This window comes from Triturus cristatus, chromosome 11 (genome assembly GCF_964204655.1).
Source record: "Triturus cristatus chromosome 11, aTriCri1.1, whole genome shotgun sequence".
In the NCBI taxonomy this organism is placed as follows: domain Eukaryota; kingdom Metazoa; phylum Chordata; class Amphibia; order Caudata; family Salamandridae; genus Triturus; species Triturus cristatus.
Window position 1 is genome coordinate 609,399,337 of NC_140594.1, and position 72,089 is coordinate 609,471,425.

Below are 72,089 nucleotides of genomic sequence, written 5' to 3' on the forward strand. Positions count from 1 at the left end.
GCCTCGGCCTTCTCTGGGGGTGCTTGTGTGGCTGCTCATCGTAACTTGGTTCTGAAAGACTAGAAGACGCATTCGACCCAGAAGTCTGCTGCTCTGCGGTTGCCCTTTCAGGGTTCTATGTTGTTTGGTGAGGAATTGGAGGGCAAGTTACATCAGCTGTTTAAGGAGAAGAAGCATTCTTCCTCTTTCAAGCAGTCTTCCGCGGTGCCGGCTTCCTCGAAGCCTAAGCCTTTCTTCCATCCTTCCTCTCGCAGACAATTTACCAGGGGTAGGGGTCGTTTTCAGTCTGGGAAGGGTCGTGACAAGAAGGCGAAGTCTCCTCCTGCGAAGACTCGTTCCTGACTATCTGGGAGCGGCCGGCACTGGATCCTTGGTCGGAGGTCGGCTTCGGTTCTTTCTTCCAGCCTGGATGTCCTCCTGTTCCGACTTGTGGGTACTGGACGTTGTCCGGTTGGGGTACCTCTTGGAGTTTTCAGCCCCTCCTCCGGACTCGGGGGTCCGTCCGAGTCCCTGGCCATCTTGTCCGTCCAAGCAGGTGGAACTGTCTCTGGGGGTCAGGTCTCTGCTGGACAAGGGGGCGGTGCAGGTGATTCCTCCCAGGGAGAGGGGTCAGGGATTTTGTTCCAGAATTTTTCTGGTTCCCAAGGTGACAGGGGGGTTTTGTCTGGTCCTAAATCTGAAAGCCCTGAACAAGTTCATGCTACGGGTCCTGTTCAAGATGGAGACTCTTCAGCGGGTGATTCCCCTGGTTCTCCGGGGTCATTTCATGTGCACTCTGGACCTTCAGGATGCCTATTATTACAATCCGATCCACCCCCTCTCTCGTCGTTTCCTAAGGTTTTGTCTTCAGGGTGTCCATTATCAGTTCCAAGTCCTTCCTTTCAGCCTGAGGTTGGCCCCCAGGGTGTTTACCAAGGTGGTAGCTCCCTTGGTGGCTTACTTGCATCTTCAGGGGGTGACGGTTTACCCTTATCTGGACGATTGGCTCCTTCAAGCTCCCTCCGAGGTTCAGTTGTTGAGGGATCAGGGATTGGTGTGTTTGGCCTTGGAGGCCCATGGGTTCCTGCAGAATCTTCCCAAGTGTCAACTTCTGCCGTCTCAGGACCTGACTTTCATAGGGGCTCGTTTCCGCACGGATCTGAATCGGGTCTTCCTGCCGGTTGCTTGTGCGGTGACCTTGTGTTCCCTGGCTCATCGGTTTCTGGTGGGTCGGTCCTTCCCGGTCCGTCTTTGGTTGCGCCTTCTGGGTCTGATGGTGGCTATGGTGTTCACTGTGCCTTGGGCGTGTTAGCATCTTCGGCTTCTTTGGTCTTACCTTTTGGCTCGGTGGGATCCTTTGTCTCGGGATTTGTCTCTTTTGGTTCCGGTGTCTCTGTCGATCCTTCCTGCTCTGCGCTGGTGGACTTTGTCGGACAATCTGGCCAGGGGCTTACCTCTGCAGTCTCCTCCTCCGGTGGTCCTTACGACGGACGCCAGTGCATTGGGTTGGGGTGCGACTTTGGGGTCGGAGTTCCTTCAGGGTCGTTGGTCACTGCTGGAGGGTCGGTGGTCTTCGAACTGGCGGGAGTTGTCTGCTGTGTCTCGGGTGGTCATGGGGTTTCGGAGCCTGCTGTTGCACCGCCATGTGTTGGTTCGGTCGGACAACACTGTGACCGTGGCCTACTTGAATCACAAGGGGGGGTATCTGGGCCCAGTCCCTGAACGCGGTGGTGACTCCGTTGTTTTGCTGGGCGGAGGGCCATCTCTTGTCTCTGGCAGCTATGCATGTCCGGGGGGTGGACAATAAGGTGGTGGATACCCTCAATCGATTTTTTCCTGCTTCCCTGGAGTTGGCTTTGACTCCGGTGGCCTTTCGCCTGGTGTGCGTGAGGTTTGGTCTTCCCTTTCTGGAGCTATTTGCTTCCCGGCTCAATGCTCTGCTTCCCCGCTTCTACTCCCGGGTTCCTCAGGAGGGGTCTTGGGGGGTGGATGCCCTGACCCTCCCTTGGCCTTCTCGCCTGCTGTATGCCTTTCCTCCCGTTGCTCTGATCTCTCGGTTTCTGTCTTGACTGGTGATGGAGGATCGGGAGGTGGTGGTGCCCTTCTGGCCCCGCCGGTCGTGGTTTCCCACTCTGAAGTTGTTGGCGGTTCAGGGTCCTTGGTTCTTCCCCTTCCCTCCGTCTCCCTTGTCGTCCTCTCCGATGTTGTCCCTCCGACGGCTTTGGCTGTCGGTTTGGAGGTTGAGAGGCAGGGGTGGAGGAATAGGGGTCTCCCTGAGCATTTAGCTTTGGCTATTCAGCGGTCCCGGAAACCTTCTACTCTTCGGTCCTATGGGAGGCATCGTGGGAACTTCGAGCGTTGGTGTCTTGGTCTGGCATTGTCAAGGTTTGTCCTTTGCCTGTTGTTCTTCAGTTCCTTTGGACTGGGTTCGAGAAAGGTTTGTCTGTCCCGACTCTGCGGGCCCAGTGGGCTGCTATTCGGGCTTTCCGTGCCCCTTGGGGGAATCTGCCTGATGTGGATGAACTGGTTTCTCGTTTATTGCGCAGTCTTACGATTTCGCGTCCTGTGGTTTGGCCTTCTTTTCCTCTTTGGGACCTCCCTTTGATTTTACGGGCCTTGGTGGCTGCGCCTTTTGAGCCTTTGGAGGAGATTGATTTGAAGTTTGTCACTTTTAAGGTTGTTTTTTTGGTGGCTATTACTTCTGCTTGTTGCCTGGGGGAGCTGGGGGCTTTGATAGCTCGGGAACCTTTTCCTCCTTTTTCTGCGGACGGGGTTGTTCTACATTTGGATTCCTCTTTTGTTTCTAAGGCTTCCTCCCAATTCCATCTTGCCTGCTCTGTGTTCTGTTCAGGTGGATGAGGACAACCTTACCTGGTCCTTGCTGGATGTTTGCCGTGCCTTGAGGGTCTATGTGGACCGTACTAGTTCCTTTAGGCGTTCCGACTCCCTGTTTGTTTCCTTTGGGGTGGTCTCCAGGGGTTGCCGGGCTTCCACTTCCTTCATTGGTCGTTGGTTGAAGCAGGTTATTTTGTTGGCCTATTCCCTTTCGGGCTCCCCTCCTCCGGCTGGGGTTCAGGGGCGTTCTACGCGGGGGGTGGCTGCTTCCTGGGCGGAGGTTCGTGGTGTGTCCCTTTCCGAGATTTGTAGGGCCGCTACTTGGGCCTCTGCTTATACCTTTGTTAGGCATTACCGGATTCAGAATGTTCTGGTGGATGACGCTAACTTTGGTTTTAGGGTGCTTCGGGATGTATGCTCCTGATTCCCCTTTTTTCTTTGGTGCTGTGCTGTTTTCAATAAATTACTAGGATTGCCACGGTTCTGTTTCCTGGTGGTTTGTTGTGTGATGATGGCCGGTTGCTGCTTGGGTATTCTCGCTAGTTCAGTATGAAGGGGATGAGGACAGGAGGGACCTGGTGGTAATGTCCTATTACTTACCGGTAATCTTCATTACTCCTGGTCCTGTTGTCCTCGTCCCCTTCATACCATCCCTCCCTCCTGGGCTCTCCAGCCCTCATCTGGGGCTTGGTGGTTCAGGAGGAATGCTGGATAGGGTACGCTTATGTACTCCCAGTGGGGAGGGGAGGGGTGTACCAGCATTCCTGCTTTTCTTTTTTCTGTCAAGGAGATAGGTTATCTCACTAGTTCAGTATGAAGGGGACGAGGACAACGGGACCCGGAGTAATGAAGATTACCGGTAAGTAATAGGGCATTTCACGCTAAAATATAGTGCTAAATGACCTAGTAGCATTTCTCTTAATTACACACAATTTTGCATAATTTTGACATTTCACATAATTTTGAGAAATCAAATTACAGGAATTTCACACATTCCTAGTTCTTCTCCTGCTGCTCCCCTTGACTCAGCACAGAGTAAATGTACATCCCAGATGCTAGCAGGAACCACTATTGCTGCTGTTACGGTAATTGGGATAGCATTTTCAATAAATCACAGCGATAGCTTCGCCTTTACCATATGCTTATTCAATTTACATCTATTATTCAGATCAAACAAGATGCTGATTTTATAGTGGGGCATTATTGAAGAATATGTTGCTCAACACGTATATTTAAAATGGACATTTAAAACGCACTAAAGGCAATAGATATGTACAATTGTTTTTAACTTTTTCTGATAAAATATGTATGATATATTACCATTTAGTTCAGGCTTGAAAGTTCATATTTTAAACAATACATTTAAATACAATAAAATTGTTCGGTTAATGTATTTTATGAAAAATGAAGAACGCTGCAAAATTTCGCCGTAAAATGGAGTTCCACTACCAATGGCAGTTAATTGAATTAACTAGCTTTTTCAGTCTGAAGTGGAACATTTGTTGCATATTGCAGGCCTTGCAAATTTGGTGTCTACTTAAAATGCAGAATTAATAAATTAAATATGAATGTTACAATCCCAAGGGATTTACCCTTTCATACTCTCCCCCCTTAATATGCACTTCTGACCTCATTCAACGTCTGATAAAAAGGAGCAACTTAATCTTATTAGATTTATTGGAAATCTGCAATACATAAAACATTATAAAAGCTCTGGCTTTAATACGCCAAAGAACAGCCTGCAAAGGAAGTATTTAACTCTAGTTAAATCACAAAAGATGATGTATTTCAAATTTCTTATCAAGCAATTTAAAGTTTCCAATTTTTATGTTTGAAAATATAGTCTTTTCTTTAAAGAACGAGTAAATGTGGCTGGATAGCTTTAGGTGTCTACCTCATTTTTAAATTCAAGAATTACCAGGAAAAGATTCCAGTATGGTCTTCATAGGACTAGTGGAGGGATTTTGGCTGCCTAAGCAAAGTAACATTTTGCTAGTTGATTGCTCCAGTTCACCTTTTAACAAAGACATTTTGCGGCAATCTGGTGTCTTCTCTTGTGTTTTGGCAGTGGCACTGCAAGTCAGGTATCCACTATGGCCTTAATGAACACCACCCAGCTCATAGCCAGCACTTATAATGTTTTGAGCTCTTAGGTTCTGTCTGCATCAAATACATCTTTACAAGATGCATATGTGAGAATTGTTTACATTTTATTTCTGGTATGCATCAGATGATTTTGGCCATCCTTCTTAAAAAATGCATGAACACCGAGCCATGAAGTTCCGAACCCTGCTATCAAAACTACAGGAATTGCACAGGTTGGTGCAATTTTGCACTATCTTGGCCTTTTTTTGCAGTTTTTAAATAGCACGTATTCGATCCGACAATGAGCACCAGTTACATTACACAGCGACACATTCCTTTTTGTAGGCACAGACATATTAAGTGATTTGCCCAAAATCACAGGGTGTTGAGCAGATGGCAAGACTCGAACCCGCCAGTCAGTTCCAAAGTCGGCAGCTCTGGCTGTTACCCCACATCCTCTCTCCTTCATGCGCAGTGCATGAATCTCATTTTTGGCGTCCTCCAAGTGGCATTTGTTGGGGCAAATATTGTTTCCAAATGGTACTAGCGCCAGTTTATAATCTGCCCAGAACAGTCTTTGAATTCTGATGCTCTGAATGACGTTTTGAGAGCACATGTCAATAAAGGAAATACCATTGTTTCTGATGTTACATGTCAATACGGATTCAGAAATTAGCTGTTTAGAGTTTGAAGTGACATCAATTAAAGCTTAAAGCTTGCTGAGAAACCCTAGTAAATGCAAGCCCGCGGATGAGTGTAGTTGGTAGTGTTATTTTCATATTTTTGTAGAGATTAGATTACCAAAGATCCCTGCAAACAAGTTGTGATTTATGCAATGAGTGCGTTATTCACATAGAAAACAATTTATAGCTACTTCAGGAACTAAACTAATTTGTGTAAGTTTAATGAAGGTGTTTCCATATTAGCTGCAAGTGCATTGCAAAGGTTTGTGAAAGCTCATAAAAGTTACTGTTGTTATAAAAAAAATCACAAAATCCATGTGCGAATAGCTACCGCAGTCAGCTGGTCTGACTGCGGTAGGTGAGGGGACGCCAAGAGCTGTGACAGTGTGCAGAAGACACATTGGGCACCATGTCCAGACACACAAGCTACCCAGTGCCTGTGCTCTCCATTGTCTTTTTTAGGTCGCAACCTACAAGACAGCACAGCCGTCTGCGGTTCCTAAAAACATTTTGGGGTCTTCCAGAAAGTTGACCTAGGAATGTATTACGCCCGTTGATTACCATTGGCTTTGTAGTTTGTAACTCACATTTTCTGGCTTTTCGATTTACTCAGTTAAGAGTTTCACTTGGTGTTGGCAAGACCAAGGATATCAGAGTACCTTACATCAATAACATGTTCATAGCAGATAGCAAGTATAATAGAACAGCTGTTTCAAATCAAATCAAATTAATGGTTGACCAAGAGGGAGGAAAAATTACAAAGAAGGGGTACAGGGAGAACTGGGATAAGAGATCCTCTCTCAATGGGCGATTGTTGGCCAACTGGTTGAGATGCTGGTTGATGGTTGAGGAGGAGATCCTTTAGCTGTCTCTTGAAGCTCCAGAAGGAGGGGCTCATCCTGATATGTACTGGTATGGCGTTTCAGATTTTAGGGGTATTGCTCAAAAAGGAATGTGCCAGTGTTTTTTGTATGTGGGCTTTAGACAGAGTGAGGAGCAGGGTTTTTGAGCTTCTTAGGTTTTTTGTCTGACCTGCCTTTTTAGGTTTTGAGGCAAGGCAAGTTGGTTTACTGGTGTGAAGGATTTTAAGAGTAAGACAAGCAGTTCTGAAGCAGGCTTTATTTGCTTTAGGTCTCCCCAGGCTCAGTTTGTCTTTCCGGTTGCCTAACCTTTGTTTACTGTATTCTTCTATGAACTTGCTTTCTCTAAAGAGGCCTTTAAATCTTGTTCTTCTCTTGTCACATTTGCTGTGAATTCAAAGACAGAGGTCAAATATCAAGCTGTGTCTTCCAGGAAGCTTAGTGTTTATTTTTCTTTCTCTGACTTCAAAGTGAGAGGGTTTATGTGACAATCATGCTGGCTAGTGGGGGCCTACTTGAGGAAGATTGTACAGATGCTTTTTTCCCCTAGCACACAACAAAAGTTAAATGTCTGTAAATTAACTGTGCTGATGGTCAAGTCAATACACTGGGTGAATACATTTCCACATTTATAATTTGTGCGCAGTATACTGTTATCAGCAAAGCTATATGTAAGGGCAAATATAATGGTCATTTCAATTGAAGATGTGTTGTCTATAATGGCAATTAAGCCTGGGTGTAGTTCCCGGAGTTCTGCTACTCTGAACTCCGCAAAGTGCAAAAAAACTCTGCCGCGCTATGAGGAGCTCCACAAGCGGCAGAGTGAGTTGAATAAATGTTGTTCGCGATGATTTTCCGTGCCAGGTGCTTGTCTGCACTGTGCAATAATCGCGAACTGCACCATGCACAGCGCAAGCGGGCGCTGCTTCCTTTCTGCCGCTTGAGTAGATTTTTACTCGAACGGCAGCTTTCTCAACGCGAACAGTTTCTCAAAGTGAGCGGTCGTGACCATAAGCGACCACTTGCAATGAGAAATCTGACCACCTGCATTGAGAAATCTCGCTGGGAGGTTGATTTTCTACGCTCCCACTCCCCAACTTGATGCTGAGGATCGCGAACAAGGAAAAATCTCGCAGGGAGGTGGATTTTCCTTGCTTGCCAAGTTGACGTTGACGAACGCGAGCGAGGAAAAAGCGGAGCATAGTTTTTCAGAACTCTGCGAGCTCCACGTAACGCGAAGTACGGAAATCTCAGCGAACTCTGTGAGTGGAGAGGAGTTCACTGCCCAGACTTAATGGCAATACGCTACCATACCATGCATATGCCACAGTATTCCACTTCACTAAAGTCTGCACCACTCCACACCACTGCACTCTACTCTGCACCACTCCATACTATGCCACTCCATTCCACACTGCGTTACTGCACTCTCCTCTGCACCACTCCACTCTATGCCAATGCACTTTGCTCACACTACTATTAACCACTGCACTCTTCGCCACTGCACACTATACAACTCTGTGCCACTCCACTCTATGCTGCCCTACTGTGCAACACTGCAATCTGTCACTGCACTCTACGCCAATTCACTCTACACACTTTACTCAAAACCAATGCACTCTATGCCAATCTACTCTGAACAAAGTCACTCTACTCAGCTGCGGACCATGCAGGTAATAGCAGTGCGGCGGTGGAGCCATGTAAGGGGAGATTCCGAGGGACAATACAGAGGGATAATTAATTATTTATTAACTTTTCCCTCTGCATCGTCCCTCGGAATCCCCCTTTACACGGCCCCACCGTCCCACCACTGTTACCTGCACAGACCACGGCTGACTCTACTCCACTGTACTTTGCACCACTGCACTCTATGCCACTCTATTCTATTCTGCTTCACTGCACTCCATGCTACAGTATTCTACTCTGCACCACTGTACTCTTCGCCACTGCTCTATACCACTCGACTTTACTCATTGCCAATGCACATTACCCCACATTACTATTAACCATTGCACTTCTCACCACTGCACTCTATGCCACCCTACTCTGCAACAGTTACTCTGCCACTGCGCTCTATGTCAATGTACTCTACACAATTTACTCAAAACCAATGCACTATATGCCAATCTACTCTGAACTAAATCACTCTACGCCACTGCACTCTTCACCTTCTATTCTAGTCTGAAGCACTGTACTCTGCCACTGCTTTCTACGCCACTCTACTCTGTGCTACTGCTCTCTACACCGCTCTACTCTGCACCACTGCAATCTATGCCACTCTACTCTGCCCCATTGCACTCTGTGCCAGTATACTCGGTAACAGTGCACTCTCTGACACTCTACTAATGCCACTCTATGTCACTGAACTCTAAGCCACTGAAATTTAAGCCACTAAACTCTATGCTACTGAATTCTATGCCAATCCACTCTAAGCCACTCTAATTTAACGTGCACCACTGCACACTATGACACTCTACTCTATATCACTGGAATCTACACCACTTCACTTTACTCTGAAACAATCTACTCTGCCACTGCAGTCTACGCCACTCTATTGCACTCTGCGCCACTCTACACCACACCACTCCACACGACTGCATTCTATGCCTCTGCACTCCAAGCCAAGCTACTCTGCACCACTGCACTGTACGCCACTATAATCTACTCCATGCCACTGCACTCTACGCCACTTAACACTACACAATTGCTCTCTACGTCACTTTGCACAACTGTATGCCGCTACACTCTACACCAATGCACACTGCACTCTACGACACTCTACTTTGTAGCACTGCACTCTATGTCACTGGACTCTCTGCCACTGAAATCTGTGTCACTCTACTCTGCCTCACTCTACTCTGTGCCACTCTACTCTGTGCCACTTTATGGTATGCCACTGCACTCTACTGTGCACCACTCACATCACTCTTCTGCACTCTACGTCACTTGAGTCTACACTTCTCTACTCTGCCCCACTCTACTCTATGCCAGTGCACTTATGCACACCAGTTCATACCACTCCACTCTGCAACACTTCACTCTACACCAATGCACTCTACGCCACTACTCTATACCACTCAACTCTATGCTGCACCACTCCACTCTACGTCACTTTACTCTACGCTGAAACAATCTACTCTACACCACTACACTCTACGCCTTTGCACTTTATGCCATTATGCTTCACTCTGTGCCTCTCCACTCTACACAACTGCAATTAATGCTGTGCCACTCTACTTGATGCCACTCTACTCTACGCCTCTGCGCTTTGCGCCACTACTCTACGCCACTGCACTTTACTCTGCACCACTATACTCTACCCTGCACCACTCCACTTCACTCTACTCTGAAACAATCTACTCTACTCACTGTACTCTGTCACTGCACTCTATGCCATTCTGCACCACTCCACTCTATGTCACTGCACTCTATGCTGCACCACACTACACCACTGCACTCTATGCTACTCTACTCTAGACCACTGCACTCTTCGCCAATTCACTCTACACCACTTTACTCAAAATCAATGCACCCTATGCACCTATGCCAACTACTTGGCACCACTGCACTTGATGGCACTATATTCTACAGCATTCTTCTCTATGCCACTGCAATCTATACCACTGCACACTACATCACTCTACACCAGTGCACTTTACATCACCGTACTCTACGCCACTCTACTCTACTCTGCACCACTGTACTCTACGTCACTGCTCTCTGCACAACTCTACTCTGCACCACTGTACTCTACGTCACTGCTCTCTGCACACCTCTACTCTGCACCACTCTACTCTGCAGCACTCTATGACCCTGCACTCTACTACTCAGCATGACCGCACTATATGCCACTGCACTTTACTCTGCACCATCCAACTCTATGCCACCCTACTGTGCTCTACACCACTGCACTCTACACCACTCCACTCTATCCCACTTCACTCTACGCCACTATATTCCACTCTGCACCAATCTACTCCACTCTATGCCATTACACTCTACGCACTGCAATCTACTCTGCACCGCTCTACTCTATACCACTGCACTCTACGCTACTTTATGTCACTGCACTTCACGTTAATACACTCTACAACACTTTATTCAAAACCAATGCACTCTACGGCAATCTATTGCACCACTGTACTTTATACCACTTCACTCTGAGCCACTCAACTCCACTCTACTCCACTCCACATTACTCCACTTTATAATTCTCTACTCCATTAAACTCTGCTCCACTGACACTCTAGTTCACTCTATGCCATTCCACTCTACAGCACTCTACTCCACTCTATGTTATTCTACAACACTATACCACTCTACAACGCTCTGAGCAATTCCTTCTATGCCACTCAATGCTACTTTATTCGACTCTATTCTATGACACTCTACTCCACTCCACTCCATGCGACTCCACTCTATGACAATCTACTCCACTCTGTGCCACTCTACTCTACAAAACTCCACTCAATGCAACACCTTCTAAGCCACTCCACTCTGCTCTACACCACTCCACAACACTCTATGCCACTCCACTCTACGACACTCTACTGAACTCTGATACTGTGCTCCACTCACCCCTACTCTACACCACGCTCTAACACACAACTGTACTCCACTTTACAACACTCCACTCCACACCACTCTCCATTATCCTACTAACTTTTAGCCATGCTGAACAGCAGCCACTCTGGTGTACAACATTGCTAAATACATTTGGCATAGGCAAAACCTATTATCTTTGCTAATATGTGTTTGTATATAGCACTTCATTGTGCATATTTGTCATTTCTAAGTGCTATGAATAACAGATGTCACAATATAGCATTTTAAGGTACTCGATTTACTGACCTTGAATAGATGGAACACTGAACCTGCCTTGCCAGGATTCGAACTCGAAAGTCGAGACACATTTTGTCTGCAGTGATTATTCAACTCACTGTGCCACTTGTGGGAGAAAAGACAGTAACCACATTATAACACAAGGGTGCACAGCATCCTACATATCCAACTAGATTAAATGGGCCCGAAAGCATGGGGATTCAAAAGGCCTGGAGTTTAAGGCTCTAAAGCAGCCCGGAACAGAGTATACAGTTTCCCACAGTGCACAGTTTAAAGGGCCAGCAAAACCAAGAGAGGTTTTTACTGCCTATGTTTTCTGTAATTATCACTGAAATAGCTTTAATTACCCTGATAAAGTACATTGTTGCTTACTAGGAGGGCATATTCCAAAGTACAGCCAAATGCCCCTTATCACACTTTATTGTGGGTGATAAATGCATTAATTGATATCTGTGTTCTTCATAATTTCATTAATTACATCAAGGGTTTTGCAATTTGTATGTTTGCTTTGACTAGCATACCTATGTACTGTAAGTTTGTTTTTGTCCTTTTCCTATATCTTATTTAGCTTTTTAATTCTGTTTTGTTTTGTGTTATCTTAGCCCGAGCAGGTGTAGCGGCATTTAATATGCAACAAAACAGCTGTTGGATGTTCCTACAAATGGGACACAATCTATATTACAATTAAACAAGCATTGCATTGAATGTGGAAACAGAAGAAGTGGAGAATTATTCTCTTGTTTTTGTATTTGTATACTAAAATCTACATCACAAACCCGTTTAAACATAGGGGCATGTTTATGAGATTTGTCACGCAGTGCAGCAAGTCACCTTGCTACACTGCACTGATTATAGGTGAAGGGCAGGAATGTATCGTATTTAAAATAATATGGTACATTCCAGCCTTTTCCCCTCCCCTGCGCTAGAGCCAACACAGGCACTCTTGCACCATGGCGAAAGAGGGGCTGTGTTGCATGCATAATTGTTTTTGTGCAAGAAGGTACACCTTCCTGCACAGAAACAATCCTTATATGCATATTCCTCTATGTATGTGTGCTGCAGAAATCAGCACACATATGAAGAGGAAGTAGCAAAAAGAAATAAAGATATTTCTCCTCGTTGCGCCTCTCCTGGGAAGGCGTATCTTTTTGGTGCATTCCCAGGTTTACCAGTTCTGGAAATTCTAGGGATGTGTCAAAAACCATGGAAGTTGCGTGGAAATACCCATGCAACAGCCATGGAATGCCCCCCCCTAGCACAGAGTACGTCAACACAGCGATCTGCGCTGCATTGCTTTACTCGCGATTTATGTAGACAATCAGCGCCAGAAAAGAAGGAGCCTTCTATGGCTTCATAAATCTCGTTTCTGAGTTGTCTCGCACATGTACCACATTGCGTGGTGCAACTAGGTTCATAAATATGGCGCTCAGTGACAGCTGTGTTACATCAAGCTGTACTATGTTTTATTTTCAGATCCCTTCTCACCTCATTGGCTCTGTTTTTTCTTTCTTTTAAATAAGGGTCTTTTGCCAGTTCCATGACCTGATTGCACAGTTGGTTGGATCTCAAATAGACTGCCAATTGTCATCTTCATTGGCGTGGCCGTGATTTCCCGAAGGGGCACCACCTACAGTGTGCCCAGGTTAGCAGCCTTCTGCCTTACTCAAGTTAGTAAAATCAGTGGGTCTATGAGGTTGACCAGTCAGACTGTGGGTAATCCCAACAGATAGTTCTCCAAAGGGGTGGGTCTTGCAAACCTATGTGCATGTGGTCAGTCAGTCTGTGAATTCTGGTTGGTTCTGCTGCAACCTATTACCTAAACCGTATGGGATTAGTAAATCTGTGTGCAAGGTGAGTGGTGCTATACTATGGTCTCCTTCAGAAAGAAACTGACATAGAGTTAGAAGGCTTGACAGCTTCTGTCATTGCTTGCATAGTGAGTTACCTTCATGGACTGCACAGTACACACCCATACCAGATTTGGCAAAATATGACATTTTAAACAATTGTATGCATAGATGCTTACTGTTGTTCATATAAAATAAATAGCAAATACCTGGAAAACAAATGTAGGTCCACCAGTCAGTGAAATAAATAGTTAATAAATGTATCAGTATTGTAGCTTTTAGGAATTAAATAATTGGGTGCCAATTCCGATCCGGTAAAAACCGGGTACGAACCGTCGGACGGAGCCTTTTCTCCGTCCGACTCGTACCCGGTGCGAAATCCATCCGAAAATGCAAGTACGATTCATACGGAAACACCATTTCCGTACGAATCGAACAAAACACCGACCGAACAGAAACTAAACACAATTCCGATCCTGAAAGGCGCCGACGTGACGTCGGTACGCATCCAGCCTACGTTTCACGAACCAGGAAGTACGATTCGAACCGACGTCATCCCGCACGGAAAATATTTACCGGCTGCCAAAAACTGCCGGGAAATCAGGACGACACACGCAAGGAGCAGCTGGACGCGACGAACAGACATGGACCCGAACCTACGTGCCATCCCTGCCCTCCTGGCAGTCCACCTGGCGTACAGGAACCGACGCAGACGCCGCAGAAGGTCAGCACAACAACCAGGGGCAAAGGGGGGGGCAGGGGCAGGACACACAATACCAACACATGGTACCAAATCACACATGGCCTGGACATACCTGACCATCTGGGCCTGGTCACTTCCAGGGGGTGGGGGCGAGGCCAGCAACGCAAGCGTCCGCCACAACGGAAGTGGATGGTCACGCGAACCGGTACGTACCCTACCCAGGCCGCAAGAGCGTGGGTACGGAACGTACCACGCGTCCCCCTACGTCACTCCAACAATGGCGGTACGGCCCGTACCCACGTCAGAAATGCCTTGGTACTGCTCGTACCAGCATTGCTGGGGTCATGTAGGGGTACGCGTGGTACGACCCGTAGCCACGCCCCCAAGGCCTGTGTACGGTGCGGACCCCACGGCACCGCAACAATGGGGGGACGCACCGTACCCACCCACCAAAGGCATGGGTACGGCCCGTACCCAGGCGCGCAGAGCGTGGGTAGGGGTATGTACGGACCGTACCCCCACCCGTGGAAGTACGGCCCGTACCCCCACCCGTGCATGTACGCCCCGAACCCCCACCCGTGTATGTACGCACCCAAGCACCACCCGTGTATGTACGCCCCGAACCCCCACCCGTGTATGTACGCCCCGAACCCCCACCCGTGTATGTACGCACCAAACCCCCAGCCGTGTATGTACGCACCAAACCCCCAGCCGTGTATGTACGCACCGAAACCCCAGCCGTGTATGTACGCACCGAACCCCCACCCCACCCTGGTATGTACGCCCCGAACCCCCAGCCGTGTATGTACGCACCGAACCCCCACCTGTGTATGTACGCACCGAACCCCCACCCCACCCTGGTATGTACGCCCCGAACCCCCACCCATGTATGTACGCACCGAACCCCCACCCGTGTATGTACGCACCAAACCCCCACCCCACCCTGGTATGTACGCCCCGAACCCCCACCCGTGTATGTACGCACCGAACCCCCAGCCGTGTATGTACGCACCGAACCCCCACACCACCCTGGTATGTACGCCCCGAACCCCCACCCGTGTATGTACGCACCGAACCCCCACCCGTGTATGTACGCACAGAACCCCCCCCCCTGGTATGTACGCCCCGAACCCCCACCCGTGTATGTACGCACCAAACCCCCACCCGTGTATGTACGCACCAAACCCCCACCCGTGTATGTACGCACCGAACCCCCACCCGTGTATGTACGCACAGAACCCCCACCCGTGTATGTACGCACCAAACCCCCACCCGTGTATGTACGCACCAAACCCCCACCCCCCCTGGTATGTACGCCCCGAACCCCCACCCGTGTATGTACGCACCAAACCCCCAGCCGTGTATGTACGCACCGAACCCCCACCCCACCCTGGTATGTACGCCCCGAACCCCCACCCGTGTATGTACGCACCGAACCTGCAATAAGAATGGTGTGTGCCAAACACCCCCAGCAGTGCCCAGACATAGGAGGGGTGGGTGCAGGGTCCTCCCAGCAGTGCCCAGACACAGGAGGGGTGGGTGCAGAGTCCTCCCAGCAGTGCCCAGACACAGGAGGGGTGGGTGCAGAGTCCTCCCAGCAGTGCCCAGACACAGGAGGGGTGGGTGCCTATCACTCCCAGCAGTGTCCTGAGACAGGAGGGGTGTGTGCCTATCACTCCCAGCAGTGCCCAGACACAGGAGGGGTGGGTGCAGAGTCCTCCCAGCAGTGCCCAGACACAGGAGGGGTGTGTACCTATCACTCCCAGCAGTGCCCAGACATAGGACAATATACCCCATCAACAAGTTCAGTGACCAACAAGGGTGATACCCCAGATGCAGGCGGAGCCATCGCTGAGCCAGCATGGCTATATTGAACGGCAACCCTCACACATCCAGGAAATGTAGACACAGCACAGCACAGCATTTGGGAGACACCCTGCAGGGAAAATGGCCTGCTCCACAGAGGATGGAACACACCTTGGGACAATGTCACCATACAGTGAGAGCAAACATGACCAAATACCATTGGCAGAGACCTTTGTGATGGCACGCAGATGGCAGGGTACACCCCATGAGCAGCACACTCCAACATTTCACAGACCCCTAACACATTATCACCACCCCAACGCAGGGAGCACCAGCACCAACAGCAAGTCCAGGAAAGCATCAGTGTGCAAAACCAAAAGAAAATGCTTTATTCAGCAGGAAAATATCTCTGAGAAAATGTCCACTATGTACAAGGGCCATGGGCCAGCCCAGCAGCAAAGTCCGGGGGGGGGGAAAAATCGGGACGTGTGTCCCCTAGCTTGCCTGCACAGTTCACAAGTCCATTTCATCCACAGAAGAGGGGGCATCAGGGGGGAGGGTGGAAACAGGCACCGCAGGGACAGGAGGGGAAAGGGTAGGTGTTGTGGGTGCAGGGAGGGATGATTCTGCCACAGGGGGGGTGCCAGCGCCAAAGGTGGAGGACAGAATGGCGCTGCACACGTCGGCAAGTTCCCCCAGCGACTCCCCCGCACCCAATCCAACCACAGGCCCCAAGGAGGGGGGGGGGCAAAGGGATGGGTCGCAGCGCCACTGGGGGAGGGTGTGGACAGGGTGGGGGACTCAACTCCCCTGGCCGGGTCCCGCCTCCACCGCTTGCGGGGTGGTGTCATCCTGGGGCTGGGGGGCACACTCGCAGTGGATGATGCTGTCACCGACTGTTGGCCAGGAGAGCTAAGGGGAGTGGATTTGGAGGGAGTGGGTTGTGTGGAATGCGGACTCCCACTGTGGCTGCGTGTTCTACGTTTCCCCCCCGACCCAGTGGGTGTGCCTTCCTCACCCTGTGTGTGCGTGACAGGAGGTGTGCGCTTCGACTTCCCTGGTGGTGTGGTGCCTGTGTCTGTTGGGGTGCGTGCACGCTGACGTCTGGATGTGCGTGGGACAGGCACGGGAGTGGGAATTGTGGATGGGGCAGGGGTAGGGGGTTTTACGCAGCGCTGCAGGAGATCCAGTGCTGCAGTCAGTGTGGAGTCTATGGACCTCAGCAACTGCCGTTGGTCAGACTGCGCAGCCGACATGCCCTCCATGTATGCCTCCATCTGGGTCAGCACCTGGGTGTGGGCATGGAGGACATTTAGCATCGCAGTCTGACCAACCTGCAACTGCCTCAGGATGTCCACAGACTCCACACTCACCGCAGCAGTGGTGACAGGGGCAGGGGGTGCGGTGCCTGGCAGGAAGGAGACATGTGGGGACCGAGCACGGAGGGAAGGGCCACGAGCATGTGGGAGGCCGGTGATGGAACCTGAGGTGGCGGGGGGATGTGGAGGGCTGCCATCAGCTGGGGGGGCAGACTCCGCCACCTCTTGGAGCTCAGCCTCGGACCCGTCTGCGTCATAGTCTGTTTTGGCAGTCGCCAGGTCCTCTGCCTCACTCCCTTCGGCCTCCGTGCCACTCCATGTGCCAGACAGGACAGCACTGCTGGCACTGGTGCTCAATCCCTCCTCCCGGTCCGTGCTAGTGTCTCCTTCCGTGTCCCCCGGCGATGCTGTGGGCAAGGTGAAGAGACAGGAGATAATCAGACACCTGTACACATATGTCACATGAGTCAAATATACATAGGTCACATTGCATAGCCTGAAAAGCAACAGGAGTAACACCTACAAAACAATGTACACATGTAGGCCATGGAACACACAGTTTTTCGACCCACCATGCCACTGAGACACAATGGAGAGCATGACACAACAGCAAATCACTGCACCTGAAATTTTACAGAGGAGCCAGCCTCTGGGGACAAATGTGCACAGCACCTGCACCACACTGCGTCGTCAAAAAGGGATGAGCATGAATGATCTACATTTACTCTTGCCGCATGCTGCAAAGGCAATACATTAAACCAGGCAAAACATGACTGGGCCACTGCACCTTGAGCGTATGTCCAGTCAAACATCACACACAGGCTAAACCCAGCAAGGAGGATGAAGCTCCTGACATGTAGGCCTTGTACGCACAAACCACCCACACCTGAGACAATCTCATTGAGACGGAGAAAGTATGTACACCTCTTACTCTGGGATGAAAACACATGGCCTCCACCAATTAATGACTGTACACACACAGCCCCTGGTGGCCATGTCCACACATCATTGACAGGCAAACATCATCAGATTGTCTCAACAACACACACAGGTAATGCCCACTGTGAGTATGCACAAGCAAAAGGGGTCCCCCTGTACAGTGGACACATGTAGCAACCTGTAGGTCCTAACAGTTGAGCCCAGGGTACAATGCCACCCTACCCAATCCATGGCGAAGACACAGTGAATGGCCATATTGTTGGATGACGCACATGAGACCTAGGAAGAGGTGCCCCAGGGCACAGTACTGCCCACACTCCTCCATGGTCCAGGATGGACATGACTGCAAATTAAGCAACCGTCCCTGCACTTAGCAGGCCTCCCACTCAGGCACATCATGTCAGAGGGCACACAATTGGACATGCATGCTGGAAGGCTGTACAGTTTGGAGACACACCCCTATGTCGTGATTCACAATCAGTGCCAAGTGACATGGACACCACAATGACTGAAATTGGCCATGGCACACGTAAGGTCCCCATACCTGTGGCACATCACCCCCACACATGATGCTGATGGCATAGGGCACCTGCATGAACTGCCTGCCTAAATAACCTTGTGCAAGAGTGGCTACAGACAGACCAGGGAACACATGGCAAGGAGGGGAAGGGAGGGAGTGAGAACAGCACCGGGCTACTTTGGGGACAAGTTGACGCACTGCACAATCAAACCCTGGCAGTGTATCCATGCAACTGCGCACTTACATTGGCTGGGGACACACAACTGACACACATGTACCTACCCCCTTCCTGCTGCTGCTTCTCCTGTAGGCGCCTGTCCATATCGGGGAAGACCACCGCCAGCACACGCTTCTGGATGTGGGTCAGACGACGGCGCCCACGGTTCTTACGGCTCTCAGGTGAGTCCCCCAGCAGGAGCCGTGCAATCCTCCTCGTCCAGCACCGGATGTCCTGCCAGCGTTTCCTCACCTGAGACAGGCTCCGCCTCCGACCCTCTGTAACCCTCACGGCACTGACGGCTTCCCTCCAGATCTCCCCCTTGGCAATGGCGCCTACCTGTGAGGATGCAAAAGTGAGAATACATTAATCCACATGAGCAAAGACACAGTGACACACATATAGAACAATCCTCTTTATGAACAGGCCATGGTATGCATGCAACTAATTGCACCTTTGTCATAGGGACATTATCCACTGTGGAAGGCCAAATGCACTACGTGCCATTGAAAGTACACGGGTGGCATGAGGGGTACCACACACTCACTGACCAGGGATCACACTGTGCCTCACAGGCTACACCAGGATTATGTACAGCACCTCACAGCAGTCACCTGCCCCAGCACACTGATGCTACCTCAGCAGAGTACACAGACACACACAGGTACAGGACAATCACATGGCATTGCCAACTGCGGGTACACACCTCACTCTGCCCATGTGCCAGTAGACGGGGGGTGTCACAGGTGTGGGGCTGGCTCAGCACGGCATGCACACAGCACTGCTCCCTGCTCACATCGGATGGCCAGGCCATATCCATCCCTCATGCTGCTTGTGTGCAACACTCCCCATATGCACTCACCCACATGACAGGGAACTTACACACACATTTATTTATTTTATTTCTAAATTTCTAAAGCGCGAACAAATACCATAAATGGTGTCTCGGCGCTGGGCAGACAAGGAGGCACGTCCTGTGCATTATTGAGTGAATAGCCATGTCTTCACTTGCCTTCTGAAGAGCAATAGTGAGGGGCTGGTTTTTATGTGATGGGGCAAGGAGTTCCAGAGCCTCGAGGCGGCCACCATGAAGCGTCTGTCTCCCCAGGTGACTGTTCTCACTCGTTGAATGCATAGTGAAGCGGATGAGGCTGATCTTAGCGCTCTTTTGGGAACGTACAGCTGCAGTGATTCCCTAAAGAAGTCGGGTCCTTGGCTGTTCAGTGCTCTGTATATAATGCACAGAGCCTTGAATTTGGTTCTCTTTTTTATTGGGAGCCAGTGAAGTTGGTAAATGACTGATGAAATCGGTGCAAACTTGGGTGTTCTGGTCAGGATTCGCGCCGCGGCGTTCTGCACCATTTGTAGCTTTTTGAGGACCTGCTCCTGGGCGTTTAGCAGAAGCCCGTTGCAGTAGTCCACCTTGGATAACACCAAGGAGGACATCAGGGTTTTCCCTGCAGACAGTGGTAGGTAGGGTAGTAGCTTTTTCACCTTCCGTAGCGTGAAGAAGGAAGAGGAGACCACTGCGTTGGCGTGATTGGTGAAACTTAGTTTGTTGTCGAACAACACTCCTAAGTTTCTGAACTTAGAAACTGGGATAGGTGGATTGCCCATTTCCGATGGCCACCAGATCGGAGACCAAGATGGTTTTAGGTCTCCAAACACCATTACCTCGGTCTTATCGGTGTTTAGTTTTAGACAATTATTGTCCATCCAGTGACTAATGGCTCTCATACCGGTCTGAAAGTTGGCTGCTACTTCAATCCCGTTCTTATGTACTGCCAACACCAACTGGGTGTCGTCGGCGTACGAAGTCACTCCCATTCCATGGGTTTTAATGATCCTCGCCAGGTCCGACACATAGATGTTGAAAAGTGTCGGACTCAGCGAGGATCCCTGGGGGACTCCGCATGGCAGCACGAACGTTGGTGAATAGAAGTTCCCCATCTTCACTGACTGTTCTCTATTGGCTAGGAAAGAGGTCAGAAGTTCCACAGCCCTGCCCTTTATGCCCATAGCTTTGACACGGTCGATCAGGATGTTATGATCGACCGTGTCAAAGGCCGCTGATAGATCTAGCAGGATCAGAACAGCCGAACCGCCCTGGTCCATGATCTGTCTGATCTCTTCAGAGGCCTTGATGAGCGCTGTCTCCGTTCCATGTCCTCTTCTGAACCCGAACTGGGTGTTATCCAACAGGTTATTTTGATCAATGTAGTTGGCCAGCTGTTTGTTTATGGCTTTTTCAAGAATTTTTGATGGGTAAGGGAGAGCTGCTATAGGGCGGTAATTTTTTAATTCCAAGGTGTTAAGAGTTGGTTTCTTTAATAGAGGCTTTATTATTGCGGTTTTCCAATTTTGGGGATATGTTCCTGTCTCACAAATGGTGCTGCAGATGTTCTCCAGGATTGGTGCTACTACATCAGATGTTAGTTTGATAATGGTTGGTGGGCATGGATCAAGAGGGGATCCTGACATAGTGGTTTTAATGAGGTCTTTTATTTCTGTTAGTGATGGGGGGATAAATTCGTTCAGAGATGAGGACGTAAGTTCTGTGTTCTTGGTGTCGTCTGACAATTCCTCATTCGTGATGTTGTTAAATTTATCGAAAATTTCAGTTACCTTGGTCCTGAAGAAGTCGGCCATTTTATTGCAAAGGTCTTGGGAGGTTTCAGTGATATTGGCTGTTGGTATCGTTGTTAATGTAGCCACGGTCTGGTATAGTTGCTTACTGGAATTCTGTGCTCTTTCTATCTGTTCACAGAAATATTTGCTTTTTTCCTGTCTTAGCGTTTTCCTGTAGTCTGATAGCGCTTGTTTGTATCTTTCTTTGTCGTTGTTGTCATAGTTGACTCGCCAACGCCTTTCTAGATTGCGGCATTTCTGTCTCTCTATTCTTATCAGTTCGGAGAACCATGGGGCTGATAGTGTTGTACGATTAGACCGCACTCTTTTTAGAGGCGCTACTTGATTTAAGGTATCTGTAAGCCATTGGTTATAATTATTTGCTGCTAGTTGAGGGTCAGATACTGGGGGTGGTCTAGTGTTTCCGAGAGTTTCGGCTAAGGTGATCGTTTCTATATTTTTCCAATCCCTGCAGAGCCTCTGTTGTTTTTTTGCCGAGAGTTGATTTTTGTGTTTTTTAACACTAACGCAGAAAACCACCACTGCGTGATCTGACCATACAATTGGAGTTACAGTAGGGGGGGCAATGGCCGGGTTATTTGTGAACAATCCGTCAAGAATGTGGCCTGCTTTGTGTGTAGGTAAGGTGACCAGCTGGTTTAGGCCGGCTGCCTTAAGGTCCTCAATCAAACTCAGAGTATCTTTGTCTAGGGTGTTTTCTAGATGAAAGTTAAAATCTCCGAGTATTGTGAAGTCAGAGACTTCTGGCACAGTTTCTAATAAAGTGCTGATGGATTGGAGAAATGGTGTTCGGGCCGCAGGGGGGCGATAGAGCAGGACTCCATTGAACACTTGAGTGGGGGAAAGCGTGATGGAGAAAGATAGTGTTTCAGCCGGGATAGTGGCTGAAGTTCCAGTTTTTACTGCTAGATTTTGCAGTAGGATTATGGCGAGGCCGCCTCCTTTTTTTCCGGCCGGTCTGTCTTGTCTGACAATGTAGTAGCCCTCAGGGACGGCTGTCACGAGATCGGGGTCAGAAGCCAGGTCGGCCCATGTTTCTGTTATGAACAGAATGTCTAATTTGTGTGCCGATATTAGTTCGGCCACCTCTTCTTTGTGTTTGCACATAGATCTCGCGTTCACTAGTGCGCATTTAATGCTTATGGTATCTTTATGTGGTGCTCCAGGAATTGGGGGTGTCTGAGTACAGGAGTGGGTGCAATTGAGATTGCATTTAGGGCAAGCTTTGTAAATTACGTCGGAATGCGCGTCTAAGTTAAGATGTGGGCAATCCTGGCGGAGCATGGTGCTTCGAATCTCTGTCAGGTAGGAGGAAGAGTATTTCAGAGACTTACTAGAAAAGTGTGGGGGCTGGGTAGGATTTAGGGCTCTGGGCGCGGGTCCGGCGCGGACTGGCGCAGACTGGCACCCCTTTGGCGCGGCTTCGGCGCGCCATCGTCGCGCCCGCTGCGCACGTCCGCTGCGCTTCCGGCATGCGTTCATGATTTTATCATGTAGGAGCTTAGGCGTAGGAGGGGCGTGGCCACCAGATATGGGCGTGTCTGTAGGCTCCTCGCTCCTAGCAATGGCGGCAGGGAAAGCGAGCGTTTACCGATTTCAGCAAGTTATCAGCTGATCGGCGTGGTTAAGGTGGGTGTCAGGTTTTAGCTAAATAAGTGAATCCGTTTTAAAAGCACAGTATACAATATTAAAAGAGACACACAGGTATCAAATCAATTTCTATTGCTCCCGGCTTCCGCCTCAGGAGTGACTCTGTCTGCAGGGCAGCGCTGATGGTCAGCGCGCGCTGTTTATAATAGAAAAGGGGCGTGGCCACCAGATATGGGCGTGTCTGTAGGCTCCTCGCTCCTAGCAATGGCGGCAGGGAAAGCGAGCGTTTACCGATTTCAGCAAGTTATCAGCTGATCGGCGTGGTTAAGGTGGGTGTCAGGTTTTAGCTAAATAAGTGAATCCGTTTTAAAGCACAGTATACAATATTAAAAGAGACACACAGGTATCAAATCAATTTCTATTGCTCCCGGCTTCCGCCTCAGGAGTGACTCTGTCTGCAGGGCAGCGCTGATGGTCAGGGCGCGCTGTTTATAATAGAAAAGGGGCGTGGCCACCAGATATGGGCGTGTCTGTAGGCTCCTCGCTCCTAGCAATGGCGGCAGGGAAAGCGAGCGTTTACCGATTTCAGCAAGTTATCAGCTGATCGGCGTGGTTAAGGTGGGTGTCAGGTTTTAGCTAAATAAGTGAATCCGTTTTAAAAGCACAGAATACAATATTAAAAGAGACACACAGGTATCAAATCAATTTCTATTGCTCCCGGCTTCCGCCTCAGGAGTGACTCTGTCTGCAGGGCAGCGCTGATGGTCAGCGCGCGCTGTTTATAATAGAAAAGGGGCGTGGCCACCAGATATGGGCGTGTCTGTAGGCTCCTCGCTCCTAGCAATGGCGGCAGGGAAAGCGAGCGTTTACCGATTTCAGCAAGTTATCAGCTGATCGGCGTGGTTAAGGTGGGTGTCAGGTTTTAGCTAAATAAGTGAATCCGTTTTAAAAGTACAGTATACAATATTAAAAGAGACACACAGGTATCAAATCAATTTCTATTGCTCCCGGCTTCCGCCTCAGGAGTGACTCTGTCTGCAGGGCAGCGCTGATGGTCAGCGCGCGCTGTTTATAATAGAAAAGGGGCGTGGCCACCAGATATGGGCGTGTCTGTAGGCTCCTCGCTCCTAGCAATGGCGGCAGGGAAAGCGAGCGTTTACCGATTTCAGCAAGTTATCAGCTGATCGGCGTGGTTAAGGTGGGTGTCAGGTTTTAGCTAAATAAGTGAATCCGTTTTAAAAGCACAGTATACAATATTAAAAGAGACACACAGGTATCAAATCAATTTCTATTGCTCCCGGCTTCCGCCTCAGGAGTGACTCTGTCTGCAGGGCAAGACAGAGTCACCAATGTGCAGGGGACGAACACGGCCTTTGGACACTCACAGCACAGGTACACTGAACAAACACACATCCATGGGTACTGACACCTGTCACACTGGGGGGAACACAGGATCACATCAGGACTGTGGAAACAACATCCCCAGGAGGAGTATGCAGGCAGAATGTGGCATGCACCTTGCATTCATTGTCACAGTAGGCACTATGCAAGTGAGGAGTGCACACAGGAAACACAGCATGCTCTGCATGGGTGACATGAGGCCTTCCACACCCTGGGACCCACTCCAAACAACAGTGCATGTCTGTCACACATGGACACAATGCCAGAAGTCACTGTCACACAAAAGGGGCACAGTGTAAGCTAGTGGAGTCTGCACTCACCTGAACCCCTGATCGACCATACAGGCTCTGGAACTGTGGGAGGATCACATCTATCAGGGCAAGGTTCTCCTCCTGGGTGAATGGCTGTGACCTCTCCACAGTCCTGGACATGGTGCCAGAGGAATCACTATCAGCAGCAGTGGTCATGGATGAATGGATGTGCAGGCAAGTGCTCTCTCATGGGACCTGGCTGCCTTATATATGCCTGGCTGGCCTGTTCATGTATAGGAGTACAGATTGATTGGTCAGTCACATTAGCATCCTACGTTTCATCCAATCCCTTCAAACCTACCCCAGTGTGTGGCTTTGCATGGTTTCAGTTTTGATGATGATGTCAAGTCAACATCCACATTGCAACAATGTAGATTCTTTCAAACTGACTTCTGCTGGGCACCTGGTGCTCAAATTCAAAATTCTAACTCAGTCTCCATGGCAACCATCATGCATTTAGGCCCTTATACTTGTCCCTCATGTGTCCCCTATGTGTTTTCATACATTTACACACAGGTACGGTGCGTTCCACGCCCTAGGGCACCCCACAAGCAGTGATACGGACCGTACACGCGCTTGTACGGTCCGGATCACAATATGGGCGCTGGCGTATGCGTACGCCACAGTAGTACGGACTGTACAAGCGCTTGTACGGAACGGATCACAATATGGGCGCTGGCGTATGCGTACGCCACAGTAGTACGGACTGTACACGCGCTTGTACGGTCCGGATCACAATATGGGCGCTGGCGTATGCGTACGCCACAGTAGTACGGACTGTACAAGCGCTTGTACAGTCCGTACTACTGTTGCGTACGCATACGCCAGCGCCCATATTGTGATCCGGACCGTACAAGCGCGTGTACAGTCCGTACTACTGTGGCGTACGCATACGCCAGCGCCCATATTGTGATCCGGACCGTACAAGCGCGTGTACAGTCCGTACTACTGTTGCGTACGCATACGCCAGCGCCCATATTGAGATCCGGACCGTACAAGCGCGTGTACAGTCCGTACTACTGTGGCGTACGCATACGCCAGCGCCCATATTGTGATCCGGACCGTACAAGCGCGAGTACAGTCCGTACTACTGTTGCGTACGCATACGCCAGCGCCCATATTGAGATCCGGACCGTACAAGCGCGTGTACAGTCCGTACTACTGTGGCGTACGCATACGCCAGCGGCAATATTGGCCCAGGGACCCTATACACGCACTCCGAGCGTATGTACGGTGCGTTTCACAACTGTCAGTGGTGACAGGCGGCACACAGACAGGAATGGAGCGGTCAGGTATTGCCAAGGGTGGACACCAATGCATTGTCTGTGCAATACCACATGTGTGTGACACAGGTGTGTCAGGATGTGATGTGGCACTTTACCCCTGAGGTGTGGGCAAAGCACATGTACGATGAGCTGTGTACACATGTCGTGTGTGATGGTGCGCATTGTACCACACATCCCCTGCACTCCTTTGACATGTGTGCATGTCGTACACACTAGTGGAGCCATGAGTCACTTGCATGTCCCAGTCACGGACACCCGCACCTGTCCCCTGATGCCAGGTACACGGAATATTACACATGACATGTGTATGGCTGCGTTGCACGCTGCAACCATGTCATGTGTGTGGCATGTCTTTCCATGATTTTGCTGTAGGTGTGTGGTCCAATGCATCAGCAGTTGCTGCTGCCAACATGTGTCTGTGTGTCGATGGCCATGGCACACTGTTCCGCACACCAGCCCACATATGTGATTTGCCATGAGGTGTGTATGTATGCAACTACACGGAGTATCAACACAAGTACATATCCACATGCTCCCTATGTATGTTCTGTCTCGACATGTACTCCTCAAAGGCAATGTGTGTGGCCTGTCCTATTCCTATGACATGTGACCAGTGCATATCGCATCCAACAACCTGTCTGTACCATACGCATACTACTTCTGCACATGTGTGGATGTCTGTGAATCCTGTGATGCGTGTGCATGTTCACTTACACTGGCCCACAGCTAGTCTCATGCCATGTCATTGTGATCTTGCCCCCCTCCGTTAGTGGCTGTCCCTTGGTAGGAGTGTCACCTGACTGGCGTACGTGTCCAGGAAATGTGGCACAGACCTGACTCAGAATGTGGCATATGTGTATTGGCTGTGTAACATGTGCTCAGTGCATTGACGATGTCGTTGTACAGTGCTCACTCTTTGGTGTTCCTTCCATTTCACTGCAGGGCTCCGCCTCTCCCTCGACGTATGCCAGACTTGGCTGCCCTGCATGAACGGGACTGTATACGCCGCTACAGATTCAGCCAACGGTTGATTGATGAGTTGACTGGCCGGCTGGAAGCACAACTCCTCCCGCGCCACAGGTATCCCAGTGCACTGACACCCAAGTTGAAGGTGATGGCAGCCCTACATTTCCTTGCCACGGGTACGTTCCAACATACCATTGCTGATGTCGGGGGCATGTCCCAGACGATGTTCAGCCGTGTTCTGCATGATTTCTTAGAGGCCATGTTGGTTCACCTGGATGAGTACATTAAATTCCCAATTCGTGAGCAGTTGACAGATGTCAAGCGTGAGTTCTATGCCCTGGGAGGGATGCCCCATGTCATTGGGTCCATAGATGGGACACATGTTGCGTTGGTACCACCACAGGCACAGGAGGTGGTGTATAGGAATCGCAAACATTATCACTCCATTAATGCCCTTGTGGTGTGTCTGTCCAACATGGTGATTTCACATGTCTGTGTTCGCTTTCCAGGATCAGCACACGATGCCTTCATCATGAGGCGTAGCAGGCTGCCTGAAATGATGCTGCAGCTGCGGAACGAGCGAGCATGTATTGTTGGTGGGTAGACTCTGGCAGTTCAGTGTTTGGCGTCATCTTCCAATCTCACTGCCTGTGCTGACACACTTCTGTCCATGATGTTTCCTTGTAGGGGACGCTGGCTATCCCAACATGCCATGGCTGATGACGCCTGTCCGCAACCCCAGCACGGCTGCCGAGCACCGCTACAACAACGCACATGGGCGGACCAGGAGAGTCATTGAGAGGACGTTTGGACTTCTGAAGAGCCGATTCCGGTGCCTCCACAAGACCGGCGGAGCACTCCCATATGCCCCGGTGAAGGTGTGCAAGATCATCATCGTCTGCTGCATGCTGCACAACATGGCAGTGAGGAAGCTGTTCCACTCATACTGGATCAAGATGACCAGGACCATCCACCCGTGGAGGATGAAGGCCTTGGTGACGGGGCAAGTGATGTGGAGGAGGAGGAGGCTGTGGAGGACATGCGGAGTCGGCTCATACGCAACTTCTTTGCTTAGTGGTGAGTTCCAGTGTCTGAGTGTGCACGCATTGGGCCGTGTGTGGCATGTGTTGCAATGTGTGTGTCCATCTGCATGTCTGCCAAGTGAGTCAGTGGTGTGTATTGAAGTGTCACTCGAGTGATGGCGCAATGGAAGGATGTTGTCTGAGGGTCATCATTGTCACCTGTCATGTTGACAACATGATACGTGTTGAGTACATGCTTGCGGATGTGCTCCTTTGGGCTGACTCCTTGTGTGTCTCTCTTCCACAGGTCCATGGGCATGCTGTCTGCTGGTGGCATTGTTGTGCTCCTGCTACTCCTCATGAACACAGCAACATGTGCTGATTCAGCGTCACATGCACGGGCAAGTGTTGAAATCTCCTTAGGGTAAGGGATGCCTCACGGCGTTTTGGGTGTGTGAACTGTTTGTAGTCTGTGCACTTCTCCGGTTCATGTGTGTTCCATTTGCATACATGTTGATCCTACATGGGGAACATGACATGGGGCAGGCTTCACCTGGAGCCATGGTCAGACTTGGTGACTGTCATGTGGCAGGGGATTGGGGATTGTGATGAGGCCATCATTGTGTGTAACACTGACCTCGGAAACATACAGGTTGCACCGGGTTGACATGGTGTGTGATTGCCCCATCAGGGCCTCAATGGTGTATAGCGGCCTCTCCATGGCAGCAGGGGGTGTTTAGCTGTTATCCGTCACTTGTGTGCCAGGTCAATGGGATACCAGCATCTGTGTTGCAATGGGGGGTGCCAGTGTTGCTCCCACATGTTCATCCACATGACCTGTGTATGTGTTGACAGAGTATCATTGCCATTCCAACACACATGACTAATAAATTTGTCCCTCTGTCTCCAAGGTGCCTCTTCCCTGTCAATGGTGGCCTGTTGCCACTGTGCGTGCGGCATGTCTGGCATAGTTTTCATAGGTGGTGCATATGTGTCTATGTGTAGAGTGACAAGATGCTAGGGGTTTGTCAGGGAGTGGGAACTGTATTATGCACAAGATGCACAGTTCCACCCACCTCAAGGCAAGAGAGACCATCCCCCAGGGCAACTACAACATCCGTGTCGAATCCTACCCTGCAGTCTACGGACATGTGCCTTACGACTCCCATGATACTTGTCCATATCCGGAGTGCATCTGCACAGCTCTGCTACTGCGTCGGGCAACCAGGCCACATCAACGTCCAAACGGGATGGGGGGAATGTTTCACAGCCAGCTGCAGGATGACCTTCTCGATCCACGCCCACACTCATGATGCAGCCCACAACCCCAACACAACCATGTGGCACTGTGATCCAAAACTGCATTCTGGCATCTCCATGCATCCAACCTTGGGCTAGCCACCATTCTCAACATCCGCCTGACGCAAGCATGCAGGACATTGTAGGGACACATGTCTAGACATACCTGGGAGCGGCAAGCCAGGTCACTCCACATGATCCCTGACCTCTGCGCATGACTGTTGCTCCCCTGAATGTGTCTGTAGCCACAGTTGTGCGGGAACCACTCAGCTGGTTGGGCCCAGCACAGGTGAGTTTGGTACTCCATGTCTGTATCAGATGATACATTGGGACCCATGTGTGTCCTGGGCAAGACTGAGACCCCACGGTTTGGATGGTTGGAGTTAATTCTGAGATCAGGCATGCTTTGACTTTACGACACACACATGTATTGTAATGATGCAGAATCACGGCATCATCTTGTAAGTGTGATTAATTTATTTGTGGTGGGGTACGGGTTTGTGGGGATGACAAGAGGTGCACAGCGGGAGTGTAGATTCCAAAGTTCACTGGGGGAGTTGGTATCCTTGCCGTTGCAAAATGTCAGAGTCCATGCCACAGTCTTCGTCAACATAGGTCAGACAGTGACCAGCAAGTCCATGTGGCAGAGAATGTCATGTGCTGCTATTGGGCCAGAGGGCCAGGTGCCAGGCCAGGTGACCTGGGAGATGGTGATGTTCTGCTGACTCTCACAGTCTTTTTCGTGGACGACCCACCTTCCTGCGGGGACCCTCGGAAGCAGGCCGTGACGATGTCTGTGACGCTCCGTCGGATGAATCCTCCTCCTCCTGATCCCTCCCTGTGTCTGGTAATGGCCTTCGCCTGGTGCCACAGGGAGGGTTGCCCATGTTGTCGGCAATCCGACGGAGTACACCGGTCATTTGGGTTTGCACCGCCACGAGCTCAGCCTGTCTATCCTCCATCCTTCCTTGGTGTTGCAGTTGACAGGCATGTTGCTGGGCCTGCAGGGTCTTCATCTCCTGGAGGGTCCCCTTGATGTCATTGAGGGTGGACGCAATCTGGTCCATGCCCCTGGTGTCACGCCGGTATGTATCCAGGATGTTGCTGACCTGGGACACTACCGGGTCCTGAGCTGCCTGGTCAGGTTCGCGCCTCCGCCGTCCTCCACTCCCGCCACCCCTGCCCACGTGCACCTGGCCTGCCGTTGTGGGTGCATCGGGTCTCCGGGACCCCTGAGGGATGGCATCTGCGTTGCCGCCTGCCTCCTCCTGGGTGCCCGGAGGACCGTGTCCCTCCTGGGCAGACTGGCTGGGTGGTCGTGTGCGGGCAGGGCTCCTGGACGTCTCCTGGGATGTGGCAGGAATGGGGGTGGTGGTTGGCACAGTTGTACCTGACGCAGGTGCTGCAGGTGGTTGGACACCAGAGGGGCCAGGTTGGTCTGGGTCATCCACGGAGTGGTGAGAGTCATCGCTGGCGGTGGGGTCCTCATCCCGCAGAGCCTGGTCCTGTGAGACTTCCCCCCCAGTGTTGGGGGGTGTTCGTCGACGTTGACCTGTGTGTGAGAGAGACAATGTTAACAGTGTCACATGTGGCATCCATGTTTCATGCATTTCTGATTTGGCACTCTTCCTCTGGGTAGTTGGATCTGTCTTGCATTCCTCTCACAGTGCACTTGTGCATGGGTATGTCCCTTGGCCACAGCTGTCAGGGCTTTACGCATGTGTGAGACACAATCTTAGTTGATGCATCTATTTGGGTACACAGTCAGCAGTGTGGTGTGCGGGCGTAGCGAGCCATGCAGAGGCGCCTTACGTGTTGCACTGTACGTGGCCAACTGGTGTTTTGCCAAGGCAATTTGATGTTGCAGGTAGGGGACTGAAGCATTTGTGACAGGGTTCTTACCGACACAGTGGGTGGGTATACTGGGTGTGTGGTTAGGTCTGTGCCTGCAGCACGGATGGACTCGTGCACAGATTGACACATGGACCGGTCTTCATCTACGGAAGGGGGGGTTTGAGGCACTGCCAGACCTGGTCTGCATGCACACAGTCCACCGGCTGACGAGTGGACATGGCCACACCACCCAAGGGTGATTTAGTCTCCCTGTGTCTCCCTTCCTCCCTCCCTCTGTCACCCTCCTCCCTCCCTCTGTCGGTCTCCCTCTGTCACCCTACTCCCTCCCTCTGTCTGTCTCCCTGTGTCCCCCTCTGTCTCCTTCCCTCTCATTCCCCCTCTCCCTCCCTCTCTTTGTCACTCTCTGTCACCTCAGGCCAGCTTCCTGGGCACACACAGTTAGCCGGTCTTTGAATGGCCATTGGCTTGTTCATGTGAGTTAGTCCCTGTTCTCCGGGCACCCATTGGGCAGTGTGTCTGAGTGTAGGCTGCTGCTGTGGCGGTGTGTGCTGAGACTCTATCAGAGCGATGCATCTTCATTGTCTGCTGTAATGTGCTAATTGTGCCTTCAGACCCATGTCATCCTGCATGGCAGCCACCTTTTGCAGGCAAGACAGTACTGTGTGGGTACACACAGTTTGTATGGCTGTGCCCTGGGCCATATGGGCTGAGGGCATTGTTTTGTGCTTGTGAGTTGCTCAATGTTAGTTTTGATGCCCCCACTCCCAGCATCGACCACATCCTGTGTTGTGTTGGTGTTTTGTGTGGCCTGTGACTTGGCATGGCCCTGATTGATGCATGGGGCATGGAGGCGCTAGTGGCATGTGTGTGTTTGTGGAGTGTTGTTGTGTGCGGTGGTGGCTTGGGGGGGGTGGCATGCATGATTGATTGTGTATGGCATCCCCCCCATGTGAGGTGAGTTGTTTGTGTACTCACCAGGGTCTGGGAGTCCTGGCAGTCCGTGTAGTCCCTCCACCGCCAGCGTGGACATCACCTTCTCCTCCCAGGGATGGTATTGTACCGGTCTGGGGGGCGGCCCTCCTCCAGTGATGTTCCCCTGGTTGTGATTGTCAGTCATCTTCCTCTTGACCGTCCTCCGCAGATCGTACCACCTGGATTGGCACTCGTGCCTGGTCCTTCTGGTGGTCCCAACAGCATTCACAGAATCAACAATCCTCTGCCACATGGCTGTTTTTTCGGATATGCTGGTCTGTCTGACCAATGTCCCAAAGAGCTGTGGCTCGACTCTGAGGATTTCGTCGACAAGGATCTCCAGCTCCTCCTTTGTGAACTTTGGATTCTTGGTGGTGGACATGGCGTGGGGTGTGGGTGTGGATGGTTGTGGGGGTGTGGGTGTGGATGGTTGTGGGGGTGTGGGTGTGGATGGTTGTGGGTGTGTGGGTGTGGTAGTGGAGGTGTGTGTGTGAATGTGATGAGGGGGTGTTTGTGTAGGTGGTTGTGTGAAGGTATGCAAGTGTGAGGTTCAAGTATGGTGGTGTGGGTCGTCTGTGGGCTCTGGCAGCAGTGGGTCTGTTGCAAAGGCTCATGGTTTGTGTGTGTGGTCCATTTTTATTGGTCCATTTGTGGGTGTGGCTGTGTTTGAAATTTGTGTGGGTGTGTTATGAGGAGTGATTGAGTTTTGGGCCTCTGTTTGGCAGTTTGGCAGTTGCAGGTGAGTGTATGTGATGTTTGTGGGGTTGTTGGGCATGTTTGGTGGTGTGGGGAAACTCTAATTGACTCTCCTTGTGTAAATATGGTTTGTCCTGGTTCAGTACGTGTTTTTTTGGCGTCAGTACGGTCCGTACATGCACTGGTGGGGGTACGGTCCGTACATTCCCTGGTGGGGTGTGGGTACGGCCGTACATACACGGGTGGGGGTTCGGTGCATACATACACGGCTGGGGTGGGTGTTTGGTGCGTACATACAAGGGTGGTGGTTCGGTGCGTACATACACGGCGGGGGGGGTTTGGTGCGTACATACACGGGTGGTGGTTCGGTGCGTACATACACGGCTGGGGGGGGGGTTCGGTGCGTACATACACGGCTGGGGGGGGTTCGGTGTGTACATACACGGGTGGTGGTTCGGTGCGTACATACACGGCTGGGGGGGTTTGGTGCGTACATACACGGGTGGGGGTTGGGTGCGTACATACACGGCTGGGGAGGGTTTGGTGCGTACGTACACGGGTGGGGGTTCGGTGCATACATACACGGCTGGGGGGGGTTCGGTGCGTACATACACGGGTGGGGGTTCGGTGCGTACATACACGGCTGGGGTGGGGGTTTGGTGCGTACATACACGGGTGGTGGTTCGGTGCGTACATACACGGCTGGGGGGGGTTTGGTGCGTACATACACGGGTGGTGGTTCGGTGCATACATACACGGCTGGGGGGTGGTTCGGTGCGTACATACACGGGTGGTGGTTCGGTGCGTACATACACGGCTGGGGGGGGGTTTGGTGCGTACATACACGGGTGGGGGTTGGGTGCGTACATACACAGGTGGGGGTTCGGGGCGTACATACACGGCTGGGGTGGGGGTTTGGTGCGTACATACACGGGTGGTGGTTCGGTGCATACATACACGGCTGGGGGGGTTTGGTGCGTACATACACGGCTGGGGGGGGGTTTGGTGCGTACATACACGGGTGGGGGTTGGGTGCGTACATACGCGGGCGGGGGGGTGGTGGGGTGTTCGGCGCGTATGCGGGCACATGTCTCCATGGTTGCTATGGGAGTTCGGTTCGGACGGTGTTTTTTGCGTACGGTTGTGGAATGGGGAGGACGGGAGGGATCGTACTTGGGCTGTCGGACTTTATTTTTCCGCACGGTGGGTTTTTCGACCGGGGACGTGTCGGTGACTTTTCCCGACCCGAGGACGTGTGGGGAAATCTTCCCAATGCGATTCGTATGGACTTTTTTCCATTCGAATCGTACTTGGCAGTTTGTACGCTACTTTGACGATTCGGACGGAAAAAAATCCGGATACGAGTCGGACGGGGAATTTTTTTACCGGATCGGAATTGGCACCTCGGTGTTTATAGAAGGGCAGGTTTGATGCTTCTCTAGAAAGAAGATAGATTTTGAAAAGGCAGTGTCTTAGTATTTTTTGCAGCATAACAGAGAACTTTAGAGTAACATTTGTAGTAATTCTCAGCATTAATTAGGATGAAGTAAATGGGCACTAACTGCAAACGCTGACCCCGAGAAGGGACTAGAGAATCTGACTCTACTAGTACTGCACTGCAGAATACTAGGAACATGTAATATAGTAGCAGCAGCATTTCTTTGCTATATAGCATGCACTTTTCTCATGCCCATTCCAGCTGACCCTGCTGTACATCAAGTGCTGTTAATGTAAAAGTACCAGTACTGCTTGTCTGAACATCAGGGTTCACACAGCATAAAGCGGCTTCTTGCGCTGCTCCTTCTGTAATACAGAAAGCACAGGTGCACATGTAGCACTGGCGCTAATCTAATGGTAGTGCCCTCATTTGCAATGGGGCTTGGTCCCATGCAAATGAGGGTTTAACTTTGCGTCGGCGCCCTCGTTGTAATAGGGATGCGGGCACAGAGGCCAAGAGATCGTTAGCAGCCGTACTCACTGCGTCACAAAGAGGTGGTGCAGAGTCAGTGTACCCCACGAGGACATCCCTCTGGAAGTGGAATGAGAGTGGCCATGGAAACTCCAGACATTGCCTTTCTGTAAGAAGCAGTCACTCACTGCATCCGCCTACAGGGGGATCCCTGTCCCCCTTGAAAGGGCAGTCCAGGTGCTGCCTGCAGTATGAAAGGCAGACCGGCTGCTTCAATCAGCTGGTCTCTGTTTTTGTAATGTCCTGCCCCATGGCAGCCGCAAATTCGGCAATAGGGTGCACTGTTACAGTTTGCTTCCAAGTTAAAGGTGTGCTGCAGCGCAAACACGGGAAATACACTTGTGGTATCCTGGCCAATGAGGTTGGATGGAATCTGGTTGTGTGTACTGTGTTCCACATTTCAGACAACGACACTTGGCCCAGGCTTTTTGATGTAGTAACAACTATACATATATATTATAAATATATATATATATATATATATATATATATATATATATATATACATACATACACACACACACGCGAATACACACACACATATATATATATACACACATCATGTGATCAAGGCTCAAGCGAGCCGAAACACGTAATGGCGACGCACAAGGTATAAATGATTCTGCACAAATCCCTTGGGTCTGTGTCCGTTTCTCAGGAGGATTTCTGACAAGCAGCGGAAAAATACCTGTTTTATATATATATATATATATGAAAAAACCATAGGTTTCACACATGTTATAGTTAGCTGGACATTTCACTCGTAAAAAACCAATGAAATTCCCCCGTTATAGTTAGTGCAGGCAACTATAACTCACGCGACTGCAATCCTCTGCTGATGATGTCAAATATTACATCACTGATGACATATGTGTCTTTATGAAAAATAAATATTTGTAATATATGTATAGCTAAAGATACAGTATTAGCATCAACAGAGGATTTCGGTCGCGTGAGTTATAGTTGCCTGCACTAACTATAACGGGGGAATTTCATTGGTTTTTTACGAGTGAAATGTCCAGCTAACTATAACATGTGTGAAACCTATGGTTTTTTCAGTGAATTTGCAAGGTTTTTTTAAATGCTAATTCCTAACTATAACGTGTGTGAAACCTATGGTTTTTTCAGTGAATTTGTACGGTTTTTTAAATGCAAATTTTTTTTTGAGATTTTTGGTAAACCTATGTATAAAATAATATATGTACTATATCTTGCATTATGGAATGGTTAATTTTTTTTTTTATGCATTTTTTTCTGTGCGCTTACGGTAAGCTGACGCTACGCGCTCTGTACGTCATAAGTACGGTGCGCTTACGTGATACGTGACGTACGCGTACACGCATGCGCGTTGCGCGGAAGCAACGTCGCGGTTACGCAGGGGCGTGTAATGCGCATGCGCGAGTGCGTCTTACGTACGCGCTCCTTAAGCGCTCCGTAAGCGTCACGTTTGCGCATGCGTACTTGTTTACGAGCGCGTACCGTAAGCTTACGGAGCGCGCACGGTAGGTCATGTGATCCACAAAGAACACTTTTCATTGGTTGAAACTACTTTCAGTTCCAGAAACTTCCCACACCACACCCATTCCCCTCATTACTGCTTGAGATCCCCTAGGAGAAGGAGCTGAATTGACATTGAGATACAATGGCAGAGCAGCAGACCTCTTCTGAGAGTGAGCCTAGCAGCACCATCATCAGACAGAGAAGGGGGAAACAAAAGGATTCTTTTGTGTGGGAGTATTTTACTTTTCCAGAGGGGCAGAAAAAGGTCAATGCTCCATTGGTCACTTGCACACTTTGTGACCGTGTTTTATCTAGAGGAGATCCAAGGAAGAAGTATTCCTTTGGAAATCACTCTATGATGAGACACCTTAGGGATAAACATCCCAGGACCTTTGCTCGACATACTGGAGAAAACTCTTCAGTAAGTCACCAGAGCCCAACCTCAGAAGCTCAGCCGAGTACATCATCGGCAGCTCAGCTGAGCCCTTCCTCTGAGGTGGGAGCATCACCGTCTTCTGCTCCTCTGGACATTAACCCTCGATTTCGGAGGGTTTCAATGAGGTGTACAACGTGTTGTGGTCTTATTGTTTTTGGGGAGACCAGTGTGTCCCTTATTAACAATAAGATAGACCAGCACGTTTGTAGACGCTCATAATATTCCCATTCTTTCTTTCCTCCATCCCTGTATTAACCCAACGGCTCTTTTAAGAGCCAACCTTACCTCACAATTTTTTTTATTTTTTTTTAAGCTTTCCTTTTTGAAAAATTTTTTTTGCCGTGCGCGTACGGTACGCGTAATAGTTACGCGAAGTTCGCGGAATTTTCCCTCGCGGAATTTCTCCGTTTACGCCGTGCGCGTACGCTACGCGCATTCAGCGATTTTTCGAAAAAAAATTAAAATAAATTTTTGCCCTTGGGGGTCCTTCTGGGACCCCCTGACCAAGGCTAGGGGGTCAGGAACTGTCCACCCTGCCCCCTTTTCACGTTCTCCACATTTGTTTTTCACTCCCTCAGACTGCGAGAGACAAAATGGCGGCCGACACTTCCTGGTTTCGACCGATTCGAATGTTTACTGAGATCTAACAACCAATCAGAATCGCGCTCGTGCACGGCGGCGTGCGCGTACGGTAAGCTTACGGTACGCGCTCCGAGCGTGCCCATAGATATATATATTGATTCAAATGCTATTTTCTCAGGAAATACTGAACAGATTTACACGAGACCTTCAAAAGGCACATCCCTGACCTGAGGGCTACCTCTCTGCCAAATTTCAAGTAATTCTGTTCAGCCGTTCGGGCTGTAGCTCGGACTAAAGGTCCTATGGAAAAATGCATGGGGAAAACGTGTTTTGGGACCCCCCCTTTTTCTCAGCCCCCGCTTGACAAATCCCCCCGAGACTTTCAGGGTAGGAGCGGAGCGGAGCGCCCCACCTATTTTGAGAATTTTGCGAGGATTCGTCAATCGGCGCCAAAGTTATTCCAAATAGAATGTTGCGGATTTCCTATGGAAACACGGTCCTAACTATAACTATCTACTGGCGACCGCCAGTAGATAATATATATGCATTAAACTTACCTTTAAATAATCACTGGATGAAGTATTTTCTATACTAGAGGAACATAACTACACTCTTGCTTTTATATGGTCCCTGGCCCCTTCACTGGTGAAGAGCAGCATCTCCCCTGGTGGACAACAGGAAAAGTGTAGAGCAGTGCTCGAACTTCCTGGCAGGAGACCTGTCACATTTAATATGATAATAGGGGCACTTTTCATAAAATGACTGTAAGACATGTAGGGCCTCCCAGTTCCTGCTTGATTTGAACACGGGATAATGAGACAGAACCCTCTTAGAAAGAATAAAAGCTTAGCATCAATATTTCATAACCAAAATCCATTTCAAGGCGAGGGATGGTGCTTATAAATGCTTTCAAATGTTTCTAAATGTTCCTGTTCTTCCTCAATATCATAGTCTAGTCTGTGGTTTTAAAAAAACATGACTGTCATTGCTTCCATTACTTCCATTACTTGTGATGACATACAAAATGGCGCTCACAATTCACCAAGCCCGGTAATTCCAAGCTCTGGAATCATGACGTGGAGCTATTTAATTGGCTTTGCTTTTTCCATGTATACAAGGCTCCGGAGGAGAAGGGAATGCAGAAAAGAGCAGAGCAGTCAAGAGTCACAGGCACACAGAATCCAACAACGTGTCAAAGTTTCAGGTTGACAAAGTTTAAGAGACTGGCTAGGTGGCTGTTATTTCCTAGCGTCTTCCCCTCCTCTGTTTAGATTTTAAAGCCTTCAGAAAGGCTTTCCTGTGTATACATTACTTTGACCTAAGTCCATTCCTAAATTTAATCGAACAGTGATGGAAGGGAGTGGTAGCAGGAATGACATTATCAGGGGGAGGGATGTAGATTTCAGGGTAGAGAGGACTACATGGATGTGCCTTAGGCAGTAGCCAATTTAGAAACAAAATAAGTGCAGTAGCCTAAAGTTTTCTACGCCAACTGCCTCTGGCTCTGTCAAAAGCTGTAGTTGCTGGATGCCAAGGATGTCTAGTTTGAATACGCTTCATGCTCCTTTCTTCCACTGAGTTACACTTCCTATCTCTATCTCACTCTTGCAGGTTCTTTTTTCACCCCTGCTTGCTCCATTTGTTAACACTGCTATCTCTGTCTTCCTGCTTCTTTCTCCCTTTTCTGCCTTCCTATCTCTTTCGCTGTCAAATTCTGAGGAATTGAAATTAAGCGCTGGTACCCACCACTCCCAACACCTGTGCACATTAAGCAATGACCACATGACATCCATCTTCTACTCTTCCTGAGGAAATACCCTCTTCTTCATCAAGCATAGGAGGATTGATCACCTTAATGATGCTACTTTCCTCTGTCTACCATCTGAAGAGCTCACAGCTGGATTGTTTACCAGACTTACTCCATCTTGACCTTATGCAGATTCATACAAACTAGACTGTATATTCATGAGTTCTAAGCAATAGCGGCCAGTGTTGGGAGTCCTGCGGGGAGGTGGGGTGGGGGAGGAGCAGGGTGGGGGGTAGTAAACTATGGCATACAGCAGAAACAGAGGTAAGTAAACAAATAAATAAATAAAACGAATTTCATTGCGCGCGCTGCATTGCCAAATGCGATGCAGCACGTGAAACGAAATTCGTTTTATTTATTTGTTTACCTACCTCCGTTGGGCCGTATTCCATAGTTTACTACCCCCACCCTGCTCCACCCTGCCCCACCACCCCACCGCCCCGCAGCACTCCCACCACCGGCCGCTACTGGTTCTAAGGGTTCCTGAACTTACATATTAAGGGGACTATACATTGCTGATTTTTTCACTGAGAGAAGCAATCACCTGGCTCCAGGGTGGTACTTAGGAAAGGTTGTCCAGTATAGGGAACTAGAATTGTTCTGTCTCGAAAATCAGCATTAGAATGTGTGGTTTTGTGACAGAGATGGCTTTGAAAAGCAAGTTAAACAGGACGAGCAAGTGAGCCTGATCATTAGGGAGCACAGAGGTGTCTCAGAGAAGCAGGCATGTGAATGAAAGAACAGGAGGACACACAGGTGGCGTCATTTTTAATCATCTTTTGTTTGCCGTAGACTGTTTCTAAGACCCTAGTTGGAGGCAACTGAAATAATCCAGCAATGTAGTGTGTTGAGCTTATACCAACATAGAGGAAGAGGAAAAAGCTAGGCAAGAAACACTCTTTTTAGAATTTTTTGCTGAAACTTAAGGCTTCATGTTCTACTTATTTGCAGATGGCACCCAGATTCTTCTGCACCCAGAACAATGATTCACCATCCATCAGAATGGGTTCAGAAATAGCCGAATGGACATTTATAACAGAGGATCCACACCATATTAGTCTGCATTGAGTAATTGAGGTGGACTTCATGTTGGGTCTTCGTGGGGCTACGAGCCAGTGAAGTGTTTTCCTTGCCTCTGAAATGTGGTCAACTTTTCTCAAACCACTTACAAGTTGGTCTTCTATGCTTCAGCTTGCACGTCTTTGAACAGAAAACGAGATATTCCTAGATATGAGGCTTTGACATAGTTAAGACTAGAAGAAATTAAGACATTGACTGAGAGAATAAACAAGTTAGCAGTAATGAATGAAATAATTATCTTCTAGTAAATATGGATGATTAGAGTAAGCTTATTTGTAGAGATGAAGCCTAGATTCTTAACTAATAATCCTGTTCTGGGAGAACTGCTTCCAGATGTTCTCAGAGTTTAACTCCGCCTTGGATTTAATGGCTGTATCTTACGCTCACATCAGAGTGTGTGTCCTGCACTGTTTCCTTCAGCGCGTCTCTCTTGCCTCCCGTGCCGCGTTTCCTCTTTCCCTGCTGGTGGGGATCGCATCATTCAGCCCTAGAAGCAGATCGATTTTTTAGCAATACCTTCAGCCGGCTCCCTCATTTCAGCCTGTACCTGTTGTCCTGCTTCCAGATGGTGACGGGGTCCATGAGGGGAAAAGGTGAACCTACACTTCTGGAACCTCCTCACTCCTGAAATTAGGTCTTAGCTCCTCAAAGAAACAGAGAGCTATCGGCATTTGGATCCCTGATAAGTGGTGGAAGTGTTATCTGCGCTCCTGCCTTTCCTTTATTTTCTACTTTTGTTTCCACCTTTATTGACAATCGCATTTGCATACACATTTATGACAACAGTGGTATCTCCTGGAGGAGAACGCTGGTAGTTGGACCATGGCTTCCCTGTGGTATAATTACTGTTGTCTTCAACATCTAACACACTGGTGGACGACATCCCTCTGGGCACTGTGTTAAGCTGGTTAGACCATTCACAGTGTGACATGTGCAAGGGAATGTGAGTACGTTTGAACAGAGGGGTGTGCAGTATTAAGGGTAGTTCTTGTGTGTGTATGTGTTCTTTATCCTTGTCTCCTCTCTTGCACACAGGGTTTTTCCACTGTGGCTGATATTTCCCAGACACCTTGGTGGTCTGAACTGTCCCAGAGGGTTTCCTGACCAGCACTTCTCCAAATCTCCGCAGCTTTTATTATTTTCTCCTATTCCCATTTTCCTCGGTGTGTTCCCTCGCAAGACAGTGATTTACAAAACACTCCTTGGGAGGCAACGTAGAAGGGAATTGAAGAACTAGCAGCCCTCCATCATCCCCACTGGACAACTCAGAAGGTCAGTGGTGTTTCAATCTGACAGACCTGACAGTTAGAGTGGTGGAGGTGGTTAGGTTGGTGGTAGGGTAGTGAGTAGGGTGTAAGTACGGGGTTGGTGTTGACAGAGGAGTGGTGGTAAGTGTAGGTGGTGGTAGGGTGGTGGGGTAGGGTGGTGGTCATTAGGGTGGTGGTCATTAGGGTGGTGGTGGTTAGGGTAGTGATAGGGTGGTGGTAGTTAGGATGGAGGTGGTGGCTAGGCTGGTGATGGTTGTTAGGGTGAGGGTATGTGATGATGAATGTGGTGGTTAGGGTAGTAGTTAATATGGTTGTGGTTAGGGTGGTGGGTGTTATGCTCAATGGTTAGGATGGTGGCTGTGCTTAGGATAGGGTGCTGGTGGTTATGGTGGTGGTATTTATGGTAGGGTGGTGATGGTCAGGGCAAGTGATGGTGGTTAGGGTGGTGTTGGTGGTGATTTGGGTGATGGTGGTAGGGTGGTCGTGGTTACATTGCTGTGGTGGTGTGCTGGTGGTAGTGGTGGTGGGGTGGTGGTGATGGTGATGGTGGAAGGGTGATAGAGTGGTGTAGTGGTGGTAGGGGTAGTTGGGTGTTGGTGTTGGTATGGTTGTGGTACATATACTGATGAAGGTGGAGACACAGGAGAACGAGCACCAACAAGGAAAACAGGGAAGAAGGAAGAAAAAAAGCATTGGCAAAGCCAACAAGTTTCACCTATGCAAGAGCTATTGGCTTTAGCCATGTTTTAGCAATGTTGTACACCAGCGTAGCTGCTGTTCAGCATGGCTAAAGGTTTGTGGTATAGAGGAGAGTGATGTGGAGCAGTGTGGAGTAGCATAGAGTGGCAGAAGGTATGCATAGAGAATTGTAGAGTGGAGTGTCATAGAGTGCAGTGTCGCAGCATTGTAGAATGCAGTGGTGTTGGTTGGAGTGGTACATCGTAGACTAGAGAAGCCTAGAGTACATTGCCACAGAGAGCATTGGCACAGAATGCAGTGGTGCAGAGTAGAGTGGCATAGAATGCTGTGGTGTAGAGTACAGTAGCATAGAATGTGTGCTGCAGAGTATAGTGCAGTGGCATAGAGTTGTGCAGTATAGAGTTACATGGAGTGCAGTGGTGTAGAGTGCAACCTCATAGAGTGCAGTGTCATAGAATAGAGTGGTGTAGAGTGTAGTCACGTATGGTAGTGTGGTGCAGAGTATAGTGCAGTGGTATAGAGTGGAGTGCCACAGAGTGCAGTGGCGTACAGTAATGCAGAGTAGATTGCAGTGGCAGATAGTGCAGTGGTATAGAGTGCAGTGGTGCAGAGTAGAGTAGCAGAGAGTGAAGTGTTGCAGAGTAGAGTGTTGTTGAGTGCAATGGTATAGAGAAGATTGGCACAGAGTGCAGTGGTATAGTGTAGAGTGGTGGAGAGTAGAGTGGCATTGAGTACAGTGCTGCAGAGTAGAATAGAGGGTGTACAGACAGACTATCGAGTTTTAAATGTCGACATACACAAATATTAGGTTGGATATATCTTGATACAGAAATATAGACAGCAAGAATATCGTGGTCAAGAATATCGACATGCAGGTAAGAAATATTGTTTTTGGAAATATGGAAGTTATTATTATTGTTTGCAAAAATATAGTTGTTGAAAATATTGATGTTTTAATTAGTGTTATGTATTTTAGTATGTATTTTAAAAATATGTGATCTATATTTTTGTATAAGAATTGCTTTTGTTTTTTAATGTATGTGTTAAATTGTTAGTCGTTCATTTTATTTGAATAAAATGTTGTGTTTTTTAGTTCTGTAGCGGGTTGTGGGTTTACAGGGGAATAGGGTGGGAAGTTATTTCATTATAATAAGTTCATTATTATTTTTATGTATTAGTATTTATTTAATTTAGATTTTATAGTGTTAATTGTGGGAATTAATGTATTATTAATCATTTATTAATTAGTTATTAATTATTATTAATTAATTCATTGGTAATTATGGTAATTGTGTCATTTTTTAGGAGCAGGTTGTGGGTTTATAGGGGAATAGGGTGGGAAGTAATTTAATTATAATACATTTATTAATATTTTTTATGCATTAATATTTATGCAATTTATAGTTTATAGTGTTAATTGTGGGAATTAATGTATTATTAATTATTTATTAATTGGTTGTTAATTATTATTAATTAATTAATTGGCAAATATATTCATTGTTTCATTTTTTAAGGAGCAGGTGGTGAGTTTATAGGGGAATAGGGTAGGAAGTAATTTAAGTATATTATATTTGATAGTGTTAATTGTGGAAATTACTTTATTATTAATTATTTATACTTGGGTGTTAATTATTATTAATTAATAATTGGTAATTATTTTGTTAATTGTGTCATTTTTGTTTCGGAGCAGGTGCTGGGGTTTATAGAGGAATAGGGTTGGAAGTAATTTATTTATAATTAATTAATAATTTTTTGTTAATTAATGCTAATTAATTACAATTTAAATATGGTAATTGTGTAATTAATTTTAGCTGTAAGTTGTGGGGTTTATAGGGGTAAAGGGTGGGAAGTAAATTATTTTAAATTAATGAATAAGTTGTTGTTTATTGATGTTATTTTATTAATGTAAAATTTGTTATGGAAATTGTGTGATGATTTTTAGGTGTGGGCTGTGGTGTGTATTGGGGTAGAGGGTGGTAAGTAGTTTACGTTTAATTAATTAATAATCAGTTGATCATTAACATTAATTAATCAAGTCAAGTCAAGTCAAAGAATCTTTATTCGGTGATTAAAAAACACCATAAAAGCACACTCATATTTACATGTTAAAAAGTCATTAAACATTTCAGGGTTCTTTGTACAGTGAATTAACAAAACATAAATACAACAATATAGCCATATTTAACACTTAAAAGTTAAAGTAAAAACATTTCAGTCTTCTCCTCTAGTAAGCCTTAAACGAAGTGCTACCTTGATAAAGTTCATAATACTACACAGTGTTTGGGGTTCCTCAGCTTTCTGTAAGAATACAAGTGCCTCCCTAGCGTGGACCAAATTAGCATTTTTCAAAATATTTACAAGGTATCTGCGTCTGGGCATTGAGTAAAAGGGGCAAAGTAGAACAAAATGAAGGGAGTCTTGCGGAGACCTGTTGTCGCAGCCGCAGGGCCCCTTCTGTTCTATTGATGTAGCAAACCCCGCTGGTGATGCCAACATAAATGGGAGAAGGTTCAATCTGAAACGGCACATCAGGAACCTATCCTGTGCATTGTACATGAGGAACAAGTATGGCTCCATACTTTCCACGCTCTTCACTAGGTGATGGGCCCTCACTGTCTTTTTACACCCTTCAGCCTCATCTCTGCGTAGGTTTTTCCGCTCAAGAAAAATTCTCCCTACATGCAGTTTATTCTGGGCTACAATAGTTACAGGATGAGTAAAGAGGTTCCCAAAACATAGCTCCTCCAGGGTATTCTTCACATAAAGGAGCCAGGGGATGCGCATACACTTGTCCCTTTTTAGGCAGTCCAATAAGATTTCTCTACTAAGTGTCGCATCAGGATTGTACCAGATTTTTAACCAAGCGATAATAGGCCTCAATTGTATCAAATCTTCTATATATGGTCTCCCTAGCTCCCTATGGGCAATCAAACCAGCAGTACTTTGTGGTACCCTCAAGAGGGATTTCAGATATTTATTTTCTTCACGTTGGATACTAGTGGTATTGACAAAGCCCCATACTTCTGCCCCGTAAATTACCTTGGAGCATGATACTGAGCTGTACAGATTTATCACCTGTTCCGGGGACCATCTTCCTAGCCTCCTGCCATAGCTAGCAATTGCCCCGTTAGATGCAATCATTTTACCACAACGTTCCTCCACCAGGGTATCAAACCGCAGGGCACCATCGAATGTTACACCAAGGTATGGAAACGTTTTGACCTCTTCCACAATGTGGCTCCCTATTTTGTATGTAAATTTAGAGGTGGTTTTTTTCCCCGCCAGGAGCACATAGGATTTACTCAGATTTACAGAAAGGTCCAAGGCACTCATGAACCTAACAAAACCATCAATCAAGATTTGTAGGCTCCTTGGTGTCCGTGCGATCAGTACCGCGTCATCTGCATGAAGCAGAACAGGAATATGACGCGACCCAACCCTTGGGCAATCTGCCTTCAGACCCAACAGAAACTGCTCCAAATTATTAATTTAAAGGGAAAACAAAAAGGGAGCAAGAATGCAGCCTTGTCGGACTCCACTTTTACAAGGAAAAGAACTAGTCAGCCCCCCCTCCCTATTAAAGCGGACTTTGGCGGTGGTGTCACTGTGCAGTTCCCTCAATATATTAATTAGACCACTCTCTATCCCCATACTAAGCATCATGCCCCACAATTTTTCCCTATTGACGTGATCGAATGCTGCTGCCAGATCCATGAAACCCATGTAAATGGATTCATCACTAGCCATGGTATACTTGGCAGTCAGCAAATAAAGGTTCAGGCACTGGTCACTAGTGGACCTCCCTGCCCTAAATCCGTATTGAGTGTCCGAGAAGATGTTTTTTTCCTCGGTCCACTCGGACAGTCTATTAAGAATTGCCCTCCCCAAAAGTTTTGCTGACACATCAATCAGGGAGATCGGGCGGTAGCACTTTGGGTCATCCCTGTTGCCCTTTTTGAAAATCGGCACAATTACTGCCGTGGACCAAGACGGGGGCAGGCCACAGATGATAGCAGTATTAATAACCCTTGTCATTAGGGGAGCCCAGAGTTCGATGTTACTCAAAAACAGATCAGGGGGGATTCCATCAGGCCCCGGAGCTTTATTTTTGGTCAGGCCCTCAATCCCTGCAGTGATCTCCTTAATGGAGAATTCTACCAGTGGAGCCTCAGTTGGAATGGCCGGTAGGTCAACAGTAGAACCAGGCTCATGATTGTACAGGCCCCTATAGTGGTTGACCCACTGCTCTGGGAGAATATTAGCCCCTATATCCGGGGTATCTTTTTCCTGGAAAGTTGGGTTATTAATTATTTTCCAAAAGCCTGCTAGGTCCTTTCTTTCCCCCGCTTCTCGTAAATCTGCCCATGCTTCCGCCTGCAAGGCAAGTTTCCTCCTCTTAATTTCCTTTTTATAAATTTCTCTGCACACCTTAACTTTGTGGGGGACCCTTGGTTTAGTTTTAAGGCAGCTTTTCAGCTCCCTCAAAGCTTTAGAGCAGTCTTTGTCGAACCATCGGGGATTCCCGTGGTTCTTAAATGGGACACTAGTCTTTAGCAAACCATCGACCAGATTAGCGATCTGGTCGAAAGCTTCCATTATCCTCGGTCCGCGGACTTCTATGTCCAAACAATCATTAATAGCAAGTATGCCTGCGTCCACCAGGCCCTTGTAGAACTTTTCCCCGTCTATTTTAGCCCATTTTAGTCTCCTGCCTTGGTCTGTTGCTCTCTCAGTGAAGGTGCGTTGAACTCTAATACTTAGACCCACCATATACTGCAGCTCCAAAACAAGAGGGTTATGGTCACTAAAGCCACTCCATTCGATCCCTACACTAGTTGTCTTATTAATTAAGGACCTTGAAACCAGAATGTAATCTATGAAGGAAGAGCATCCTCTACCCTTAAATGTGGGGGGGAGTGTGCCATCCTCCTGCATCCCTACCATATTAATGGTGTGTTCAAGGTCATATTTAAACCGTAACATCCTGAAAGCTGAGCCCAACGGCGTATGAGAGAAATGCGGTCCCTTCTCCATAGGGCATCGGGACCAATCTGTGCTTATTTGGACCAGTACCGGGCACAAGTGGCAATTATAATCACCCATAACCACCAACCCATGTGGCTGCCCATTTTTTTGGCCTGTTATGACCTGGCCCAACCTATTATCTAATTCAGTAACAAGAGAGATGTTAGATCCCGCTATCTCGTTGTTATAAAGGTTTACTGCAACAAATCTAAGACCTTTCCCAGTGAACCTGACTGCCTGAATCCTGTGGGAATTCCAATCAAGGCAAGTGTAACTTCCCGGAAGGCTCAGATCTATATAAATAGCTAAACCTCCCATGGCTCTCCCTGATCTTGATTTTTGAGCAGGAACAAAAAAACACTTATACCCTTGCAGATGGAAATTATTCTCCTGGGCCCAGGTCTCCTGCAGACAAATTACATGGAATTTTCTGATATAGTCAAGCCACTCTTTGTTATTAAATTTCCCAGCCAGGCCAGCTATATTCCATGAGATGATTTTTAGTGCCTCACCCCCCTGGACCCCTCCTCCCTGTGACCCACCAGGTGATTCTCGCACTTGTTTTCCCAATTCCGGTCCCTGTGCGTCACCTATACATGCAATATCTACAACCCTAGGTTCATCCAGCACATAACTCCGGGCGCAACTTGATGACTTTTGTTTTGCCTCGGGGCTGTGCTTCTCCCACTCAGCATTTGGAACCCCTCTACCCCCTATACCCCATATACCATTATCTCTTTGTCAATCTACCCCCTCAAGACCATCCAGGCAGTGGAACCGATTGAATGTATGGAAGGGTAGCTCTGGGCGGCTAAATAATGGCCTGGGATTGGACTCGTGATGAACACCCCTTCGACCCACCCTTTCCCAGTTGTCATATGAACGGGTCACGTGTACAGGGGCTGGGGTGGGGGGAAAGAAGAAAGACACATGAAGTGTTTGAATTGTTGTTACCTGTGATCTATTCTTTCCCTGGCATATGTGAGCAACTGTTCCAGCATCCCTGAAGCTCACCAATATGCAATCCCCTATGATGGATTTGCGTGTTCTCCCTATCCAAGGCACCCTTCTGACCATTATGATCTCATTGCTTAAGTGTACGGGTAAGGGTCTATTCAAATTTAGCCACTTAATCACCCTACTTTTCAGAGCACAGAAATCCTCGGCTTCACCTGCCTCTAGTGGTGGGACGCCCGCCATGACTACTGTAAAGTCATTCGCCTCTGGTGGTAAATTGGGTCTACGTGGCCTGGGGGGAAGCTTCATTAGTGGAGTAGGTGCAACACTATCTGGGGGCTGTACCGGGGGAACAGCATTTGCAGGGGGTATAGGTCCTATGGGGTTAGGTGGCTTATTTGGGGCAGGGTTATTCCTCTGGGTTTGTGGTGGGGCGGCCGCAGTTGCAACCTGTGAGGGAGCAAGATGCATAACACTTTTTGGAGCTGTTGGGGTGGCAATAGGTTTAGGAGCCCTCTCATGAGAATTGGCCGGATTTTTCATACTGCTTAGTGTAGCCTCAAGAATGGTTAGTCTGATTTCCACTTTTTTGATGCTTTCACTAATTGGTAACAAAAGTGACCTAAGCAGGAATTCCAAATTACCCAGCGGAGCAACAGAGAGGGGGGCATTAACAATGTTGCTAGCCGTCTCTTTAGTCAGGACGGGAGCCACACCATCCTGTGCAGCGGGTTTAGAATGTAAGTCAGCCACCGTTGTCACAGTTGATATGGAGGGTTTGGATGACTTCCCAAAATCAGAATGAGGGATCTTTGGTTTGTTTTTAGCCTGGGCACCCCTCGACTTCCTCCTACGTTTGTTTGGTGGGGGCCCAAAAACCCCTTGTGCTACAGCTATTTTAGGTTTGGCTTTCCTAGACTTTGATGCTGGGGGCGGTTGAGAAATTAAGTCAATCGTCCCCCTACTTGGGCTTGTGCTACTCACTGGGGTTGAGCTCATAAGTACCACTGGGGGCGTTTTTGTAACATCCCTAAACAGGATCGGAACATCTTCATTTAGTGTCAAGTCTTCGCTAGGTGTGGGAGGATAGTCTCCTAGAGGTCTACCTTTCAAATTATCTATAGAGCGTCTCCGCTCAGCTCTGAGCCGGCTTAAAGTGTTCTCCTTGTCCCCATCTCCCCCCGCCCGAGGAAAGTAATTCTCTAAGGTCATATTTTTTGTTCCTGCCTGCCTTATGGGGGTACTTTCCTTTACCGGGGACGGCATGGTATCTTAGAGTGTGATGATAGCTATGGGGCAATTTATCAACTTGTTGTGCTAGGGACTTGATGGCAAACGGCAGAACCAAGAGGGTAGGCCCAGCCCGGCCTACTCCGGCCTATGACGGCCACAGACGGCCCCGCCCTTGTCCCGGGCTTCTCCCGGCGCCCTCCCGCGCGCTCCCGCGCAGCGGGATCCCAGTGCAAAAATAAAAGAGAAGGAGGTGGGGCGGGGGGCGTGGCAGTCAGGGAGAGCGACCCAGGTGTTGTGGGTTGACCTCACGCAGGGGCTCCTGGGAGTTGGAGTCCCTGCGGGTCCGCTCGCAGCCCTGTACTTGCCTGCCAAAGCCCAGAGTCCGGTGTCCAAGATCAGAGCCCCTCTATGCTCAAGGCGCCTCTCTCCACACCGCGAAGCGGGACCCGCGGAGCGGGTCCGGCAAGGAGCTGCGGCAGAAGAAAAACACCACAGATGCCGGGAACAGCCCACGGCGAAGTCCAGGCAAACAAGGTATCCCACGTCGATCAGGAAGGGAGCTGCTTTCAAGTGCTAGGGCGGGGGCGTGGCAGTCAGGGAGAGCGACCCAGGTGTTGTGGGTTGACCTCACGCAGGGGCTCCTGGGAGTTGGAGTCCCTGCGGGTCCGCTCGCAGCCCTGTACTTGCCTGCCAAAGCCCAGAGTCCGGTGTCCAAGATCAGAGCCCCTCTATGCTCAAGGCGCCTCTCTCCACACCGCGAAGCGGGACCCGCGGAGCGCGTCCGGCAAGGAGCTGCGGCAGAAGAAAAACACCACAGATGCAGGGAACAGCCCATGGCGAAGTCCAAACAGGCAAACAAGGTATCCCTTGATAAATATTTATGGTAATTGTTTATTTTTATTTTGTGTGTGGGTTTTGGTTTTATAGGGGTAACATTTGGGGAGTAAATAAATGTTTATCTGTTTTTATTTGTTTTTTACTTATTTAAATTTCATTAATTGATAATTAATTATGTTAATCATGGAGCTACATTTTAAAAAACAAATTAGATATGTGTTGTGAATTTTGTTTTGTAATAGGGTAGGAAATAAAAAAAATGGCACTTATGTAATAATTAATGTTTTTGTTTATAAAACATTTAATTTAAAAATAGTTTTGTGTTTGTAAATAATTTTTTTTTTTTAAATAAATGATCTTGCTAGGTATTTGTTATATTTTTTTAACATTATAATCTGTTTCTATCTTTTGTAATATTTAATATTTGTGTGTATGTTTTAAAAAAACAAATCTTTTGTGGTGTTGTTGATATTTTGATTATTTCTAATTTTGAACTGACTCCAGTGGAAATATTAATTTTTACCCCTCTGCTATCCAAAACTTTCCCTACTGTTGCACTCACTGGAGTGGAAATAGTAAATTTTACCCCTCCGCTCTGCAGCACTTTACCTACTATTCCACTCACTGGAGTGGGAATAGTAATTTTTACCCCTTCGCTATCCAACACTTTCCCAACTGTTGCACTCACTGGAGTGGGAATAGTAATGTTTACCCCTCAGCTATCCAACACTTTCTCTACTGTGGCACTCATTGGATTGGGAACAGTAATTTTTACCCCTCCGCTATCCAACACTTTCGCTACTGTTGCGCTCAATGGAGTGCAAAATTTAAGTTTAAAGACTATTGAATATTTTAATGTTTTAATTTATAATATAATGTTTTTTATTTGATTTTATGTTATAAGTGTATGTAAGTATATATATATATTTATTTGTAAATCTTTATATATTCGTAAAATTATAGCATACATTAAAATGTAGTTTGTTAATTGTTTTAAAGTCAATATATATTACATTTTAATTATGTATGTTTAAATATTTTTTTAATTACATTTATTTCCTATGTGTTATGTGTTAAAATGTATATTAAATCCAATTTTTTAAAAGTTAATTTTATTATTTTATATATGTAACATTCATATTTATATTTAAAAAATCGATATTTTGTACATCTATGTTTTTTACATCAATATTTTTATACTTACCATTATAAATATAGGATGTCGATATTTTTGACATCGATATTTATGACTCAATATTTGTGTATGGGGTATTTTGGCCGTTAATATTCTATCAGTGAACCAGAATATAGTGGCATAGAGTGCAGTGATGTAGAGTGCAACGGTGTAGAGTAGAGTGGTGTAAAGTGCAGTGGCATCGAGAGGAGTGTTGCAGAGTAGAGTATAGTGGCATAGAATGCAGTGGTGCAGAGTAGATTGGGGAGAGTGCAGTGGCATAGAGTGCATTGGTTCTGACTAGAGTGGTGTAGAGTGTCTTGACGTAGAGTGCAGTGGTTTAGAGTAGAGTGTCGTAGAGTGCATTGGCAGAGAGTACAGTTATGCAGAGTAGAGTAGAGTGGCATAGAGGGCAGTGCATATAGTGGAGTGACACAGCATAGAGTGAAGTGGCGCAGAGTGGAGGAGAGTGGTGTAGAGTGCAGTGGTGTAGAGAGGATTGTTTCAGAGTAGAGTGAAGTGGCGTTGAGTGGAGTGGTGGAGGGTAGGTTGGAGTGGTGCAGGGTAGAGTGCAGTAGAGTAGAGTGGCGTACAGTGCAGTGGTGTAGAGAAGATTAGAGTGCCGTAGAGTGGACTGACGTAGAGTGCAGTAACATACAGTGGAGTAGAGTGTATTGGTGAAGAGTGCAGTGGCATAGAGTGCAGTGTTGCAAAGTAGTGTGGCCTAGAGTGGCATAGAGTAGGGTTTTGCCGAGTAGAGTGAGTGGTGTAGAATGGAGTGCTGTAGAGTAGAGTGGTGCAGAGTGGAGATGGGTGGCCTAAACTGGAGTGGTGTCGAGAACAGTGGTGCAGAGTGGTTTAGAGTGTATTGGCATAGAGTAAAGTGGTGCACAATAGAGTAGAGAGGCGTAGAGTGGAGTGGCATAGAGTGCAGTCACATAGAGTGGAGTGGTGTAGATTAGAGAGAAAAGACAATGATTAGAGTGTCATAGAGTGGAGTGACCTAGAATTGAGTAGTGCAAAGTAGAATGCAGTGACATCAAGTGTTGCAGAGTAAAGTTGAGTGGCATGTATTGGAGTATGCATGGTGTGGTACCAAAGTGACATTACAGACAACACATTTTCATTTGAAATGACCTTTGTATTTTCACAGACATACAGTTTTTCTGATAAAAGTATACAGCAAACACACAATATTGTGTGGAAATGTCATCATCTAGTGTATTGATTTGTTTTGATTGCATTCTACTATTTGCTTCCACCACACTTCAGAATTACATAAAATGTGCTCTATTTGTGCTTTCCTAATTCTGATATATTCTGTCATACCAGTGGTGTAACATAAGCCTCCGCAGCTCTCGCGGTGCGGGAGGTCCTCCAAGCTCTGGGGGGCCCCCTCCGGCAGTGTGAATGGGCAGGAGCGCCTGGCCTGAGAGCTCCTGACTGGCTCTGGAGGGTGCCTCCATGTACTTTGCAGAGGGGGCCCTCAGGTTTTGTGACCCCTGTGGTCAAGACAGTAGGGAGACCAGTGAGGATAGACCTGTATCCATATAGACTAGGGCCAGTGCTTAATTTATAATTAAATAAGTGCCAGGGCTCTCGTCAGGAAGCTACTGCAGCTTGCACCACACATTGCCCCAGCCATGCTATTCCAGGGCCCAAAGTTATAAAAATGGCTTGGGCAGCAGGTAATAGCCATTTTTAATTTATATTGAATGATTAATTGACTGTTGTTGTGGTCATCTTAGACAGTGCCACCTTGTAGCAGACTGTCACAAGCGCTGTTGTTCACAATTAAGTGCTGGTGCCAAGCACCGGAAACCACCAGCTCAAATTAAGCACTGACCAGGACCTTCGAACAAAAGCATATATGTTTGGACATTGATTCACTTCCGTATGATGGCAATTATTTTTGGGGGAATTATCATGTCTATGCTACCATTTGCTGAAGGCCTATCAGTTAGAGTGTTTACCTGCTGAGACAAAGTAAATGTCACTAAAGAGGTCATTGGCAACATCTTGAAAATCAAAGTTAAAGGTGACTCCTGCCTCTTGGTCTTCTTTGACAGCCAATCGCCATCAACACTGCTGATTGATAAATCCTGCTGAACACACTTTCTTACATCACAATCACACAGACAGTACTCAGCTAGCAGACATATGTTTTTACTAATATGTTCACAAGGACAATTCCATTTCACTCCCATCTACATCAACTACAGAGTCTGACAAGTTCTATTCTTTCCCAAATCTCCATAAAAACACATAGAAGGTCCTATTGGCCGACCAGGATATTGTGCTACTTCCACATATTGATGAAAGATTATAATATATTAGAAGTGCCTTCAGCTAGTGATATCCACCATCAAAAATGTGACCAAGACATTATTCAATTCAGTTACTCCTAGTCTCTCTGAAACTCAGTCCAACCAAAATTGAGTTGATCCTCATAAAGAGTAGAAAGCGTAATTTCTCTAACTGAAGAATGTCCTAATAATTTGCTATTTGCTGTCTTCATTCTCCTTCCTTTCCTCCAGCACCAAGTAACTGTGCCTCCTAGATCCATCCCTGCCTCTCATTCAAAGTGTGGTGCCAGAAATGGGGTTATTAATGTGGGATGGGGGTACACCTACAAATTCAATAAATCCACTCTGCTTAGGACAAAAAACAAGGTCTTAGAGACTCTCTGCTTAACCTATGCATATCTGCATATATATGGCATAACCAGAAGCTAATCCCCAAAGAAGTGTGTGATAAGTTCAATCAGTACCAACAATTCAAAAGTAAAGAACACTACACAATAAAATTCCCAAACAAATTTAGAAAACTAGAGCAAACAGACACCAAGATCATCAGAATAGGTTAAGGGGAGCACAATATATAATTTAGATTTTTAGTTTTAAGGCAAAAGGTGCACAGAAAAAGGCAAGCAATATGGAATAACATTGTTATAGACAGACTAACAAAGCTGGGAAAAATCTATCGATTTCATAAGCGTTCCCCAATGGATAGAAATAAATTGGTCATGGGTTTAGATATTGTTGATTCTGTTTAATATTGTGCCTTCATTACCAAAAATGTGAACAAGGACAGCTGCACATGTTTTGCCCCTTGCGGCGAGCATGCCTGGGGCTTTTTCAAGGCGTGAGGATTGGTCTGTATTGGAGTGGATGTGCACTTCAAGAATGGAGAGCAATAAGGGCGGGAAGCGGGAGTGTTGCTCCAATGATCATTTACGAATCACTCATTTTGACTGATCCACGCTATTGATAATGTTGCACTGTCTGGATCCTCAAGCCTGCTTTGGACCGCTGATATATGACTTGCGATAACACCGCGACCAATTAAGCTACCCCACTTGGACTGTGAATGATCCTTGGAACTGTGACCAATTTCATTCCATCCATTGGGGAACTCTTATGAAATCAGAAAATTCTTTCCAGCTCTGTCCGTCTGTCTAAAACAAGCCTCTTTGTTCCAATGGGTTAGGGATCTTCCCATTATGGACATCTGGAACCTAAAAAATTACTCTCATTGTACAAGGGTGGACTCTACTGTGTACAACAACCCCATCTCTCTTTAACCTAATATGGAATAGCGGTAAACGTAATGGGGCAACCCAGTATCCCTCAGAACCTGGGTATACATACTTTAAAGAAAAAATTGGTTCTGTCGGGGTTTCAATTACTTAGGAAAAGTAGCAACAGCTTACTTATAACAAATATGAATGATTTGCAAAGAAAAACGAATAGAGTATAACACACACCAGAATTTTTGAGTCAATAATGTTTTAAGAGAAAATCAAAATAATAAAGGTTGTCGCAATTTACAATTTAAATTGCAATGTGAAGTACATGACTGTGGTGAAACAGTGACATGTGGTGAATGGTGATAAAAAATAGTCCACTATATACAGAAACAATTGTATAAAAATTGGAGGGGGGGGAGAAGAATTCATAAATGTCCTTATTATTTAGCACATATGCTTAATGATCCAATGGCGAATGGGACTGTGGTCATAAACGTTGTGTAGACATATGCAATACACCGACGTTTCGACCCTGTATATCGCACAAATGTGAAAATGCGTCAAGATGGGTCTTCCTCAAGGCAGGAGGGGGGAGAGATGGCAGCCCAAAAGTAGATTCCTAATTAGCCCTGCGAATAATGATTTCTTGGTCAGGTATGGTTTAGCGAATAAATCATAAGGATCTCCACCAGCCGGTTTGGAGCCTCAAAGATATACTGTATTTAACTTCCAGCCATCGGTTGGAGTTGTATTTGTGCCAGTCCGATGTGTTTTGTGATCTGGAATTCAAGCCTCCTTCCGTCCGTCGGTTATTTCGGATTTTATTTCGCGATACACAGGGTCGAAACGTCGGCGTATTGCATATGTCTATACAACGCTTATGACCACAGTCCCATTCGCCATTGGATCATTAAGCATATGTGCCCGTAATCCTTACCTGCTGCTGCTGCCGTCATTTGGGGAACACGAGACTGTCGCTGTTTGGGGCACACGAGACCGCTGCTGGGCCGCCTTTACGCCTGATCATCGCCATGCCAGGGGACTACATCCCCCATCATCCTTTGCGGCGCGCACGCTGCGCAGCGCGTTTTGAGCGCCAGGAGGCGTTCATAAAGGGGCCAGAGATCCCGCAGCGCGGGAGCCCGTAATCCTTAGCTGCTGCCGTCATTTGGGGCACACGAGACTGCCGCTCTTTGGGGCACACGAGACTGCTGCTGGGCCACCTTTATGCCTGATCATCGCCCTGCCAGGGGACTACATCCCCCATCATCCTTTGCGTCGCGCATGTCGCGCACCGTGTTTTGAGTGTCAGGAGGCTTTCAAAAGGGGACCAGTCCACCACCTCCTTCTGCAGCACTTCCTCTTTGTCTTGCTGTAAAATTACCCAAGATCCCATGTTTCAGCGAGGCAGCACCAAGCTGCCACAATGCAGACCCGGCCTCTTGGCCACTCCCATACCTAACAGGGTGAAATATGGTGTTCCCTTCTACTGTGGTGAGAGCCTGACCGTCTAAGTAAGTTCTGGGGATGAATAGGAGAATCTCTTTCTGGCATATCTTAGGCAAACAAGCATTGACAATGCCAAGAGGTCAGACTGTAAAGGAATGTTGAAGCATTACAAGTAGAAAGCATGAGACTTGATATGTATTTTTGTGGAATGAAAGAACTGTAGAACAAAATTGTAGTAGGTTACAAAGTCAGGTGGAAGTTGCACTATCAAGCCAGACCTAGAAATCCATGTAGGTTAATGAATGCCCTTCTCCCAACTATGCTGCTGCCAGAGAAAGACGAACTCCATAAATTATCTGGTTATCTATGACTCTTTATTAGTTTTACAATGTTATCTGTGTACCCCTGAAAGTTTAAACTCGGCCAGCTGGATAAATAGGCAAAATGATCATAGTTACATGGAGGGCCAGCACTTTTTTGTGGAAGTACACAACCTCTGCCAAATCAAGACATATGCTCCTTACTCCAAACATGTGGGCAAGCTAAAGCCCCTCTCTACTGTTGATCACATAATTGTCTGGCGACAGCTGTGCCGTCAAGCCAGATCATAAAATGCAAGTGTTAAAGCTGCAGTTTGTTCTTGCAACTGGTTGTGCCGACTCCCAGGTAGCTAATCCATGGTATGTGGTCCGCAGTTAATGCTGATTGACCATTCTGAGGTGAGAGTCAGGCCATTGTTTTGTGTGCCGGGGTAATTATCACTTGCAGCCAAGGGCATACATTTCAGCTCTAGGGGTGTGATAAGTAGCTGAACTAGTGTTAAGCCAGTTCAGGCAGCCTAGTATACAGTTTCACTAAGTTACTTACGCTATCAAAAATCTGATTGCAACATTTCGTCAGACTTAAAAAACTAAGCAGAAAATAATTTGATGAATTTTTCTAGCCCTTTCCTAAGTGAAGGCAGAAAATATATGATTTAGTCCAGCCCAGGCCTATTAAGGAAATGTCTAGCTTGGCCCAAGTTTGGAACAGCTTTTGGGTTTCATTTCACTTTAAGGGAGCACTAACCCCAATATGTAATGCACCCTAGGTTTATATATTAGCATCCTGCCCTATAGGCTTATAGGCAACACTATAGGGGTGATTTAAGAACATATAAAAACAGGCCTTTCCTACATGGCAAAATCATTTCCCCTGCCGATGTCACTATAGTGCATGTAAGCTGCAGTCCAGCCAGAGTGAAGTGGTGTTTCTGACAGACATGTATTTTTGTCACATGTGTGAGTATTGTAACTATAGGGTCCATTAGTATGAAGTCCGCCCGCCATAGCCCCGGGAAATGGGACCGCCCGCTATGCATGCGGTGGTCCCGCATTTGAAATTAGGATGCACCCGCCACACTGGCGGGCGCTTTCCGCATTATTAACATTGCGGTGGGCGGTGCTTTCAGCAGCACCCGCCGCAATGTCAAAAACGCATGTTGTGCATTTGCATGCACAACGTGGCAGGCACCGCGCGGTGCCTGCCATGTTGTGCATGCAAATGCAGGGGGGTACCATAGGTATCCCCCATGTGCCCCATCACCCCCCCAACATCCTGAGGTCAGACTCCGCATGCCTTTCCGTGGTGGCAACACCGCCACGAAAAGGCTGCTTACCGCCTGCAGAATAATATGGATGGCGGTGTCTAGCAGACACCGCCACTATATTCAACCCGTTTCCGCCCGGTCGACGAGTCGAACGGGCGGAAAAGTGGCGGACAGTCTTCCCATCCGCCACAGTACCCCCCGCCATACTGATATGGCGGGGGTAATTTATATGCGGGCGGTGATATATGGCGGGCGGATTGCCCCCGCCGTTTGGGCAGTGGCGATCCGCCCGCCATACTAATGGACCTCTATATGCGGCGGCCCATATTTGACTTTTAAATTTCCTTGCATAGGTGCACTTTAGACTACATTTACAATGGACCTATGGGGAAGTTAAATAGGCCAAATAGGGAGTTTCAATATACAGCACATGATTTAGAGGGGAAGGATAGGTACTTCACTACTGTTTATCAGTGGTAAAATGCACAGATTTCAGAAGGCAACAAAATAGGGTCCATAAAAAGGTGACCATGCAAAAAAGTCGAACTTTCTACAGTGGGAAAAGCAAGGAATCAGATGATGTGACCTTACAGCCAGAGCTGCCGACTTTGGAACTGGGGAGCCAGGTTTAAGTCTCGGCATTGGTTCCATATCCTGTGAATCTGGTCCAATCACTTAATATCCCCGTGCCTGAAAGAAAAAGAATGATGTGACCTTGTGTGATGTAACTGGTGCTCAGGTGTATTGCTCCAATGCCTGCAGAACAAGTTTACGCTATACAAAACTGCCAAAAAGAAAACAGTAGCTTAATAACAGCCAAGTCTCCTACAAATCACATCCTTCCTCTAAACACAATTTCCGCTCCATTGTGCAGTGAAAATCTCTTCTGCTCACTCATTTACAAGGACAAAATGCTGATCACTCTTCCCCTGGACTCAACTTTCACACCGGCTATGTCTGTTCTCCATGCCTCATTCTCAGCCAAACACATCACACTGACCTTCACACTGACCTTCAAGGATCATCACTGACTTTTCCTTTAAGTAAGGATCAATTTACAATAGATAGTCATTCCTAACAGGCCCATCCATAACAAGAAACCAGATTGTCTAGCTAAAATAGCCAGATTGTCCAGCTAAAATAGTCTCTCACTCGGTCCACATCTGAGCGGAGGTGAAAAGTAGTGCCCCTAGACCGCATACCACCAAGGAGAAACATAAAACTCACCTCTTTTCTTTGTATCTTCCTTTTCTTTCTCCTTTACTTCTAACCACTCCTTTCTGATGCCATTTTCATTACACCACCACACCTCTCCCTTGTAAGTAGTTGTGATTACCGTCACTCTGAGCTTCAGTTGTATGTCCAACAATGCTTCTACAAGCAGCATATATGGCATGTAATTCCCTTTCTATGCAATGCACTCCACAGCTTTCTTGGGCAATGTCCTCATAGTATAAAAGCCCTAACTAAACAAATAGACCATCCGAGTCATATGTACACATTTTAATGCTTGTTTACACTCTTTCTTCGATGGCAAAGATAGTTTTAAACAACTAAGGGATAGCATCTCAGCACTCCATTCAGTGTCTGGTTATTTGAGCAACCGCTGAGGCAACAAGACAAGAAAACATGTAGTCCAAGGTCCAATAATAAAGAAAGGCACTACGTGAGACCTCAACCCAACTACGTGTGGTTCAGGAATGTCTTGAAAACTGGACTATTCAGTCTGCCATCAACTGTTCAATGCACGGGAACAGGAGCTCTCTAGAGAAACATAGGATTTGGCTACCACCCCTGTGATCAGATTCACTCGCTTTTATCTTCCTGCATCTGTTTAACATAAGACACTGCTAAGAAGTACACTAAATTCTGTGAGTGAGTGGTTGACTAAAGAATTTTTGTAACAAGACACAGAAGATGTTGCTCTATTCTCTTATTTACATAAGAAAGTTCTCAGTTGTTAATGGGATTTTCCAAAGTGAGTGTTATTCCCTACCATCATTTTCCCTTTTTTTGGTCTCGCCTGTAACAGCACATGCACTGCATGCACTTTTGCTTGAGAGAGATATTGTGTAGAACAAGGAGCTTGCAGCCTGCTCATTGCTTTACATTTGGTAGCCTCATTGTCACTTTTATTTTCTGCCTTCTAATTTGCCAGCGCATGCTAATTTCACTTCCTCTTCTTTCGGCTGGAGCATGGATACAGTACAAATTGCTTCACCTTGATTGCTGTCTTTCCACAGCATTGCTTGCTTTATGTGATAAGGTATTTTGCCAAATGTTATATTTCTTTTTCTTTTTCAGGCATGGGGAGAGTAACCAATTTGCCTTTCAGACTATTGGCTCTGCCATTGCCTTTTGTTCATGCTGTACAGCATGGGCATTGCCAACTTTGACAATGATTTGTAGCCATGCTGTACAGCAGCATGAGTAAAAATATTAATAAACAAGCATTGGCATAGCCAATAGGTCTCGTCCTTGGAACCTTATAAGTGTTTAGCCATGCAACACATTATACATTCCATTACAAGTTTGCATTGCCGAATGAAATGTATCTATTAGTCACATATAAAGTATATTATGCAAAGTTCCCCGTTGCTTGTGCTATACATATATATAATATAATATAAAGGAAATTACATAATCGCCCTGCCTCTTAAAACACAAACTCAACAGCACTTGACATACATGCAAGAGTAGAAACTGAAATGTGCTACAAACCTCCACAGATCTCTCAAAGAATAATCATTATTAATTGTATTTTTAGAACTGTACCTTTTATCAGTCTTACTGTGATGTGGAGACACCAATCTTCAAGGAAGGAAAAGGACTTTAACTAGGTCGATAGAACCTCCAGCATATGCAGCCCTTTTGAAAAGCAGGCATATTTTCTAATGATTATTTTTAACTTTCAACATTTGACAGACTGTCAGCAGAAGCAGGTCACACTAAATTGCCTGTTTCCCTCTTTCTATCTGGGAGAGCGATCAATAGTGCCTTCCTCTTGTTTAACAGTATTCGGAAAAGTAGCATCTGTTTAAAATAAATACATTTCATGAGCCTAATGAGGCAGACGTGTCTAAAGTTGGTGCAGAAGCAGCGGCGGCGAACTGGAATGGTGCGTGGTCTTGTGGACACATTCATCATGCAACTGGGGCGTAAACTGTGTCACATAAATTTGTGTGTGATCCTAGAAGTGTGTAAAAATGTTGTGTTAATGGCCAATTCAGTCTGAAGCCACTAAGATGAAAACATGCAACCGTCAGCACCAGAATATTAAGAATCCATGACTAAAACAAGGATTGGGTGCCGTAGGGATACTTCTCTATTTCTACATTTGCCCTCTGTTCGCGTTGCGGCGTTAACCGTGCTATTACTAAAGAAAGGAGAACCATGAAAGATAATAAACATGTTTTACTGTTACACATTCTCATGCTCAGAAGGTAGCATTACATGCTGGCATCACACGCTGTAATTAAACAGGGCAGATGTAGATAAATAACTAGCCCTCGGCTGAAAAAGAAGGCGAGATTGTTTTGAAAAGAACTTCGTACTGAAAAGAAAAAGAGCAGCACTCATGAAACGGGCGCTGCATGAGTATTGAAAGCACGGTGTGCTGCGCTGAACTGCTTGGCGGAACATCAAAAAAAATTATGAAAAGTGGACTCTCGAAAGAAGTTTTTGGCGGCACATGAAAATAATGAACAAGCATGAGGGACCCTGGTGCGGCCCAGCGGCAGCTATAGAGCAGGCAAATGCACTCGTGCTTGTGCTGGCATCCGCCTTGCGGGAGCGAGCAGCGGCGGCGCAAGAGCCATATGTTTTCAAATACCAGGCGCGCCGATGTTCGCTCCCGCAAGGTGAATGCCAGCACAAGCACGAGTGTGCTTGAAAAGGAGCAGACCAATGGCTAAAGGTCCTGCTAGGGCAGCACATGTGCGCTGCCTAGGCGAGACCTAAACAAGGACTATGATGCATCTAATGCTAATGCACATTAAAAAAATGTGCATTAACCATATCGCTTTTTAAAATTTGTTTTACACTCACTGCAAGGCATTTGCGCTACTGTACAACATGGCTACAAAACACTGCCAAAGACATTAACTCTCATAGGCGAGACCTATTTGCTTTGCCAAAGCTTGTTTCTTATTATTCATATATCTGAACATTTAATTGGAATTTTTGCTTGACGCTGCCAACAAATATGTGTTTTGCCGCTTCATTATTGCTTTGTAGGTTGAAACTACCAGACAGCGCAGCCGTCTGGTTTGCGAAAAACATTTTGTGGGCTTACCAAGGGCATAAAGGGGCTTCCAACATGCCGCTGCTTACCATTGGTTGGCTTTACTGTCACTCTCATTTGGATACTTCAGTGAATTGCCTTGTCCATCTTGTGTCTGTCCCTCACATAGAGCATTTTAAATTTACTCATGTTCTTCCACTGCTCACTTTTAGATATTTACTTTATGCTTCTTTTGTCTTAAGCATGCCAGAAGAGTACAAGTTTTCCAGTTGAATTCTTAGTGATCTTTTCTTCCCTGCTGCATGCTCCATGTTGCTCTCTTTAGGCCATGTGCCACTCCCATGCCCCTTTGTGATCAGAGGCGGCCGGCACGGATTGGGGGTGGCAGGGCAGGGGGGTGGAAGGGAGTGTAAAAAAAGGAAGAAAATTGTACCTTATCGCAGAGTCTCTCCTCATTCCTCCGCGTCAGGCCAAAACAGGAAGCACTCAGGCTCCCCTAACCCAATCACAATGCTGCAATGCAGCATTGTGATTGGTCGAACGCCGTGGTTCGGCGCTCATCCACGGAATCAGAGCCTAGGCATATACGCCACACAGGCTGTAATGCAGCCTAGGTGGAGAGCATGCAAAGTGCGCATGACTGTTTGGCCGGCCCCAGACAGCCGGCCAAACACTCATTCACACTAACAGTGTGCCACCAATCCTCCCTCTGATCCTCTGTCATGAGAGCAGCCCCACCCAGTCCGCAAAGTTGCCGCAGCAGGAACAAATAAAATGATAATAACCTCAGTTATTATCATTTTATTTTCCCTTTATTTCAGTGGTGCAAAGCGGTGGGACGATGCTCCTCTGCCTTAGCGGAGGAGCTGCCACTGTTTGTGATACACTCACTGTCAAGTGCTTTTTTACCCCTGCATTGCTTTCTCACCCATGTGCCTCTTCCCAAATCCATATTGCTCTTTCTCTCGCTCGTTTGCTTTTCTCGCCCATGCTCCATGTTGCTCTCTTTGTCACCTATGTGCTTTCTCTGCCGAGTTTCTTCCTCCCACATATGCTCCTGCGTTGCTTCACCCGCAGGTGCCCCCCATGTTGTTTCGGCCCTCAGTCCTTGTGTTGCTTCCACCGCCCTTGTTGCTTCCACTCCATCCACGCTTATGCACTCTTCTTTTCTCTTTGTTTAGCACTCCAAAGCAGATCAATAAATAACCCAAAGAAAAAACACCCATGACTTTTTATAGGTGCTTGCATGGGTGGTGCATGGGTCTACAAAACGGTGCCAACTGCCGCATAATTTATGCGATCACTTTATTTCTCAACCCTTTGTCTGTAAAATTAAAACTGTCTTTTATATGTTACATTATGTTAGGGACTTTAAATTATGGCCAGGCAAACATTTATTGTTTTGTCTGTTAACAGCAAATTGGAAATTGGGCTAAAAATCGGAAAACATGTATTGTCTAAGATATACATTTTGAATTAAGAAACTCTTTTTTTTAAATATTGACTCTATTTTCTTTCAAAGTGATTCTGTCCTCAAGAATCAATTCATTTTTAGCATTCTTCTTTTCTAAAAATTACTTTATTTTCAACTTGTAATTAAAACTTTTTGTAGCAAGTTTAGTTTTTTAAGCAGCGGACTGCATTTACTTGTAAATTCAATTCTCTAGTGCTCTTTGATGCAATCCTACTGCAAAAGAATCAGCTCCAGGTGCAGTGTTTTAACAAAAACACTATACTTTTGGTCTATTCACATAAATCGGGACAGAACCAGAGTCATAGTTGAGACTCATAGAAACACCGTTTTTTGAAGCCTACAAACAATAGAAATCTCTCTCTATATAAGCTTTGACAGGCCACTTTTGTCCCTGCCAAATGTTCTTTGCAATTCCCTTTAACTATCCAAAATGACCTTTGCCCCCGCAAGAGAAACAGAATTAATCTCGAGTAATAAAAAAATCATCTGGTTTATTTCCCACATGTTGGGTTTAATAAAGCGAAATAAGAACACGCATATATTAAAATTCAAAGGACTGGGGGGCAGATGTATTTAATATAAAAATAACAATAAAAACTTAACAGGCCAGCATTCTTCCGACAGTTTGTGATACTCATCTATTATCATCAGCGTTGAGACATTTTTAATGATGTCCTTGGCAAGCTGATCACGGAGAAGGCTTTCACCTTAAAAAACTGGCTTGTGGTGTGCTTGTTAATGCACTGATGCTGGGCACGAGGCACATTGGACATCTGCTGCGGTGTACGACTACACTGAACAGAACTCACAATTCAGTTAATAAAATAGTCCAGGTTCCGGTCTTGGCATTCGGCACCAAAAGCTCCAGGTACCATTAAGCCGTATTTTATAAAATGTGATTTTTTTCCTCTATTTTTTTGAGGTGCAAAGACTTAACACATTACTTTAGTGCTATAACCTTGACCGTCACTACATGCCAGTCCCCACATGTGAAAAGTATTTGAGTGTCTCGCTGTGAATATTCTGAATTTAGTACATATATATTAATCAAAACAGCCATACACTTAGAACAAGACAAATCTAATGGTTTTGCTAGTGCTTGTTAGCAGTATGTATCAAATAAATGAGTAACAATAATGATCTTGCTGCAAATAATTAGAATCGAAAATGTGTCAATTCTGAAATTATGAGACTGCGAAAAATACAATAGTAAAGTCTGGGTAGGGGTGGGTGGCCTTCAAAGTATGTAATTCGCTCCTGAATGCCCGCTCACACCCCTTTGATTTGCACTTTCTCACTCTGTGTGACACTTCTGCCCGTTTTATCCCCACATATGCCTAAAACCCTACATCTGTACATCTGACAACGCATCTCTTTCCTTTTCAGGTTGTCTTTTCACTCTCTCCTTCATTGCTTCCAACTTATCACCCTGCCTCACAGACAACCCACCCACTTGTGTTTAAGGGCTTTATTTTCTTACCCTTTGGTGTTGTCTGTATATCGACAGCTTTGCACCTCCACCAATTGGCACACATGTGATTACTGCGCTCTACTACCTGCTGAGAGGTCAAGGATTGGATGTGCATGTAGGTTGACTACCTTTATGACCCACTGACAGGGACTGAGAAGCTTGAACTGTCTTCAGGCTTAGCACCAGAGCTCTGAATCGTGTCCGTCAATAAACACGCACCCACAACCTGAACTCACCCAGACACTCAATGGTGGCTCAGTTCACAGTATACACTACTTCACAGCATGCACTACACAAGTATCATATACTTCTTGGAAAAAACTTCAAAATCATAACATCATGAAAAAGCAAATAATCTTGGGGAATGAAAGATAAAGTAAAATGTGGAATGCTAATGGGTACTAGTTGCTGACATGGATTATCAAAGAGGTGCGTTGCTCACATGGATTACCACAAATGTGTTCACAGTCATTGTTGAGAAATCTTTCAGTGTGTTTGTCTGTAAAGTTAAGGACATGAATAAAGGGCCAGATAGGGACCCATTTCAAAGTCCTTTGTAGGTCTCACCCCAGGCTTTTTGTTTACTATCAGTGGGCTTGGAGGCTGCCCACCACCTACCATTGATTGGCTTCATGGTCATTCTCAATGACTTGCATCCTGCTGTTCAGCGCTGAGGTCGCCACTTCCTCTTCTTGTGTGTGCCCCTCCCCTGGATCATGGCCCAAGTGCTTGTGTCCTTCACTTCTCATGCCTCCGGGAGCTAATTTTTTCTTTTTGTTGATGCACATTACAGAGGGCATCATTTGTAGTTGGCTCTCTCCTGTATTTCTCCACTGTCAATGTTCTTCCTCCCTCCCTCCTATTGTCGTGTTTTTTTCTGCCCCCCATCTGTTTTCCGTGTTGCCCCACCCTTCTGTTGTTGTGTTGGCCCCCACCATAAAAAAGTGCCATGGAGTGGATAAAGCTGGCTACGTCATAGTCCTTTTTTACCTTCTCACCACCTACCCTCCATCCTTTCATCAGTCCACGGTCCCCGTTTCTTCTGCCCCTCATGCCCACCCCTGAAGTTCTCCATTTGCTTACAGTCATAAATTATCTCACCCCTTTGATACATAAGCTACGTCCCAAGTTGTTACTATTGCCCCGTCACCATTGCTTTCCCTGTTCCTCTTCCTTCCATGTTGTTTTGCTTTCCCAGTCCCTCCCAAACCTCTCCTGTATTGTTTTAATTGCCCCATCCCTTCTGACCCCTCCCATGCTGTGTTGCTTGTTCCACACCTCCTGCCAGCCAAGAAACTCCATGATGCAGCAGATTGATTTTCCCAGAGTTTCAGCCATGCTGAAAAGCAGCCCTGTTGCTATACAACAATGTTAAAATACATTGTCATTGACAAACCTATAGCTCTTGAATTAGCTTTGCCAATGCTTGTTTAGGTCTGGCGTGACAAAGCAGGTGTAGCCAGTCTGCTTGTGATCAAAGGAAAAGAGAGCATTAAGAAGCACATCTAAGAGAGGGGCTTTGGCCGAGCCTCATTCTGATTCCCATAACTACGGCATTTGATTGGGCACAGGTTGTGTGTTCCCACTGAAATAGTGCTTATATTGTACTTCATGCCTTGTTGGAAAGCTCATGTTTCATGCAGTAGGCCTGAATTGGTCACAGTAACAATCCAATGATGCCATATATCAGATGTCATAGATATGAGGTTAATTTTATGAGAAAGGCAGTAGGCCTGACTTATTTATCGTGGAAGCACATGTTAAATTGCAAAGATCATTGTAGCAGGCAAGTGTTTAGATTAGTAATGTAAGCACTGCATTTAGCTGTGTGGCAATGTATCAGTTTTTTAGGTCTAGTCTTTCATCCTTCTGAGGCCAAGAAGATGACTACTATTGAGGTGGGTACCAATAAACATTGATTAGTTAGTCAGTCAGTCAATATTCTTTATGTGGTTTATGCAACCATAAACGTTGTATACAAAACAATGAATTAGAATCAAAACAGGAATTAAAAAAAAGCATTACATATTCAACACTAGCTATGTACTAGCCATATAAAACAATCTAAAAAATGAGTATAGACATTCAAGATGGGCATAGATAATCATAGCAGCACAGGACTATAGATCTCAATCCATTGTACGGGATGCAAATTCATGTAAATTGTGTGAAAACTACATAGGATAGCAAATGAGGACCAATTAAAGGAGACCACATTAAACATTATTAAAAAATTGAAGATATAGTGCCAATGTGCTACCTAAAAGAGCAATCTTAGTAAAATCATTATCTCAAACCGCTATATGATATATTTTGAAAAATAATTTCCCTGCTAGATTTCTTAATCGCACTACAGTAGAAATGAATTGATATCTCATTAGACATATATATTCTGTTTTGAGAAACTGTGGATAGTACATAGCCGACCTGCATTTTCTAATATTCAAACCCCTTAATAATGGAAAAATAGATTCTTTCTGTGGTTCAGAGTATAACTGACAGAAAAAAAGAAAATGCAGCAAATTCTGTGGTGAGTTAGAGTCACATGGATATGGGTCATGGAGGGAGCCACAGTATACTTTGCTGGGATAGAAAACCAATAGATGAGCAATGCTGAACCTAAATCTAGTAAGATAATAACTTTTAAAATGACAGAAAGGAAACAAAACGTATGGCTCTAAGCGTTCAGTAGTCGCCAGAGGCAAATATTCAATTGTTTCTTTTGCATTTGTCGCCCTAAGTGGGAAGGGTATACCCAGACGTGGATCCTGTGCTCACCTGGCTGATGGGGGGTGATGCCCCAAAACCGGTCCCAGGATGTTTGTTTCCAGTCCAGGGAGCACCTGGCTTGGCAGTTCGGGCTGGACTTTTCCCATAAGGAACAGGGTCAAGACTGATTTGCACATAGCTGGGTCCAAACTGGGGTGGTGTTGTGAGCTAAAGAATGATAGATTAAACACAGATCCATGTGACTGGGGGTGAATGTCTGCATTGTTCAGCATCGGCCATCAATTGTTTCTTTTGCATCCATTCATTCAAGCACTACCCATGCACTCATCCAATGGCCCAGGCACTACCCTTGCACTCATCCATTCACTCACACACTACCCATGCACTCATCCATTCACCCAGGCACTAACCATGCACATTTTCAATCACCCAGGCACTACCCATGCACTTTTCCATTCACTCAGGCACTATTCCAGATTTCATCCATTTACTCAAGTACTACTCATTTAGTCACCCATTCACTCAGGCACTACCAATGCGCGCATATAATTATTCATGTGCCACTCCTGCATTCCTTCATTCTCCGAAACGCCACTCATTCAGTCATTCACTACTGCAAACTTTTTTACACATACTTACACACACATTCATTCGTTTTTTATATAACTCTAAAAAATGTGTTTTTTGGTTTTTTTTGTTTTTGTTTTTTTGTGATTTTTTAACTTATTACTTTTTTTTTCTTTTTTGAAGCAAACATTAACTGCAACTGACAGTGGAAAAAATTGAAGAAGCTCTCAAAACATGAGACTACTGCAAGGACCCAAAGACAAAATCAACATTTGTGAGTCTTGCAACTGTTGCGGACAGCTGTTATGCTCTGCTCACTACCACTAACGATAACTCTACAGTCCATACAATAAGTGGACATCCGGCTGCATTCAGGTGCGATTTCTTGAGCTTGTGTTTGAACTTCAGAAGGCCCTACAACTCCCCAGTACATACAATAAGTGGCCATCTGTCTGCATCCAGGTGCGATGTCTTGAGACTGTTGTTGAACTTCAGAAGGCACTCTTTGTCCAGGTATTGATGCACTTGCTAAAAATTTAGATGGACGGTCAACCTCTCGTTGTCTCTTCGCAGCTTTTAATCGGTTGCTGTGGAAAGTTTTCAGATGGTAGGGCATTGACAAGAGTATTTTTTATTTGTACCGCTCGACAACTTCTCACAAATTGTGCATTGCACAATTTTGCCCGCAATTTTTTATTCTCCAGAAGCAATTAGTAAGAACTCCCATACAATGCTGCTTTTTCCTGTTGAGGCCCCTCATCTTCAGAGTCTTCAGAATGCAGTTCCTAGACCTCTTGGCTTTTATTTTGTTGTTGGTTTTTCCCCTGTTGTTGTTCTATTGTTTGAGTTGCCATTTCTTTAATAAAGTTGTTAGAATTTCAGCAGAAAATTCCAGACACCTTCTCTCACAGAAGTGCTCTCAGAGACTGAAGCAGAAAGGTGTATGGGAGTGTTCTTCCCAATGTTATAGTTGAAAAGTGTATCATCCAATCAAATTTCTTTGTTTCCCGGTCACATGATCTTTGCGACGATCGACGTCTTCACGAAGACCGTAAATTGAACAGAATAATATTTTAGTTCAAAATAAGTAGTCAAACATAAATGTTAATCGACTGATATTAAACCCCAAATGAGTATCATGCAATGTAATATGTATAAATATGTGTTATACACTTTACTAAAAACACGCGTTCATCGCGGTTACCGACATCATGGCAACTTCCGGTGTGGAAAACGTGTAATATTTCACTTAGAATAAGCAACAGCCATTTTGGCTATGATGTCCATTTAAGTTTCCTTCGTAATTCTTTTGTCTTTTCACTCTGCTTGTGTTATCTACTTTTGTTGAATTCCTGACTCAGCTAAAGCAATGTACGTGCTGAGGGCTTATGGTTTTTAGTGCACCTGGTCTCAGATGTTAACTGTCGACCATTTACTGTTGCCATAAACTCCTCCCTCCCACTTTGCTGACCACATGGTTATTCATCTGCCCTTGTTTGCTGATAGCTATTCCTAAAATTGTTCTTCCTATTTCTGTTCATATGCTTACATTACAGAAAACCTGTATGAAAGACCTGTGTTCTGTGACTTCAGGGTACTACCTCCTTGCAGCACTTGAGAGTGCTGTGTGGACGTGGTCCCACTCATGAGTGATTAATAAACATGTTATTTATTCCAACTCCAGTGCTAATATCTATTTTGTTGGTCTCTGGACCCATGGAGAAGAGGGTGACCCTGCACCAGTGTACCCCTAAAAAGGTACATTTCCACAGTTGGCGCCCGACACGCAGGGCCCCATCGGAGACGCAGCCATCCGAAGGAGTAGTCTTGACGGAGGATCGAAATATTGCTGAAGAAGCGCACTGCACGAGGAGACCTTTGTCTTTGCAGGCCGACATGACTTTTACGGTTTTCCTGATTTGACCCTTCAGGTGGTGGCCGGTCTCCACTGGGGTTTTCTTTGGCGCAAATATGTAGTGACCATCAGGTCGACCGGAGATCTGCAGGTGGGAGTTGGAGTCTTCTGTTTGGTAAGGTCGTTAAAGCGGCACTCTTGATTTGTTAAGACTGGGCTTTTTGTTCAATCTTTGCAAAGTTTGAAGGCAGTTAATGTGGAGATGTTTCTCCATTTTGAATATTTGTTTGGAGTAGTAATATTTTACACATAATTTGGTAAAACATGCCTGTTCTCAGCACACTCCGTAGTTGGTGTTGCTGCTCTGGTGGTACCAAAGTAAGTTTGGAAAAAAGTCAGCCGGCACCCCCAGAAGGGACGCCTAATAGAGATATGTATGTCAAATATGGTATTTCTTCCATAATGTATGGTCCACTGTGGAACAACTACACAAAGAAAGATTCCGATCTGCAATGGCCAGTGAATGGGTCATTTGATCTTAAAAAGGTTCACTATGTAGAGCAGTGTTTATTTAAAAGAAAAAGTAGGCATGATATGTTTGATTGTGTGTGTATGTGGGAGAAAGAAGTACGAGAGAGAGCAAAGAGAGCAGAATCTATAGCAGAAAAACAACAACGAAAAACGATATATCAATAAGCGCTGAATAAAAAAATAAAGAAAAGAAGGTAAAAACAGAAAAAGAAGATAGAGAACGTCAATCAGAGATAAATGGCCAGTATCCTATTAGGCGTCCTCTCTATTCCCTGCAACTAAGGATGATTACATCCTAATAGAACTTCCCCCACCCACATATAAACCTCACACTCCAAGTGCCCCTGATGAGGCTTCTGATGACGAGCATTTGTCTTCAGACGACAAAGAACAAGATAAACAAGATGGGTGACAGACTCGCTCTACTTTGACTAAAGCAGAAAAAGATAAATTAAAAACTGCTGCTAGGGAGGAGGCTCGTCAGTCTCACGCGGCATCGTTCATTGTAACTATGGTTCAACAGTGGAACAGTGCAGAGGAATTTTATTTTGTAGAAAAAGTTGTTTGGGAGGTAATATTTGATTACAGACAAATTTCTCAGGAACTAGAGCCAGCTGATATAAATACTGATTATAAACGATTAACAGAAGGGACTTTTCCTTTTTCAAACCTATCTGATATGATTAGACGAGTGGTTAAAATACGAGATGCAACATTATGTTTACGAAAGGAGTAAGAATTAGCTAGAAAACAGAGAGTTATAAAAGCAGTTCAGTCACAAGTACAGAATGTAGATGCTCCGGTGGAAGAGGCTGCATCTAGTAGTACTACAGTTACTGTAAAACCTATGCGTGAAGCTGCACCCCTGTATGTTCCTCTGAAGGGTGCGGGAACAAATGATGACAAAACTTCAGATGATGCAAAGGGATATTTTATATATAATTGGGTTTACACTCCTTGGAGTAGAGCGGATGTGATAGCTCTTAAAGCTGCTGTGCCCGACCCCTGGAAAAATCCTGCCACCTTCTATGAAGAGGTGGAAGGAGCCATTAGGTCCTGCACTATGGCCTTGCCAGATATTGATATGTTCTTTGGGCTTATTTTGCCCCCTGATATGTGGAGAACGAAACGTAAAATAGATGACAATGTAGCATATGGTGATACTTGGGAACATTTAGAACAAATAGATGCAGAAAGGGAGCCTGCGCAGATACCTCAGAAGGAGATATTAGATCTTCCTAAAGCTATTGTGACTAGGTTAAAGACTCTCATACCTCCTAAGAAAATAGATTGGACTGCGTTAGCGTCCTGTAAACAGAAAACGGATGAGTCAGTTTCTGATTTCTTTTCAAGGTTTGAGGAAACATTCCATGATTTTAGTGGTCAGTCATTGGCCGATGATAC